The following is a 72,089-nucleotide window of genomic DNA, read 5'->3' on the forward strand; positions in this document are numbered from 1 at the left end:
AACGGCCTCCAGATCCTCGAAATCAATCGAGTTGAATGAGGACACCACCACAATGGTTACCTTTGGTATTCTCGGTGTGAGAATCTAGGAGTTGTAGGCTCTGTATGGACTTGGTTAGAGGAAGAGACTGGAGAACAATAATCGTGTAGACGATCGAACAAGTGGGAGATAGGAAGCTATCTATCGTATAGACTATGTGCTCGATCTTGTAGTAAATGGCAACTTATCGTATAGACAATGCCAAGTGATCTTTTAGCTACGATCAATTGAATGAACTATTGTATAGTCAAACTTCATGATCGTTTAGTCTCTCTATGGCTATCGTTTAGTGAAACAATTTCACTTTATAGCCTTCTCCTTGAAAATTTCAGAATCAAGTAACTATTAATTTTAGGAAAACATTTTTCCCTTTCATCTCATGGTTACCATAAAATCACCAATAACCTCCCACTTAATTGGTTATTAGAGAAAAAGAGATAATGATCAAATAATTAATATTATTATAAATAAATATGATAACCAACTTATCATATTATATTTATAGCCTATAGTTTTAATATTTCATCTCATGAAATATATAAGCCATAATTATTTTTCTATTTTATGTTACTTAATGTAAATCATATTTACATTAATCCTCCACTTGATGTATCTCATATATCATACCAATTATATCATATATAATTAAATTTTCTCTTGTCAATTTCAACATTTCAAACTAATACCAAGAACTGATTCTCAACTTGAATCCATTGAGCTACCAAGGGGACTTTATGGACTTGTAGCTTGAAGCTCCAACGGTACGTGAATAACTGACTAAACTCTTTAGTCACGAGATTCACCATCCGTTTACTGTCGGGTACTCCCTTAAAGACCGATAGCTACACTCTCCTCACCACAGATATATTTTTATGTTCATATCAACCAATCAACAATGCGATAACCCTTCACAAATCGCTCGTAAGTATAGTTGGGCCAATTTACCATTTTGCCCCTGTAGTTACATCTAACTCCTTAAGTACCACCGACTCCTCTAATGAACATAAGTCATAGTCCTACTATGACCGAGTCCTCTCTTCCAAAGAGAGGATGTGGCCACTATGTTTAAGACCCGGAATCAGCTCTTAAGGGAGTAATTTATCTACTTACCCCTGCTTTAGGGAAGGAGTGAATTTCATCTTGTGTAACTGAGTTCCCAACTCCCAAATCAGAAAAATCCCCAAAAAGGTAGGCTTGTTGAGTTAGCACTCTAGTCACTCTCATCCATACTAATCAAATGACCACCCTTAAAAGCAAGAGTTCCCAAAACACTCAGGATTAAGGTCATGTCACCTATGGTCGCTTAGGTGAGATGTAAGTCTCAAGTATCAACGATGTTATATAAAGAGACGAATCATCATATGGTCCGGTCTTATACAAGCTCTTTGTATAGGGCACTCCCACTTGCATGTCTCCACATAAATGGTCAGGGTCAGACATTTGTAGTAGTTCACAAAACTTGTAAACTTCTACAAAGCGGGTCGTATCCGTAGTATCACCAAGATAAGGTATCCCTCCTTTATCCTTATACTACAGAACTTTTTAGGTTATTACTTAAGGCATGATCCACTTGTATATCTCATATACATGCTTAAGTTTACATACAATAACCATGGATCTCTGTTTATTGGATATGAGTAAATGTAAATAAAATAACTCTTATTTTATTCGTAACAATGTGTACAATGTTTAAAAACCACAAGACTCCGGGAGAATTAGGATACCAATCCCAACAATTTATCACTCAGACACATAAATCTATATGTAGCACTATTATGGGCAAAACCAATAAAAACACAGTAAAAAATTTTAGATTCTACCGTAGGTTTCTTGAATGCAAGATATGCTACCTTAGCCAAGCACCCCCCACACTCTCAAATAGTTGAGACTAAGAGCATAACCTCTCCATATTTTGTATGATGTTTTATCTAGCTTTTGTGAGGAACACTGCTAAGAATGAAACAGGCAGAAAGTGCAGCTTCTCCCCTCATATTGTCAGATAATCCAGAATTTAAAAGCATAACATTCATCATTTGTTTAATTGTTTGTTTTTACGTTTAGTTATACCATTTTGTTGTGGCGAAAAAGATGCAGTCATTTCATGAAGAATGTCATTTCACTCACAGAATTCTTTAAAAGATATCAATATATTCACCACCTTTATCTGACCTTAACCATTTAATCTTTAATCCAATTGATTTTCTACTTCTGTTTTATATTTCAAATATATACTACCAGCTTCATCCTTTGTTTTTAAAAGATAAATTTTAGTGTATCTAGAAAAATCATCAACAAAGGACATATAGTAATTTTTACTACCTTTACTTGTAGTATTTTTTAAATTAGCTAAATCAGAATGAATGGATTCAAGTAATTGTATACTTCTAACAGTAATAGGTTTAAAAAGTTTTTTTTTTTCTTTTAATGAATTTTGCTTCTACACATATAAAACATTTACCATTTTCATGCGATCCAGATGCATTAATAAGATTTGATGCTTTGAGTTTTTTTTTTTTTTTAAATTGATGTAGCATTCACATGACATAATCTACCATGCCACACATCAATAAATTCAATGATATAAACAGAACTAGAGGCATTTTCATTCATCCTAGAAGCAACAATAACAGTGTTTAACACATAAATGTCATCATCTAAGTAACCCTTACCAATGAAGTCACCATTTTTTGTGAGGATAACCTTGTCACCTTCTAGTACAATTCTAAGTCCAGCCTTGTTCAACAAACTTCCAGACACCAGGTTCCTACATGACGGAAGTACATACAACACATCAGTTAATGATAAAGTTTTACTAGAAGTGAGATTTAAGGAACTTTCCCTTTTTCAAGTACTCTTGCAATAATAGAGTTACCCATGAACACATATTCACCATCGATAGGATCCTGGAAGTCATGAAAGAGTTTTCAATTTGAGTAAAAGTGTTTTGAGGCTTTGATGTCGAGAATCCAGTTTGATTTGTTTTCCTTCAGGTTGGGCTTCCACAATCACAATAGCAATGATATCATCTTGTTCATCAAGATTGGCTAGTGGGATCGGTCGTTGATCTGACCTTCTTTTCTTCTAGGATTTATGCACTTGTTTTCCACATATATAGCATATTAATTTTTTTTCTTTTCTATCTTCCCACCAATAATTTGTGATGTTCCTTCTTCTTATAGGTTTATAGATTGTTTGTTATTATTTTTAAACCTGTTTTTGTTAACAACAGAAGACTCAACCAGATTAGCATTAACTGAATTTAAATTTTCATAAATCAGCTTATTTTTCTATCGGATTGCTTATTCCACGTGCATGTGAATGATCAATTTTTGCAATGTTAAATCTTTCTTCTTGTGTTTCAGGTGATTTTGGTAGTTACTCTAGGACGGTGGAAATTTCTCAAGAGTACATTCGCTTGGAGAATTTCACACATTTTCATACATTCGAACATTACATTCACCACCAGATTCTCGTATTCATGAACTTGATCCACAATTGGTTTCTCGTCCATCATTTCGAATTGCAGCTATTTTCCAACAACATACTTCTTACGACCTGTATCATCTCCTCCATATCTAGATTTCAGAGTGTCCCATATCCCATTTGTTGATTTCTAGACCTTAAACAAATCAAATAACGAGTCTGTCATATGATTTAGCAAATGACCATGGACTGTCTTGTTATCTTTCTCGAATTTGTCTGGATTATGACGAATCTGTGACATTAGAGTTGTCTGGATAATCACCACATAGATTTACCTTTGTCGGTAATCTTACCTTCATCAGATCTGTTGGCAGTGAGGATGTAATCGACTTCCAATTGCTCGAAGAAGATGAGAAACTTTTGAGACTAGCGTTGATAATTGGATCCATCCAGAGGCTCCAATTTTGACAGATTTGGAAGGACTTTACCATTCTTGATCGGCATTTAGAGCGAAGATGAGTAAAAAATTTGCTTTCAATTTCAATAGAACCAAATGAAGACCGTGCTTGTGTCGTGGAAGATCCACTGCCTTGAAAGTAAATTTGACGTGACCTCGATGCTAAATCGTGTATGTCGGTTGTTCTCCAAGATTGACACAATTTTTGAACTCAAGTGTGCACTCACCGGAGAAAAGATTGGAATCGTTGGAAGAGTATGCTTAGAACAATATGGAAAAACAGAAAATGGATAGTAGAAGAAGATAATGTAGATCTGTGTATATTCTAAGAAAAGTGCCCACTATTTATGAAGAAGATGAAGAGAATGACTAGGGCATTCTAACAAAAAAAAAAAAAAAAAGACGAGAAAATATTTATTAGATCCAACAATTATGGACCTAATTCAATGTAAACGTTTTAGCAAAAAAAGGGTAAAATTATAAATGGAGGGGTAATAAAAAGTTACTCTTTTTTATGCACGAGAACGGTTACCCGAACCCATCCGTCTAGATGAATGGTGACGGTGCACGCAAGGAAAGATCCAACTTCCACCACAACCACAATTTAGAAACTTGTCTCGCATGCTTAGGTACTTATGTTCTCTTGGCAATGCTTTTTTTTTTTTGTTTTTTCATGGGACAACACTCCTCCTTTCCCACTTCACTTTTGCTATAGTCCTTGGACCAATTCATTCCTAATAATAATTGGACCAATTCATTCCTAATAATAATTTGATAATTTGTAGTTACATTTTAACAAAATGAGTGAATAAGGTGTCATATGCTAAAATTTTGATAAAGAATTGAGATAAAATGAGCATGAAAGGACTAAATTGGTCATTTATTAAGAATACAAGAGACCAAACTAAACAAAAGATGAAAATGCATGGGCTACAATGAAAAATTGAAAATTATAAAGACCAAAATGAACTAAAATCGAAAATACAAGAACAAAAATAATACTTAAACTCAAAATTTTAAAAAGAGTTGAATTTTAACCTTTTTTTTTATATGATCCGAGGTTCAATTAGATTCAAACTTTAATTTTCAAGAACCTATTAGAAAACAAAATTTAGTCATTGGAGATGAAACATGTATTCAAAGTTGAAATTTTAAGTTTTGTTGGATAATCAATCCGCTTTTTGTTTTCTTATTTTTGAACATTAAGCTTATTTTCTTCCCGTTTCTTATAATGATTTGCATTTTTCATAAGTATAATGGTTGAATTTTTAGTCAAATTCCAAAAACAAAAATAAGTTACTAAAAGCTATTTTTTTAACTTTCAAAATTTGGCTTGATTTTTTAAACCACCGATAAAAAGTAAATAATAATGAAAGGAATTTAGAATTTAAAGTAGTGTCTATAGACTTAAATTTAAAAAACAAAAAACAAAAAACCAAATGGTTTTCATATGGGACCTTACAACACAAATATATATATATATATATATTTTCACAATCACAAATATCTTTTTTTCTTCAAATTTACTTGTCAATCCTATCTTGTTTTTTAAATTTTATGAATTGGTAGTCACATCTGTCCCCAATTTGTCCTCCAAATCCATCCCTACTTTGAAAATTACTTTTCCTCTTACCTTTTTTTTCTCTCCCAACATATACATATATATAATAGTGTTGTATTATTATTGAAAAAATTATAATAGAAAGCAAAATAAGGAAAATAAGGAAAAATATCTATTAATATAGCACCTTTTAAATTTTTTTAATTTCCAAGTTTTTTTCTCTTTCTTTTCTTTCTTTTTCCCCCTTTTCTTCTCCTTTCCCCCGTATTCTCTGTTTTCTCTTTCTCTCTCTCTCTCTCTCTCCTTTCCCCGTGTTCTCTGTTCCTTTTTTTTTTTCTTTTCTTTTTTTTCCTATTTCTTCTCTCCTCTCCTGTTGTTCTTTTTCTTTTTCTTTTTCTTTTCATTTGGCTTCATTTTTTTTGTTGTTTTTTTTTCATACTTTTACTTTTTACTTTTTTTTTTTTGTTAATTTTGATTTTATGTCTTCAATTTTTTTATTGTTAATTTTTTATTACTTACTTTTACTTTTTAACTAAAAAAGAATTTGAGAAATCTAGGTTTCGGAAGTGAAAGAACTATTTCTCTCATTTGAAATTTGAGATCTTTTTTTCTAAATGAAATGAGAAATGGGAACTTTATAAATGACACATTTTTTGTCGTAGGACTTCAAACTATGACATTTAACCGTAATAAACTTCTATCACTGATAGACTGTGATATCCATAATAGATAAATTACGTGAATAGTGATATAACTTAGGTAGATATTGTAATATGTGTATCGATAATATCAATTATCAGTGGTATTAGTGATAAAACTTAGATAGATATCAGTCATATTCATGTATTAGTAATATCGAACTTAGGTAGATATCATTGATAAAAGTTTATTAGTGATAAAAGTCTGTTGTTGATAATCATGATATAAATTTCTCAATAATAGCCACTGATAGCTTTGAGTGTTAATCTTTTAAAATTGATAGTCAGTAATGATAGTCACTAATATTTTCAATCATTGATAGCTTCAGTTTTGATGATTTTCTTTCAGTTAATAGTCATTTATAGAAGTCTATCATTGATAGGTAACTTAGTGAATTTAATTAATAAAGTTGAATCTCGATTTAAAGTGTAAGTGAGATATCTAGAAGTTATCACTAATAGCATATTATTATCGACGATAACATGTTATTTGATGGTAAAAAGGAATGACAGAAGTTATCTATAATAATATGTTACCAGTGATAGAAACTATCACCGATAACCACGATATAAGTGATATAAGTGATATCTAGAATTTAGGTGATATCCAAGTATTGATGATATTAATGATATAAAAGCCGATTTCATTTGATGAAAGTCTATCATTGATAGCCATTACTAAAAGCTATCGATGACAGCCACTGATAGAAGCTATCAGTGATATCTGTATATTACTGACATGACTTAAGTATATATCAGTTGAATGAATGATAATATCGGTGATATGATTTAGGTAGAAATCAGGATAGTTACTTATAGACCTCTCCTTGATAGATTTCTATTACTTATAGCTCTAAATTTAATCTTTGAAAGTTGATAGTTTCCTTTCAAAGTTGATAAATACTTACAAAAGTCTATCATTGATAGATAGCCATTGATAGCCTTAAGTGTTAATATTTCAAGGTTGACTCTAATTGATGAAAGTATATCAATGATGACTACTAATAACTGATAGTAAATCGAAAGTTAATATTTCAAGTGTTACTATTTCAAGGTGTATTAATATTTCTCAAATTCAAAGCTAGCACTGATAGCAGCTATTAGTGATAGCAACGGATAGTAACTATTAGTGGCTACTATCAATGATACCTTTCAATTTGAGAAAACTAGAAATGTGAAATGATGGGTTGCTTGTGGGCTTTTTAGACATTTACCAATATGGCTATCATTGATATCCATCGCTAATTTTGTGTCATACCCTTAATATATTTATCCTTATACTACATCTCTTATTATTTTGGATCTGATTGTTATTTGCGTAACCAATCCTTATTATTGTCTTAAAAATAGTTAAAATAGGCTCATAATTGGTGCATGTTTGATCAATTAAACTATAATATTTGGCAGAAAAAAGTAATATTGTTGGATGGATAAAACAAAAAGTCAAATGCCTTTGGCGACGGTTACCTAAAAACCCAAACAGGGGTACCATCTTTATTCTGTACATTCATTGTGATCTCATCATCTTCTTTATTTTTTTATCCTAAACTCTACCAGCTTCCTCTCATGCAACACACTCTTTCACACGTGTCATTTCTTCGTTTCCCAAATTTCATCCTTCATTAATTTGGCCTTTTTTCCCATTCAATGAACAAAGCACTAATTCTTCACACCTCAAAAAGTAACATTTATAATGAAATTTCAAACATCCATGCTATAATTTTTAATACTTTTTGTTCTTGGATTCTTTATTAAGAGCATGTGTCTTGATCGGTTCAAATTGACACTTCTTAAACACTACAGTTTAAGGAAGATTTATTTGATGAAAAAGGCTGGGTGCATTTGACCCTTCATTATTAAAATGTAATTTTTTTAGTTTTCATTTTAAGATTAAAATTAAAAATTCTTTTTATTATTTTAAATGAAGATATCACATTTTGAATTTAAAAAAATAATAACAAAAAAAAAAAAAAAATCTCTTCTCTCCATTTTCATTTCTCTTATCCTCCCTTCCATTTTCCCTTCTTCTTCCTTCATCTTAACCGGCTATTACTTCGTGGGAATTCAAGATTTCAATGAAATGAGAATATCTAGATTACCATATTTATTTTGTAGTAACGTAAGATGCTTTTATAACGGGTATCTAAAAAATTTTGAATACTCGCCTAAAATATGAGTCTCCGTTCCTTTCTTCTTCTCCCTTTTGCTCTCATCCTCTTCATAATTAACGAAAAATTAATAAGGGATCAAAATGATAAAAGACTAAAAGGAACATTTTTAAAATAAAAAAGAATAAGCCAAAAAGAGAATCCGTAGACTAAAATAGTGTTCAAATCTATTTAAAAACAATGCAATTACAATCAGAAGCAGGGGTAGGATGTTACATTTTTAAAGAATTGCAAATATAATAAAATATATCAATGATAAACTCTATCATTACTAAACTCATATTAGTGAGATTTCATTACTCAAACTCCTATTAATCAAATGGTCTATAGTGTTAGACTCTAAGAAGAAGATTTAAGTTTTATTATATTTAGAAATTCATTTACATTGTATCCCAAGTAAATAAAGATGTCAATTAAATCCCATTTTTCCACCATGATCATGATTATTAAGATTGCATATTCCAATCTCGGGGTGTACTAAACTTCCCCCCTTGAAAGCATATATCAGCAAACGACAAATTGCATTTCTCCCACTTTCCCCATTTTTCACCATCATTTCATGCCAAACAGTTCACCAAACATCTTCCTTACCTTACTCCCTCTTCTCCATCTCTATAAAATCAGCCCCATTCCACCTAAACACAGTACTACACGAAACAGAGACACCCAAAAATGGATCATACAAAGCCAATTCTTTGCGTTCTTGACGCTTCCTCTTACGTGGGCTTTTGGGTCACCAAAGAATTGCTAAACAAAGGATACCCAGTTCATGCAGCCGTCCAAAACAATGGCAAGTCATCTATCCTCTCTTCTTTTCCACTTCTTAATTCTCTGTCTGTATTTCAAACTTGTGGATTTGATATTTTCCAGGAAAGCCAGAGATTGAGAGGACTATTAGAGAGATGGGTAAAATGAAGAATGGGCTGGTGTTTTTTTCTGTGGATATCATGGACTACCAGAGCATTCTTGTTGCTTTGAAAGGATGCTCTGGTTTGTTCTGCTGTATGGACACTCCCCATGTGTTTGATGTAAGTCCAAAGAGAAATATAAATAAATAAATGAATAGAAAGATGGTCTGGATTTTGTGGGTTATTGTTTTTTTTGTGTTTTGTACAGGAAAAAATGGTAGATTTGGAAGTTAGAGGGACAATTAATGTTGTGGAGGCTTGTGCTCAGACAGATACTGTTAATAAGATTGTCTTCACTTCTTCCTTAACTGCTGCTGTGTGGAGAGAGAATATCCTCTCTGAGAAAGATGTGGATGAAAGATGTTGGAGTGATAAAGAATTTTGCAGGAAAATGAAGGTTGGGAAATTTCAAATCCCTCTTATTATCTTCATAAAGTTCCTCAAATAACAGATGCCTAATCAATCGATTTCATTGCAAATCAAGCTTTTCCTTTTCAAATCTAATGACCCTTTTTATATTATATCATCTCCCAGTTATGGTACCCTTTAGCAAAGACACTCTCTGAACAAGCTGCTTGGGCTTTAGCAGTGGACCGTAAGCTAAAAATGGTGTCAATTAACGCAGGGCTTGTTCTTGGACCGGCTGTTGCAGAGGAAAATTCAGGGTCAACAATCTCATATCTTAAAGGTAGGAGAAAGTCTTTCTTTTAGAAAAGTATTGTACAATTGTGGGAATTCTTTGTTTTGGCTAAGAAAATTTGAGGGGAAACAGGAGCTGCTCAGATGTATGAAAATGGGGTGCTGGCAGTGGTTGATGTGAAATTTTTGGTGGATGTTCATATTCGAGCAATGGAAGATTCGTCCACGGGTGGTCGATATTTCTGCTTTGATCAGATAGTGAATAGTGAGGAAGAAACTGTTAAACTTGCGAATATATTGAGGCCATTGATATCTCTTCCACAAAGGTAAAAGCATTATTAGCCTTTTCAACAACAAAAATAGGCATTTTTTCAGTTTATATTTTGCCATATATTTGCATGTTATTGTTAATTGAAAGTTTGAAACTCAAATTAGGTTAGTTTATTGGTTGGTGAGTAGGTACGAAGTTCAAGGAAGGGAAGCTTTTGCTGAGAGACTCAGAACCAGGAGATTGCACAAATTGATCGAGGGCACGGCTTAATACTAAATTTTAAATTTTAAATAAATAAATACATAAATGGAACTTTTTCTTTTCCCTTTTGGTATGTATCTATTTTAGCCCTTAATTAATGGAAAAACTAATATTTAGCGTGCACGTAAATGGGACAATCACAAGTCATCCATTCGAATATAATTCAATGAATAAGACATTTATTATTATTTAAATTTTCTTAAACTATATGTACATAAAAAAATCATGATAATTAAAAAATTAAAGAAAATAATGAAATTTTTATCGGAACCTTTGCAATATATATTGGTTGTTGTCATGGGTCAATTTCATCAAATTATATAAATTTTAATAAATGTTGCAATCTTTACTTTAAGCGTGAACAAATGTGGTAATTTTTATATTTTAAATTTAAAACATGGTGCAATTTTTATCTTTTAATAAAGTTTAATTCGAAAAGATTATCATATATATTTAATGCAAATAAATATATGTAGTACGATGAAACTTCAAAGAAAAAGGATAATAACAAAGTGAGTTAAGTTTAGGAGTAATTATCATGCATTCCCTCTCTTTAGGTCAAAGGTTTGGCTTCATTAATTCAATTAATGAACTAAAAAAAACGACATTAGAATTGGATCTCTTTTTTAAAATTGTTCGTATAAAAAAGATTTATTTATCATTAATCTTGTACATTAATCAAAACTAATTTCTGCAAAGCTTTACTTATGGGATCTTTGTATTTAGGTCAATAGTATGTCTTTTAATTAATTAAACTATTATGGAGTTGACAAAAAATTAATGAGTTTTAAGACGGATTTAAAACTTTAACCAATTATTGTGGTTTGTTTTTCTTTTTTATGACAACATTATTATTTGTTATAATACCTACCTAAACCTATAAAAGAAATCTCGAAACTTTTTTTTAGGTAGAAAATGTTTTTCTTCCTCAATAATTAATCATCATATATCCTATCCTTTCATATGCCACATGGTTCATAAATACTAATATTTTTCCATTTGTAGCAATTGTTTTTTTACTTTTCATCCTTCTTTTGTAGTATACACTTCCAGCTAATTGAAGTTAACCGTGTTGTAAATGCCAAAATTTCTTTACCCAAAAACTAATCTTCAAGGGAAAGCCTTTAAATACTTCCCTTCGTCACAGGGTTCTAAATGATATCATATATATATATTTTTTCCTTTGTCACTAATTAAGTTGAGTAAATTATAGTTGAAAATAAAGTACATATTACCATATTGCCTTTTTTTTTTTTTTTTTTTAATTTTTAATTTTTATTTTCTCATTTAAAAATCAAATGGATAAATGCTTAGACTTCCTAATAAAAATATATTAAATTATTTAGTAATGGAGCAAGGATGATTACGTCACCGTCACGAGTAAAAATTTCCTCCACCCACATCGGCCCCATCCCTATCCCCATTTATATGGTGAGGAAGATTTTTTCCATCCCCACTTGAACTACAATTTTTACTCAAAAAATTAAACGCAATTTGATTTGGAATTTGATTTTGTTTTATGATTTTAGATTTTTAATTTTAGTAATATGTATTTGATAGATAATTTGAATTGTATTTTTAAAAATTATTTTCGAATTGTATGATTTATCTAGATTTTGAACTCTAAATTTTAAAATGGATAATTGTAATTGTTAGCATTTTTAAAAAATAATAATCAAATGTAAAATATCATTTAAAAAAATTACAAATATAACAAAGTCTATCCCTGATAGATTTCTATCGTTGATAGACTCCCAAATCTATCCGCGAAAGACTTCTAAACTTCTACCAATAATATGGTCTATGATTGATCAACTATTTAAATTTGGCCATATTTGTAATTTTTTATATTTTGAGTCTAATGTCTATATTTACAACTGTCCCATTTAAAATACAGAATTATATTAAATAAATTTAAAAACATTAGAAATACCATATGTCATGTTATAAACTAAATTCACTTTTTAAAAATTAAAATATAGATTAAAAATTAGAAAAATTATTTCAAATGATAAAACTGTTGAAAATATTTACAACATATAGCAAAATTTTAAAACTATCAATGATAGACGCTGATAGATATAGATAAATTTTTATCAGTGTCTATCAATGTCATTAATAGAAGTCTATAAATGTTTATCAGCGTCTATCATTAATAGTTCTAAAATTTTGCAATATTTTGTAAATATTTTTATTTATTTTTCTATATTAAAAAATAGTCCAGTAAATCATATAATATTACAAAATAATAATTATACAATTTTTTAACATGAAATTTGTTCATAAACAAATTAGTAATAATTTATCGTCAACTAATATTTAGTGAAAAATTGTAATTAATTTTATGATTTATAAATTAGTATAAACACATTTTAGATAATTATTTAAATTAGAGTCTAATTTCTGAATCTACTACCAAACACGTATCTCAAAACATGAAATAACTTTATTTTTATTGAATCTCTTGTTTTGAGATTTCCTATCAAATAAGTTCTAAATTTCATGTTACCATATTTGTTAAGTTCAAAATTATAAAGTAGAGTTCATATTATGTACTAAAATAAATATAATTCGATTGACATAAAAATATGTAGTATCTATCAAAACGTCGAAAATTCAAATCCCGCCACTCAATCTTCCTTTGTTTTCTAATTGTATTTTATCGTAAAAAAAAAAACGTAGAATACCAATTGAGGTGATATATCTGGAAGGCAGGCCACGCACGCAAGAGAGCATCTTGACAATAATAATAATAATAATAATAATAATACATTGTATTTTACTGAAAAAAAATATCGCATACCTCATCATCCACTTTTTTGAATCATCACCTTTATTTATTTGTTTATTTTCTGCAAAATTATCTACATTCGTCTTCCTTGGCTGCAAATCGATCAATCTTCTTCAATAATTTAACATTGTGTACGTATTTTATCAAAAGATAATGAAATTTTAGTATGTTAGCTTACTAATTAAGGCGTTAACTATTTAATTTGAATATAGAAAGTTTCAATTCTGACAAAACATCACTGATTAAAAGAAAAAGATGTTCATATGTTAATATTTCATCAAGTTACCCTGCAAGAATTTGAGTCTGACGGTGAAAGTCGTCGTTATAAGCTGAAAAGGTTGCCGGAAAGGTTTTCCCAACGGTACGGAAGTTGTCGGCAACAGTGTCGAGAAAGCTTCTTTAGGGAAACCTTCCTTGATGGTATGGAAGTCTTTGTTGGGATTTGTATCATAATTCTCCCGGAGTCTCATTGTTTTGTAAAGACACACATTGTTCAATGAATAAAATAAATGTTATTAATTCTGGCAGTTACTTATATCCAATAAACAAAGTTCATTGGTTATCTTATGTGAACTTAAGCATGTATATGTGATATACAAGTGGATCATGTCTTGAGTGATAACCTAAATAGGCCTGTAGTATAAGAATTAAGGTGGGATACTTGATCTTGATGACACTACGGATACGACCCGCTTTGTAGAGGTTTGTAAGTGTTGTAAACTACTACAGATGATAGATCCTAACCATTCATGTAGAGACGTGCGAGTGGGGGTGTCCTATACAAAGAGTTTGTATAAGACCTGGACCACGAGATGACTAGACTTTGTATATAACGTCGTTGATACTAGAGACTTACATCTCACCTAAACGACCATAGGTGACACGACCTCAATCCCGAGTGTTTTGAGAACTTCTGCCTTTGAGGACGATCATTTGATTAGTATGAGTGAGAGTGGCCAGATTGTCAACTCATCATGCCTACCTTTTTGGGAAATTGTCTGATCTGGGAGCTGGGAACTCAAACCACAAGATAGAATTCACTCCTTTCCTGAAGCAGGGATAAGTAGAGAGATTGCTCCTTTAAGGGCTGATTCCGGAGCTTGAACATAGTGGCCACAACTTCTCTTTGGAAGAGAAGACTCAGTCATAGTCATAGTAGGACTATGACTTATGTTCATTAGAGGGATCAGTGGTACTTAAAGAGACAGATGTAACTATAGAGGCATAATGGTTATTGGCCCAGCTGTACTTACGAGCGATCTGTAAAAGGTTGTCGCACTGCTGATTGGTTAAGATGGACACATGATATAACTATGGTAAGGAGAGTTCAACTGTCGGTCTTTAGTGGAGTACCTGACAGTTAACGGATGGTAGATCCCATGACTAAAGAGTTTAGTCAATTATTCACATACCGTTGGTGCTTCGAGCTACAGGTCCATAAGGTCCTCTTGGTAGCTCAATGGATTCAGTTGAGGATTAGTTCTTGGTGTTGATTTAAAATGTTCAAATTGACAAGAGGTATTTTGATTATATATGATATAATCGCTTTGATGTATGAAATACATCTAGTGGAGGATTGATGTAAATGAGATTTACATTAAGTACCCTAGAATAGAAAAAAAAAACTATGGTTTATATGTTTCATAAGATGAAATTTTAAAACTATAGGTTACAAATATAGTATGATAAGTTGATTATCATTTATATTTATAATAATATTAATTATTGGATAATTAATTATTTTTCTTTAATAACCAAAGGAGTGGGTGGTTATTGGATTCATGGTAACTATGAGTTTAAAAGAAAAGTGGTTTTCCTATTTTGAAGAGAATGATTTACAAACGTTGAAGTTTTCGTAAAATTTTTTTGAGTTTTCTCTCTCGCGCAAAAGAAACTCACGTAGTCGTCAAATAAATACAGATTTACTAAAATACGGCTGGACGAGCTAAACAATTATGCAGTGGCAAACTAAATGATCGTATAGTATTTACTAAATGATCGCATAGTTTTGTTAGACGATCGTTTTTCCAAAGTAAACGATCGTGTAGTGTCTGTAGGCGATAGACCGAGCTAAACGATCACATTGCTTTTGTTAGACAATTGCATAGCTTTATCTAAACGATTGGGTATCGACCTATACGATAGGTCTCCACCATCTCCCACTTGCCTAGTCGTGTACGCGATCGGTGTTTCCTCCTTCGTCTGCCTCATTCCAAATTCGAACAGAGTCCACCCTCTGGATTCTCACATCGAGAATACCAAGGTAGCCTTGTTGGTGGTGTCATACTCAACTCGACACCGTCGAGGTTTTTTGAAGGTCGTTTGTGCTGTTGCTGAGGAGTTCGTGACCGAGGCGATCGTTGAGGACGAGTGCGAAGAGTTCGTGTTGTGTTGCGGTCGTGCGCAAAGGAGCATAGAGACACATCTTCAAATGTTCGTAGAGTTTCTCCCTTTGTGCATTTGAATTTTTTCATGCTGTAATTTCTGTATGAATTGTATAACCGTTTGTTTGAAGTCGACTGTAAATGTATTGTTCATTCATGATTGTGATTTGGAATTATCTTTCTTCCGCTGCTCATGAAAATCACGAATCAGATTTTCTTGAATTGGTATCAGAGCCAGGTTCTCTGATATTCCAAATTACAGATCTGAATTGAACTCATTTTTCAATCCCGGTGGGTTTTCTGCATTTGTGGTTAACTATTTTCTGCATATGTGGTTGCGTTGATGAATGTTTCGGGTTTAAATTGTCTTTTTGTTAAATTTTTTGGTGTTACAAAGTGTTAATTGTAAGGCCCCCTGTGTTTTTGGGCGAAATTAACATCACAATCGAGTCTGTAATTCAAAAGGTTTGAGTTCGTCGAGTCGTTCGTGATGAAGCTTCGGTGCATGGCGATGCGGTTCTCAACGAGGAAGAAGACCAAGCGTTGGTCGGATTGTGTAGCCTCAAGTAAACGATCGTTGAACTATGCAATCGTTTAGTAGTTTTTTCTAGACGATCATGTAGTATCTTCTAAATGATTTACATAGTTAAATCTATTTATTTATTTTCTTTTTTTAGATCTGTTCTTTTTTTTTTTTTTTTTCAAATGTCATATATGTTTGAATCTTACAAATATCAATCAAACTAAACTACGATTGCCAAAATCAAGTAAATGTCTATAATAGATAGTAAATAATATATAGAAAACACGTTTGAATCTACAACCTTAATCCAAGAGTTACTATAACATCCACAATTTCTTAATCCAAAAAAAATATTACATGATAACAATGTACATAGTGGAAGATGCATCTACAACCTTAATCCACAATTCCTAAATCCAAAATAATATTAACATCTCAACCTAAATACGCTTGCCGGGAGATGCATCTTCAACAAAAATCTCCAAATACCTACAAAATATAAATTTAAATAAGTTTAATGCTCAATATACTATATACCAATCTCAAAATAAATATAGAATTTAAAATTCAACTAAGAATATTAATGAATTGAAATAAACCAACTCAAACTTGCATATTTCTATCTCAAACTCAATATAGAACTTAAATCCTAACTTCAATTTAATCATAACTTAAACTTAAACATACTTGTACTTAAATATAATCTCAAACCAAGACATATCAATATTTACTTAAACAAACCAACATAATTAAAAATTGAAACACCCCCCCCCCCCCCCCCCCCCCAAAAAAAAAAAAAAAAAAAAAAAATTATTCTCAATCCCAGTATACAAACCAACATAATTAAGAATTGAAACAAACCAACACATAACATTTACTTACAAACCAACTTAAACTTAAACTTATTTGTACTTAAAACCAACCAACTCATAACAATTGAAACAAACCAAGACATATCTATATTTATTTAAACAAACAAACATACCTCCCCCACCCCCAAAAAAAATTATTCTCAATTGTAATATACAAACCAACTGAAACACATATCTATACATTTATGTTGTTACCATAACTACAGGATAACAACATATACATAATCTAGTTAGTTTACTACGAAAGTTGAAGAGCTCATACCTTGTTCGATTTATCTTTCATGAGCTGTAAGAGCATAACTTTCATATTCTCCATCTCAGATTGTCTTATGGCGTCCAGTTCGTCCAATCTAGCCAATCTAGCCTTTAAGGATTCTATCTCTTGTTGTTGCTCCTCTATAACTCTTGATGAAGATGCATTGGATGATGATTTATTTTTTTTTTTTCACTTTTTTACCCTTCGGTATCCTACCAAGGCCCACTCTTGTACCCAACACTTGCTCGCATATTTTTTCATCTGATATTCGTTCAGACCCTTCTTGGGTGGAGAATTCTCTCAGCTCAACCATTTGACTCTACATCAATAATTAGGACTAATTATTGTATGACAATTATATATGAATAAAGTTACGTTGAGGGATAAAAACTTATATATGCATCATTCGTAGCCTGGTTAACAAACGAGTTATCACTCTTACAATGTGTTTGTTTAAATAAGTCCACTAGGTCCATTATTTGACCACCGAATCCTTTCTGTAAAATAATTCACGAGATATTAAACATACTTTCTTAGAAATCAAATATAGAAATACTTTTATTTTTACCGTGGATAATCTTATGCATATGAAAAGTCTTAGAACCAACTGTATGAGTGTACTTTAAGGACCGATTCCTTTGATTAGTCTCTGCCACTTTCTAAGAAAATGAGAAATTAAGAGGAAATGAGTAATTGAAATGTAAGTAAACAAAAAAAAAACACAAAAATTATTATTTTCCAGTAGGTGGATTCAAACTTGTTGCATAAAAAGTGTCAATCCTCTATGTCGTCTTTAAATCGATCAGGTGGGTGTGCTCGTGCCTTTTCAGAACTTACATATTTTTTATAGTGTCTGTGTAGTTTCCCCTATACTCTTTGAACAAAATTTTCATCTTTTCATTGATGAAATCATTGACCAGTTTGTTGGACAAGTCTAACACAAAATGGTTATGAATTAAGAAAGAAAAGAAAAACTAATTAGTATGGAAGTCGATGTATATATAATTTGTAAAATATAAAATGATTATCTTACCAATAATCGACTCTTAACAAGCTTTCTTGTTTCTATTGGTACCTCTCTCCATGTTCCATAACGAACGGAAAAAGATTCTCAAACGTTGGTACCAATGGCATTGCTAAACCTTGTTGCATTGTTGTAAATTGGTTTCTCCCATTCAAGGTTGATCTCAATAGGAATTCTCCCAAATTGTTGAACATATTTATCCAAATCAACATTTTGAGAGTATCCGTGTCCAGCCCTAGTAGTCGTACAACCAGACTCTAAAAAAATTATACACTGTTAGTTTAATTAAACATTAGTTTATATAAAAATATGGATCTAAAATAACCTGTATTATCCCTATAACACCCCGAATTTTTATTTTTTTTATGTAATTTTAGTAATTTTTATTAATTAAGGGCATTTATGGAATTTTTGGACTTTGTAATTGCGTGAATTTAATTATTGACGTTGAAATTATTTAATTTGGAAATTAATGGATTGACGTTGAAATTATTTAATTTGAAAATTAATGGATTGACGTTGAAATTATTTAATTTGGAAATTAATGGATTAACGTTGAAATTATTCAATTTGGAAATTAATGGCAGGAATTAATTTCATTTTGGAAGGAATGGGTGTTTCAATTTAATGGTTTAATTGGAGGGAAGTTATGGAAATTGAATTTTTAATGTCGCACAAATTTAATTTGAAATTAATGTCAAGAATTAATTTCATTTTGGAAGGGGGTTATGTCACACAAATTTAATTTGAAATTAATGTCAATAATTAATTTCATTGAAGGAGGTAAGTTAAATTCTTTGTGAATTGAAAATTTTACGGGAGAAAAGGATTAAAAGTTGGAAGCAGGGTTTGATTGAAGGAAGAATTTGGAGATTGGAATATTGAGGGTGGTTGTTGCTTAGGCTTCGTTGAAGAATTGAATTCAAAGATTTATTATTGAAGACTGCCAGTTGGATCCATACCTGAATCTAGTATCGAGGTAAATAATCTTACTATTGGAACTGCCTTAGTGCCAGGCAATGATGATTATGATTTATTGAGGATATATTGATAGTTTGATGTTTATGTATGCCTTGCTGACATGAGGGTTTAAAAGATTAGTTGCGCATAGAGATGTTTGAATACTAGTATGATTTGAGTATATTATTGTTATTGGAGATCCTGCTGAATCTGAGGATGATGAGATGCATACGTATGTTATAGAGCTATGATGAAGGAATTCATATGTGTATTACAGAACCATGATGATGAGATATATATGTATGTTATGAGACTATGATGACAAGAGGTATATGTACGTTGTAGAATCATGATGATGAGATCTATATGTATGTTATAGAACCATGTTGTGATACTTGTGATGTTGAGATTGTGATAGTGTCCTCACTGATTAGTTAGATGCTCACCAGATATTGTGTTCTCTTTGAGATTTACCAGATATTGTGTTTCCTTCGGGATTCACCAAATTCTGTTTCCTTCGGGATTCACCAGATATTATGTTTCCTTTGGGATACATTGTGTTTCCTTCGGGATTCACCAGATATTGTATTTCCTTCAGGATTCATCAGATTTTGTTTCCTTCGGGATTCACCAGGGGTTGTGTTTCCTTCGAGATTCACCAGAGGTAGTGGGCATACTTAACTACCGTAGGATAAAAATCAGTTTTTCGTATATGTATGTGTCCCATGAAGACTAGAGCAGTTTATATGTTCCACCAGAGGTACGCATCTAGAGGACATAAATGCCTAGTCTGATCCCAGTAATGGAGTTACTTACTGAGTATTTTATACTCACCCTTTCTCATGTTTATGTTTCAGGTAAGGGTAGAGATGCGCCGGTGAATGACAAGAGGAATCCATGAACGAGCCACTGGGGACCATTTTTAATGCTTCCACTCATGTTTTAAGAGTTATTTTATGTTTTAAACTTTCGGTCTTGACATTTGGAATTTATCGTTTGAGATTTGTTTTCAGACATATTTATTTCCATTTATGACTTATGGGTACCCCATTATTTGTTTTCAATATTTGAATTTAATGAAGGACTTTTAAACTTACCATATTTATTTAGCATTTATTTCACCATAAAAGAGGTGTCGTTTGAAGTTCAATGCATGCATGTATTTAGTAACGGACTAACTTGAGTCCTAAAGGGTCAAGTCGTTACAATCCCCCACAAAGGAAGATGCACCAATATGCTCGGACTGTAAATACTCCAGTAGTGCCTCCTCATCAATATGACTTACCATTGTTCTTGTGTAAACAATAATATATATGATATACAACAATATGTAAGTTATGAAATGAAAAATAAAATACATATTTACATGCTTATTCCATATCATTAAGATGTTCATCGAAACTCAAACTTCTATTAGAAGATGATTGTATATCTTCTTCCTCATCATTTATGAAGTCATCATCAACTCGCTGAATTATTCGTTCTTCTACGATTATAGGATCAACATCAACTCTACATAAACTAATATCATTCATTGATTCATTGAATGTACAAGTAATACTATTCACCACTTCTAACAACTCATGTTGGTCATTCTCACGTTCTTCTAGTTCTAGTATGTCCCACACATGCTTTTTTTTGGATTACTTGCACCACTTTCCAATTATTACCATATTTAGGATCGTTGATGTAAAACACTTGTTTGGCTTGACTGGAAAATACAAAAGGCTCGTTAACAAACCAATGACGAGCTATATTATTGATATATACCCCCAAATCCATGTGTACTCTGTTGATCTTTTTAGGGTATGTATCGAACCAAGTACACTTAAACGTAATTACACGTCTTCTCTTGGCATACTGAAAGTCCAATACTTCATTGACAACACCATAGAAATTATGGAGTTCACCTCCACCTTCACTTTCTGAAGGCACCATGATCCTGCTATTTTGCATACTCTGACAATTATCCGCTCAATACTATGATAGCGTACTCCATTAACAATGCATCCATTGTATGAGCGCACTTTTGAACTTGGCCCCATCGCTAGTGAATATATTTCATTGGACATATCTCCATTTTCACGCAATGAAAGAACCTATTAATTCAGTACAACATAATCGATCTTAAAAACTAATGTCACCTGAATTAATTAAATTGAATTTTTTTTTTGTCTTTTAAACCCATACGTACATGAGATTTGAACCAATCAGGAAAGCCTTATTGGTGCCTTCTGTATAAATCATCTTGACTTTGAGCTTCATGTTGAATTAGTCTCAAATATTTCCTTTAAGTAAGAGATGTGTCTCAATTTTATATTTCACATTTTGTATCAAAATAATCAATTACAATAGAATGTTCAAAACTTACGTTCGATAAGATTTAATTTTCATGCAATTGTTCAAGATATACCAATGTGCATTACATTTCTCCCTCACTCTTGGTACTCCTAATGGTCGCACATTTTGTCTGAACATTAAAAATTCACCACATATCTCATCCTCTGAGGTCTATCATCATTTCTTTCATCTCTATTGAACCTTGTCTCAATTCCAGTTATGTACAAAGAACAAAATACCAACGATTCATTCATTATATATGCTTCTGCTATAGAACTCTTAGGATGTGCTTTGTTTCTTACATATTGTTTCAATGTCCATAAGCTTCTTTCCATAGGGTACATCCAGCTATAACTAACTGGACTTGCAACTTTTGTTTCATAGGGCAAATGGATTACTAGGTGCACCATTACATCAAAAAATGCTGGTGGAAATAATTTTTCTAACTTACAAAGTATGATTATAATGTCTCGTTGTAATCGATCCAAATCCCCTATAGATATTATTTTTGCACATAGATCACAGATAAATTTGCATAAACTCAACGACAACAGTGGACACGTCTTTTTTTAAATATTCTCGAACACCAATTGGAAGAAGCCACTGAAGCAGAACATGCGATTCGTGAGTTTTTAGCCCCAGTAGATTTTTATCTTTCTCACTCACACATCTTGATATATTGGATACAAACCCATCAGGGAATTTGATTGATTTCATCCACTTACAGAATACAACCTTATCATTAGTAGTCAATGTGTATGCAACGTGTGGCTTTATAACTTTATCTCCTACCTTTTGTAGGTGTAGTTCTTTCCGTATATTTAGATCTTCTAAATCCAAACGAGCATTAGTTATATCCTTACTTTTTCCCTCAACATTTAATAATGTGCCTACCAAATTATCACAATATTCTTTTCAATATGCATAACATTCAACTTTTGTCTCAATAAAAGTTTTGACCAATATGGAAGTTGGAAAAATATACTCTTTTTATTCCAATTTGAACTTTGTTTCCGTTTTTTTATCACGGTTCTCTGAATGTTGCTAAGCACGGGAAAGTTTAATAAGTTCACCTCTTGTAAGATATCTTCTCTAACCATGTCAACTGGAGGGGGTCCACGTTCCACTTTTCCATCAAATTGTTTGCTTTTGCGCCAACTGTGATTATCTGGAAGATAACATCGATGCCCCATAAAACATTGTCTTCCTTTTATCCTCATTGATGATGTATCCTCTATACAAATAGGGCATGCTTAGTAACCTTTGGTACTCCATCCAGATATGTCACCATACGTAGGGAAGTCGTTAATAGTCCACAATAAGCTTGCATGTAGTTGAAAGTATTCGTTGCTAACACAATCGTACGTATGCACACCATCATTCCATAACTCCTTTAACTCTTCAATCAATGGTTATAAGTAAATATCAATTTCTTTACCAGGAGATTTTGGACCGGGTATAAGAAGGGAAACAATGAAATTTGTCTCTTTCATGCATTTCCAAGGTGACAAATTGTAAGGAATGAGCACCACTGGCCACATACTATATGAAGTACTCATATTCCCGAATGGATTAAATCTATCAGAAGCTAGTCCTAAATGAATATTACGTGGGTCTAAAGCAAACAGAGGAAACTCACGATCAAAATACTTCCACCCTTCAGCATCAGCTGGATGTCGCAACACTCCATTAGTTTCAACACGTTTATCTTTATGCCACCTCATTTTAGGTTTAATATGCTTAGATGCAAACAATTGCTTCAATCTTGGTATTAAAGGAAAATGTTGTAAAATTTTATGTGGAAATTTTTTACTTTTTCCAGATTCAACTTTGTATCGAGATTCACGGATTCACCACATACTGGACACTATTGCAAATCAACAAATTCTTTCCAATATAGGATGCAATCGTATTTGCAAGCATGAATACACTCATAACGTAGTCCTAAGTCATGTAATTTTATTTTAGCTTCATAAAATGAACTAGGTATAGATGCTCCAACGGAAAATGCTTCTTTTAACAATTCAAGTAACAAATCAAACGACTTGTTAGTCCAACTACTAAGAACCTTAATATGCATCAACTTCACCAAGAACAACAATGAAGAGAAGTTTGTACAACTAAGGTACAACTGGTTACGTGCTTCATTCATTAAGTCTTCAAATAAGCTTGTATTGTTATCTTTTTCTTCGGCATTGGTGTGCATCTCATCCTCGTTTTCTTTTTCATTTACATCAGCAATTGGATACTGTAGATCATTTATAATATTCAAAATTTCATTTTCTTCATCTATAACATTCATCTCTGTCGTACTTAATCCATCATCATGTGTCGATTGAGATGTGTGACTCTCATATCCCCTAGACAAGTCGACTGGGTCTCCATGATATACCCATTGATGATAAGATGGAGAAATTCCATTAATGAATAAATGTCGTTCAACTCCATCTATTGGCTCCCACCTAGCATTCATACATTTTATGCATGAACATCTTGTTTTTTCCAACTTATTAACATGAATTTTTGTAACATCAATGAATCGATATACTCCTTCTGCATACTCAGTTGATAACTTGTTCCTAATCTTAATCCACTCTTTATCCATTCTTAATAATATATGCGATAAGTTGAACCTGTATGATTTAGACAATTAGTTATATTAGAATATATAGTTCCAATTTCTAACTTTTAATTTCATTTGATTTACTTCTTTTTTGTGTTTTTTTTTTGGTGAATTTACGAAATCATCCTTGAAAATAAAGTTTTGGATTGACAATCCCTTGTAATCCAATCAAACACTCTATCGAATTTAGTGGTGACAGAAGCTAGAGATTAGACTCTATCACACATTATCACCCTAAGTCAATACTATAACCATGAGTAAAATCACATTTACCAATCATAACAATCACAAATTAACATTTATTACTATCACAACTAAAAACAAAACAACTCCCTATCCTTTTAAACATGGGTAGAATCACATTTACCAATCATAAATTATGTACTAACACAATAACAAAAATTTCAAATTTCTTAAACATAAGGATTTTTTTTTTCAAAAACTTAAACATATAAACATAAAGAAAGTTCCATAGTCACAAACATGCTATTTATATAATCTTGAACTAAATCAAAATGATCGTTAACAAAGTTCTAGTTACACACAATAAGTTCTAAATCAAACTTCACCTACATAAATATACTTTAAATCACAGTTTAATCACATAAATATTCTTACACTTTAAACATACAATACACTCAAAATCAAATATTAAACTTCAAAAGGCTAAATAACAAAGTTCTAGTTCTCCAATAATAAACTATAAATCAAATTTTAATCATATAACCTCCCTAATCATACTTTGGACATACAACAAATTAAGAATCACACTTTCATCTAACAATAAGCTCCAAATAAAACCTAAATCGTATAATTAGACTCAAAATAACACAAATATTTCTCAATAATAAAGTCTAAGTTAAAAAACCATAATAGAAAATCTTACATACCTCCAAATGCTCGACTAGACAGAAGAGAAGAGAGCACGGCGACTAGACAGAAGAAAGAGCATGACAACCACAGCGACTGGACAGAAGAGATCGATCGGATAGCGTGCGGACAAACGAAGGACGAACGAACGAAGACAACTGTTCAGATGAAGGAGAATAAGAAATCGGAGCGTGCGGACGAATGAAGGAGAAGAAAAAATTGGGAAGATGAAACAACGAGCTCGAGGGGGAAATTTATATCAAGCTTTTCCCGACGGTCGTCTGCTAGACCATCGGGATAAAGTTCATAACTGTCGACGGTCGCATAGTTACCATCGACAGAACTGAGAACTCCCAACGGTGTTATGACACAGCTGTCGGCCAAAGTTCCCGAAGTTCCCAAAATAATCTTTTTATATTTATATTAGAACTTTGAATGTCTGACGGTTGACTGAAAACTGTCGGCTTAAGTCTCCAAGCTCGACGGTTAAACAAGGATCGTCGGGATAAAGTTAATAATTGCTGACGGTCACCCCTTACCATCGGCCGAACTTAGAACTCCCAACGAGAATACCGTCGGCCAAAGTTCCCCAAATTCCCATAAAAATCTTTTTATATTTATATTAGAACTTTGAATGTCTGACGGTTGACTGAAAACTGTCGGCTTAAGTCTCCAAGCTCGACGGTTAAACAAGGATCGTCGGGATAAAGTTAATAATTGCTGACGGTCACCCCTTACCATCGGCCGAACTTAGAACTCCCAACGAGAATACCGTCGGCCAAAGTTCCCCAAATTCCCATAAAAATCTTTTTATATTTATATTAGAACTTAGAATGCCCGACGGTTACACGAAACCGTCAGACGTAATTACAAATTCCAATAAATGTTTTTTTATATACTACCACCTCCCTGACGATTGTTCAACCACCATCGGGCGAAAATAAGAACTCCCGGCGGTGTTCGCAGACCGTCGAGGCAAGCTTGGAATGGCTGACAATCATCAATAACGGTCGGGTGAATTCACACAACCCCGACGGTTAAATGCAAATCGTTGGGCTAACTTTACAAATTTCAATACATATTTTTTTATATTCCATATCCCACCCGACGATTGTTCGTCAGACAAAATAAAACGTTCGACGGTTAAAAATAATCGTCGGACAAAAGTCCAATAAGCCCGACGGTTTGTTAGTAGACCATCGAGAGTAGTTGAACGTTCGACTGTTTGTTAGTAGACTGTTGAGAAATCGTTTGATCCCAACCCGTTATTCGCACTATCGGGATATGTTGAATCTGCCGATGCTTTTTTGTGTGTCGGAAGAAATGTCATTAGAAATAACCAAAATTCTTGTAGTGTTAGGCTATAATTATCCTTTTAAGTCGTATGTTATATTAATCTTCGTCCAAATAACAAACTATAATGTTTTGAGTCAAGAATTCGAGTAGGTGTTGTTATATCAACCTTCATATTTACACAATTCTCATAATAAAATGTCCCATCTCTTCAATCTGAATTCTAATATGTGGGTAACAATTGTTAGTTTGTATAAAAAGAAAAGTTTCAATTTACATATCATTATTTCTCATCACTAAAATATATAATTTTAGTAAGTTAAAATAGTGAAATGCAGTAACAAAAATGATATGTGATTAATCTGGAAGCTGCAGAAATAGAAATTATGGTTGCAAAGCATCCTGATTGTCACCGTCTTCCCAGTTTCGCTTCTCCGCTACGAGTTCCGCATGTTGTTCCAGGTATTCTTTGCTGTTTATCTCTGTTAATCTACTTAAAAAAATGACATCAATATTAGCAGCTGAATATGAATATACATGTGGATACTAAAAGGAATTATATACACGTCATGTATGTCTGACTTCACATTTAATCAATTAAGGGAAGAGAGATCTGAAATGTCCAAGTCCAAATATACTTGGAGGATGCCTTACCTACTAATTGTCCGGTCTTTGGCGAAACCCAATTCATTGTCCACACAGAGATCTGAAATGTCATTTTTCCTCGATCGCGTCGAGGTTCTAGGTGCAATTTGTTGAGCGTCAGAGATGGTTACAATCTTTTCGAAAAGTTCATGAGGACTCCCCTCAGCTGTACATAGTAGTCTGGCTTTATTTTCATACATCACCTGTCATCACACAAGGAAAGCTTGAGAAAGAACCAAAATCACATGCTAATCAAATTCTAAAATTCTTCAGAACAGTTTGAATTCTTTCCATCCAAGGGGATGGGTCAAGTTTATCTTTCTGATAGCGAAACATGACATCTTTTTTCCTCATTGCCCTATTTTCTGAGACTATCATGTCGAATCCAAAACCTTCTTATTGAAGAACATGCCTTTTATGAGGTCAACCAATCATGAGAATAAGTTCTTATTGGTATCACACTGCCCAACCGCTAGACCCGTCGTTTTCTAATATATTTGACGAAGTAGTGGTATATGCCTTAAATAAACAAACATAGCACATGGAAGGAGTGGCATTGTAGGTCATCAAACAAATGGATAAGTATTGGTTGAAGTCACAAAAGAAACAAACTTCTACGTAAAGTGAGGTTATTGAAGTTAAAAGCATCCAAATATGAAGTCAGACATACATCAACCAAAGTGACGAAACGATATGCTGCTGTTCTGTTGTGGAGTCCAAATATTGGGATACCTTCCAAAGCCAGGGTATGGAATTTTTCTGTGAAGGAAGACAGCAAATTCTTAAAAATAAATCCAACAAGCAAGTTAGACTAAAAATTTAGCACAATAAAAGTATACGACAACTCTACGAGTGATTCTAGAAATTTGACTAACTAAAGGAGTTCCGATCCAAAATATCAGGCTAATAGAAGGAAAACCTAACATGTATTCACTATTAGTGGTACCTACGAATAAGATAAACCCATCTCATCAAACTAGCTATTATCACAATCGGATCTTAAATTGCACTTCATTTTCACAGCTAAATTTCTGGAGCTTTGAAAATACTATTCGCATTCCTAATATTACTATCCAATATGAACACAAATGTCATCTTGAATGATCACTTACTAAACAACCCGAAGTAATCTGCAGCTCCTAGAGGTTTGTCACAGAGTTCCTCAAAAGGGAAATACGCACATCCATTTGCTCCTGATGGGACCTAAAAGTAGTGAAAATTGCTAAACAACAATATTGAAGGAAATAAGTTACTCAAATCATCAAAGAAACTGAATGCTTACTTGCAGAACCCTGCCCATCACAACCTCCACCTTTTGTGAACCAGCTATACTTTTACCAATCAATTGTTGAAACTTCTGCTTAAGAAAGCTTGATGAGTCCTTTCCAACAAAGTAGAACCCTCGCTCTGCCTGCAGTCAAGAGTAGGTATAAAATATATAATCATTCAGAACTTTTTACTCAAAAAGCTACTTCTGTGTGGAATTAGAATCATTACCGAAGTCAATTTCCGATAGTCAGTTGCTGAACCGATTTCATGACTCACACACCTTTCCTACATCATGAGACCTTCCAAATTAATGAGTGGAAAAATCATAAATGACTGAGCTTAAATCGACTAAATTGGCACTGGATTCAGATTACTATTGTAAGAATGGGTGGCTTAATTCAAGTGTGTTCCTGACGTTTATATTGTTGAACGAAAAGTTAAAACTGACTGAAATTTTACTGTCCACAAATGTACCTTCAATGTCGAAATGAAGGGCAGGAAAAGATCTCTCTGTAATCCACCTTCATACAGTTTATCTGGAGCACGATTTGATGTTGCAACCAGGATCTACATTTCCCTCGATCAGATACAAACAATCTCTAAGTTATGTCTGAAACCAAACACAACATCTTATGATGGAATATTAAAAAAAAAAACTGTAGAAGTAAATACTTACAACGCCGTTGCTAAAAAGATGTCCAAACAGACGATTTAGTATCAATGCATCAGCGACATCTGTCACCTATGAAAAACACAATACCAAGAAAATTTACTAATGTTACCAAAGTGCAAGGCCAAAAGTTATGATATACAAACAAAAGAAATGCAGTTGAACAAAGAGTACCATAAATTCATCTAGGCATAATAAAATTGCCTCATCTGAAATCTCTCCTGCAACGACTTCAAGTGGATCAGCAACACCCTTGTGCCGCTGTCAAAATAAGCATTCAAGCCAGATGCCTATTTAGTATATCCACATTCCACACAATTAGGCAAACTATTAGTTTATCAAAAGATAATACCCAACAAGTTGAAAGATTGATGTGATTACCTTCAACCAGGAGACAGACTGAGCAGAAAAGTAGGCTAAACAGAAATATATTTGGTTTCCAAATTGTAAAACTCAGATGACTCAATAACTCTAACTTCAATGGTTTTTCAATTACAAATTAAGAAAACTAAGAAATAACTCTATTTTCAATGGTTTTTCCATTATAAATTACGCACACTGAGCAATAGGTCACCATCGAGGGAACCAAAAGAAAAAAACAGGGCATTAGAAACTAGGAGATTTCAGAGAACATAAGACATTCCACTTCAACTAGGCATCATAGTCTCAGTGTCAATACTGGAGATTTCATTTTAAAGCATTCACCACTAATGAAGAAAATAGTAAACCTTACCTGCAAACGACTATGAACGTTCAACATGAAGTCATGAAAATGGATCCTCTTTTTCCTCCAATTGCTGGGTCTATAAGAAGAGAGTAAGTCTAAGATAAGGAGCTAGTAAGAGAAGACAGACAATGGATAGCATAAATAGACTAAACTATATCCCAAAACAAACTTATAATAGTTGGTTATCATTTGAATTTGTCGAACCATTAGTCAACATAGAGGCAGGAAAACAAAGAGGTTGGAGAACATTCAAGTCAATTCATGAGTTCAACAAACTTACAACTGATCAAAAAACAAGTCCATCAACATAGTTTTTCCAGTGCCTACTCCTCCATAGAGATATAGACCTTTAACTGGAGAGTATGATGAGTGAGGAATGAAGCGAGACCATAACCACCTACTCCTGCCATAGACAAGAAAAAGCAAGAAAAAGAAGATTAATAATAAGAAAAATCTAGTGTAAACAAAAACTAAGTGATTAAATAAGTTTGAATAATCTCTATACAAGCACTATATCTACATGATGGAAGAACTACCTTCCTGATTTTTCTGATACTGCATATCTATCCAACCGGCATGCTTGAGCTGAATTAACAAGTTCATCGTAGAGTCTCTGAAGTTCCCTCAAGGTTCCTACCTGCAACAGGACTATGAGAATTAGTTTCAACAGGTTTAAAGCAGATAGATAGACATGTAATTTATCAACAAAAACATAGTTTCAAATCAAAATCAAATAACATTAATATTAAGCCAACATTAGCTTTGACAAAGATGTAGTGCTAAAATTTTACATATTTTTATTTATTCCTGTTTGTGCTGATCAGCCATTTTAGTTCTTAAAAGCTAGGCAGAGGCAGAAGGTAAAAATCTGAAAATAAAGCTTCCAAAAGTGAATTATTATGAACTATTCCATATATAATTCACTTTCATCTCTAAATATAAACAATGAAGATGCAGGGGAAACTGGTGGCCTTACCTGACAACTATCACCATCCACAAGCTCACCAGCAGCAATTCTTCGTTCATACTCAACGAGTGGCCCTGCCACCTTGTAATCTGCAACTGAACCCCCAAAATCCAAATTAAAAACAGAAGTATCCAGTTTCACTCATACAACTCAAAATGCTAGGTTATATTAATGGGAACGGACAGGGGGAGAGAGATATAAACCTCCATTAGAAAGCTTAGCTGCGTCAACTGACAGAGTTCTTAAGTTTATATATTTTGGGGTTCTGTATCTATCTGGTTTGACAATAAAAAGAGACCCGGAATTGGTATGAATCAGTTGCCTTTGCCTTTGCCCTCGTCGAAGAACATCCGTATGATTGCGTGTTTTTTGAGAAAAAGCTGATCGGAGGTGACGAGCATACCGATTTACGCCTCTCATTTTTTGACAGGACCCTGAAAGACCAAAACCCAATAAACAGCCACACACGAAAAGAGGCAGGCGCAAAGTGGTTCAAAAATCAACGCCTTCTACATGCGACTAATAGAAGAAGAATATGCTGCCAATTCGTGGAGAAAACAGAAATCGATGAATTGAGATCAATCAAGAGGCAACTAACCAAAACATGGGAATCACTTTGTCAAAAGTAGACCAAATAATAAAACGAACAGAAAGAGAATTCCTATTTTAACTAAAAGAAGAAAAAAGAGAGCGTACATATGTCCACGGAATCAAATACAGAGATAATGCTTAATTGGGTGGATTTCAATTGATGAAAAAGAAAAACCCTGCAAAACATGCAGAACACAGGAAACTAAAATCGAATCGTCGAAACAATAAGACGAACCTGGATTCAAAAAACCCAGAAATCTCGGCCGACCCACGAGACAGAAACCGATCGTTTAGCACAAGAATGGTAAGGTTATTATGTTGCGGGAAAAAGGCAGGGAAGAAGAGGAATGCAAGACTTTGGGGCTTTAATGGCGAATTCGCGATGCAGGCTACAAATTTGCAGGGACCTTTAATCTGCGCTGGATGAAGAATCGCAGCTTAAAAAAAGTTTCAGAGAAAAAGAGAGACAACTCCAAGTTTTTATGAAGTTATAGCGTGATTTGCCTTTTTACATGGACATGGAGATGTACTTAATGCTCCTAAATTGAGATTAATATATTTACAGCAATTATTTGTTCGAGAAGGGTAAATAAATAGTTATAAAGAGAGAGATAAAAGCAACAACAAGCTGACATACACCGACGTGGATGCCCAATCACAATCCCGCTTCTCTCTTCTTTTTCCTTTTCCTCTTAAGTTATACCTAATCTCATATTTCCCTTCCGTAAAAAATTAATAAAATTTACTTTTTTAAGAAAAAATAAAAAATTATTAGGTATTGTCGTATTTTCTTAAATTTATAAGAAAAAAATTGTCTTTTTTTTTAAAATCTATAATCTACATTATTTTTATCAACCTTTTATCTTGACAAACAATGAAAACTTTCAGATCTTATTGTACTTTAAATCTTAAATTGAGATAAAATAGAGTAATTTTTACTTTAAATTTAAATGAGTTTAGTGATTTTTTGTTGATGTGTATCATAAAAAATAGGTGAAGTTTTTTCTATTTTTTTATTCAAGAAATTCAAAACAGCAATAGAGAATGGTAAATAAAAAAAGGTTTGGAAGATTAAGATTCAAATAAAAAGAAGCATTATATTTGACCAATATAAAATTTAGAACAATGATGAGGTGTAATCTCATGCATCTCTCTTTTATAAATAATAATAATAAAAAAAATCATCCTATAACACAATTTTATTAGATAATTAGTGCATAAAACAGGTGAAAACACTCACATTTTTATCTAAAATTTATTAGAAAAAAAAAAATAAAAATGTGTATTTGTGGAATTAGGAAAAAGTGAAGACACGTGTCGTTGGTTAGTGGGGAAAAATAAAAAAAAAGGGTACTCCAGATGTTCCATTTAGATGGAAGACATTTTTTGCAACACGTCATCCCGTGGTCCATCCATCCATGCCATATAATGCGTATAAAAAGTAAAAACAGACTTAAATACAAGGGATGGACAATGCGTTCTTTTTTTCCTTTTTCTTTTTCTTTGATAGACTATTTAGTATTTATCTATTAATCTCTAATTTATTATTTATTATAGAAAAAGATACTTCTTTTTTTTCTTACGATTTTAATACTGAACTTTTGAGTTTAATTTCAATTTAGTATCTAGAGTTTAAAATATTATAAATTTAATATTGAAATTTGAATTTTGTTTCAATTTTGTTTAGAGGTTTCATGATTTACACTTTAACTATCATTTTTATTAAATACATGTATTTCGTTTTTACTCTTAATGTCTATTAATTAATTTACATGAATTCTTATTATTTTTAATCATTTTTAAAATTAATTTTAAACTTTCACTTCGTAATTATTTGAAATTAATTAATAAATATTAATGTCAAAATTGGACATGAGATTAAAAGTGTAAATCTTAAAACCTAATAACCCAAAAGAAAAAAAAAAAACTCTAAACTTAAGACTTAAAAGTATAATATTTTGAACCTATAGACTAAATTGAAATCAAACTCAAAATTTAAGGATTAAAAGTATCACATTTTGAAAACCATGATCAAATATAAACTAGACTTAAAACCTATAGACCAAAAATATATTTTTTTTCCTATTATTGTTTATTGTTTTAGCCTAAATAGCCTTTAGAAGTAAGCTTTTAAGAATTACGAGTGTGAATCTTTTATTAGAATGATAATGTATCATACAATAAGGGAAAGACTCATGTTTAAAGCATTTAGTATAAGGGGTGAAAGGGAAATTAATCTAGAATATTACCTAGTTAACCTTATTCTTCCTTCAAAAGTCTATCCCTCCAAAAAGAAAACTCATCATCAAGTCTTTTTTTTTTTAAAAAAAAAAAAAATGAAGCAAACAATGAATGAATAAACTCAATGAGTGGGGTATGGTCAAACCAACCTCTTATATCTTGAACAAAAATATTCTAATCAAAGAGATTAATCTAAGACATAAATCCAACATTTCTGTTAAAAACTGAATATCTTCTTTAACTAAAAATCAAGAAAAGATGTTTCCATCAATCTCGTTCAAAGCCATAACTAGAGGACTAGTCATCCAAAATCAACTTCTGAAGGGAACTCTTCAAGAATCACATATTCTTCATCATTCACTTCAAGTTCTTCGACGTTTTGGTGATCGATTTCTAATGCAACCAGTTTGTTGTTGTTCTTGCTCGATTTTTTTAAGGTATATTAATATTTAATTATTCTTCCTAACAAAATTCATGAAACCAAACCCTCGATCAATTTGTCAATTGTTCAATTAATTACTTATTTTAAATGCTAAAAATTAAAGTAGTGACATTTAAAGTACAAGAGCTAACAAACACGAGAAAACAACCAATTCGATCATAGTTTAAATTGTTAAGACATATGTCATTAACTAAGAAGTCAAATATTCAGATCTTTCACCTCATATATTGTTGAATTTAAAAAGACAAATAAATAAACAGCCAGGAAAAAGATATAAATAAGGCTCCGTTTGGTAACCATTTAGGTCCCTTTTGATAAACATTTGGTTTTTTGTTATTGTTTTTTAAAATTAAGCCTATTTCATTCACATTTCTTACCATGATTTGCAATTTTCTTAAGTACAAATGGTTGAATTTTTAGCCAAATTCCGAAAACAAAAACAACTTTTTGAAAACAACCTTTTTTTAATTCTCAAAATTTAGTTTGGTTTTTTAAAATATCGGTGAAAAGTAGATGACAAATGAATAAATTTAGAGGTGGAAGTAATATCTATAAATTTAATTTTCAAAAACAAAAATAAAAAACAAAATGTTACCAAACAGGACCTTAGTTTTTAGTTTTTAGTTTTTAAAAATCAGGTATATTTTCTCTCAATTTATCACAATTGTTTGCATCTTTCTTAAATAAACAAGTTGAATTATTAGCCAAATTCTAAAAACAAAATAAAAACTATTCCTTTTAGTTTCCAAAATTTAGTTTAGTTTTTAAAAACGTTGATAAAAAAAAAATAATCAAGCAACTAATTTAGAGATAAAATAGATATTTGTAGACTTATTGTTCAAAAACTAAAAAAAATAAAAAATAAAAAATAAAATAATTATCAAAGAAACCAATATTTCCCCAATTCCTATGGAACTGCATGCTTCCATTTTGAAATTACAATGTCATTCTAAGGTTTAGACAGAAACAATAAAGTAATAATGAATATGTTACGCATGTGATGTATACCGGAAACTATAATATAATAATGCACATGGAGACTGACATTATATTAAGTAATCATAAGATTATTTACAATTCCAAGTCTCCCAGTAACATGGATCCAAATTGCTTCCTTTTCATTCTCCTTTATTTTTTGAAAAGTTAATAAATAATTGAAGTTAAGGATCGATGATCCCACTTCAACTGTTCCGCACGCGCAAAATGGTCGTCCAATGGAATCATGTGCATCTTTGATTCATGTTTTTACTTATTATTTTTATTATTATTACCTTCTAAACTTCCGTCAAATTTTCTCAACCATTGACTGATAAAATTTCATATTATTACCGTAGTATGTAAACTACTCTCATAATTAACATCATTTAAGGATAATGTAGTTTTCTACAAGGTTAAATAATTTTTCACGCTAAAATAAATTTAAGAGGTAAGTATTACTTCTAAATTCGTTTGTACTATGCGTGGGATAAGTGAAAGATTGATTTAAATGACCTAATTCGAGATTATGTTCGTGCTAAAATAAATTTAAGATGTAAGTATTACTTCTCATTAAGGGGAGGTTCAAAACCGGAAGATACCTACACTTGTTGCATAGTAAAAATGCTTACATCTTGTTGTTTCCTTTTAAGGAAGAATTTGATATATTTTTAATAGACATAGAAAAAATTACTTTGATTTCTATATACGATTTCAAAAGGTTTCTGTAAGCTACAAGTTCAAATAAGTTCATAAGAACGGTTTGCTACACACAAGCGTTCTTGAAGGATGTTGTATCTTAGGAGTGGAGTGTCAAATTACTAAGTGCAAGTAGGCCACGTCTTTTCGCACTAATGTGCCTAAACCCAAAAATTACAGGCTTTTTCGAACCCTTAACTTCTTATTGAATATTTTGGTATTTAATTGTTTGGCTTTGTCCTTTTTATTCAGTGTTTGATTGAAGAGATTTCCAACAATCTTAAAGAAGATGTTCTAGGAATTCTATTGTGTTTGTTGGGTCATGGCCTCCATTGAGTTAAAATACCACCTGAGGACAAAATTTCAAATGTTAATTTTGGCTCACCACCTTAGGCCTTTATTTTGTAATTCCATTCTAACCCAAGCGTACCAATTAAAACTATGACTGATAAGGATCTAGAATAAAAAGATATTTTATGTCATGGAGATATTCTTCTTAGTGCGTTGTCAGGTAGTGCTTACAAAATTTTATGTGCAACTAAAAACTCTATAAAAATATGGGAGGCCTTAGACCAGAAGTATGGGTCAAAAGAATTGAGTTTTATGATAAGTCCATCTATGACCAAATTCATGAATTTGAAAACCTTATTAGTTGCTTGCCTCATTAAAAAGTTATCCCCTTCTTGGTTACATTTTTTGAGAGTTTTAAAACAAAAACCTAAGGATTTTTCTTAGGATGAATTGGCCATTTCATTAAGAATTGAGGACAAACATTGTGAAAATTTAAAGAGGATGTGCTTCTAATAGTCCGACGAATCATTTGGCAAGGGATTACTACTACCGTAAAGATAGAACTTCTAAGTCAAATACATCAAAGCCTATGTGGTGGCTAGGGATGTGCAAAAACCAAACAAAACTAACGAACTAGACCAAACCGAACCAAACCAAACCAGCTGGTTAAGATGCCACTCCCTCTCCAGCGATTCCTCCCAAATCTGCCACCTCAAGCTTCTTCTTCCTCTTTTCCTTGTTTGCTTCCCTCGCTCGCAATGTATGATTATTTTCTTTCTTTCTCATTTTTTTTTCTTTTACCTTTGAATATTTTTTATTCTCTTAGACCCCGTCCAATAACCATTTTATTTTTGGAAATTAAGCCTATATCATCTATATTTCTTACCATGATTTGCATCTTTGTTAAGTACAATGGTTGAATTCTTAGCAAAATTCCAATAACAAAAAAAACCTTTTTGAAAGCTAGTTTTTTTTTAGTTCTCAAAATTTGGCTGAAGAAATTTGGAGGTAAAAGTAGTGTCCATAGATTTACTTTTCAAAAACAAACACAAAAAATATAATGATTATCAAACGGGGCCTTACTTTTTCTTCATTTTTTCATATTTTGTTTTTCTTGTATGAGGGTTTTGTTATTCCTACTTTTTCTTCATTTTTCAGATTTTGTTTTTCCTTTATGAGGGTTCTGTTGTTCTTTCTATTCTCTTCCATTTTTTCCCTGTTTAGTAGGTAAAATGAAAAAAAAAAAGAAAAAAGAAGAGAGTTATATTCTTCTTTGTTGAGTGAAGATTGAAAATTTTGGTTATAACCAAACCAAACTAAATGAAATTGAAGATGGATGTTTCAGTTCAAATGTTGAAACCGAAACAACTCCGATTTTTGTGGTTTAGCAATATCAAGAACCAAACTTTTTGGTTTGGTCCATGATTCAGCTTAAAATCGGATCGAATCGAATCGTTCACATTCCCAGTGGTGATTGTAAGCCAGGTCGGCTCCCTTCTTCTATTGAATGGGTACTATATCAATAATCTCAAGTTATATTTGGAACTATATCAACAATCTCGAGTTAAACTTAGTTTTTAACTCAAATGATTGGTGGTTTAACTCTGGTACGAATATTCATTTGTGTTCTAATAAAGATTTTTTTTTAAGTAATAGTAGTCAAGTATCATATTGATAAAGAGGAGAAAGGGGAATGAGGCCCTCATAACAGGGGAAGGAGAAGTTAAGTTATCTGACAAGAAACTTCTGTTAAATAATGTTCTACATGTTCCAGAAAAAATTTCTAAGAATTTAGTCCGTGTTTTTTTTTTTTTTTAGTGAAGCCAGGGTTTAAAATACTAAACATGGTGATTTTATTGGTAGGGCTATTTAATAGATGGTTTGTTTAAACTCAATGTGGTGAATGGTAAGATTTTTGAATTTTCATATTTTATTGTGGCCAATGTTGAATATTTTGATAGGCATGGTTGTTTTGGTAATGTGAATTCAATTCAATAAAAAGAATGATGAATATGGATTTAATCCCTAAATCAACCTTAAATAATAAAGATAAATGTGAAATTTGTGTGTAAGCTAAACAATCCAAAAAAAACCGTTTAAAGCAGTAGAAAAAATCCATCACTACTAGAATTAGTTCATGGTGATATTTGTGATTGCAATATCACCTTGACTCGTTATGGAAAAAGATATTTTCTAACTTTTATAGATGATTGTTCAAAATACTGTTATGTTTACTTATTTAATTCCAAAGATGAAGTTTTAATATTTTTAAAATTTATAAAGCTAAATTTTAAGATCCGATAAGGTGGTGGAACACCCCAAATTTCTTTAAGGTAATTTTATTTTAGCCATGTTTTATTTTGGGTCAATTGATGGTACTCTTAATTGGTTCATAGATAGAGATTTGGATTTGGTTTTGTTTTAAGTAAAATTTAAGAAATATTGAGGAATTGGAAATAGTTACCGTCTTAAAGATTGAGATTGGAGAAGGGGATTAAAGTCAAAGTTAAGGCCTGTTTGGATTGGCTTAAGAAAAAAATATTTTTCAAAATATTCATTTTTATTTAAACATTTTTTATAAAAACAGATCAAAATACACTTGAAAAGTTATTTTGAAAAGTTACCAAACACTCCAATTTTTTCCAAAATGACTTATTTTTTAAATTAAATACTTGAACATATATTCCAAACACACCCTAAGTTTTGGCTTTACTTTAGACTTTTTGTGAAAAAAAAAAAAAGAAAAAAAGAAAGAAAATAGAATTCCCTTCAACCCTAGCGTACGCGTGCCGACCCCTCTCTGCCTCTTCTCTCCCCCATTCGCATCAATCTCCAACAGAAGTAGAAGGCTCATCGCCATGTTGGGTTCTATGTCCTAAAACTCATAGTTTGTAAAACAATAAACTTATTCTGAAATTCAATAAAGTTGTTATTGAAGTTTGATTCAATAAAGTTGTTATTGAATATATGAATTGCTTATTTCGTTTCAGAAATAAATCCAATAAACTAAAAGATCCATGACTATTACATGAGTACTTGAACTTTATGTGGAGACATAAGAGTGGATCAGGTTCAAGTAAATAGTCAAAATGATCTATAGTATACAAATAAGATTAGGTGCCTTATTCTGATAACACTATCGGATGCGGCCCACTCTGTAGTTGTTACAAAGAGTTGTAAAGTACTACAAATGAAGTGATCCTGATTTGTTCATGTAGTGACATGAGGAGTGGGGGCGTCCTGTGCAATGACTTTGCATAAGATCGGACCAAGAAATAAGTTACTCTTACTTTATAGCACTGTTTACTGTTTAAGATTAACTACTTCATAACGATGACCTATGTAACTTAACCTTAATCCTGAGCTAACTATGAACTCCTGTTTATTCGGGATTATCCTTAGATTTTCATAGGTGAGGGTTGGCTTAACAACGCTGACTCAATAAGCCTCCTATTTCAGGGGTAAGACCAGGTAGATAGTTGGAGACATAAGGTGAAAGATAGAATTCGTTCCCACCCGCTTTCAAGGTAATAGAGAGGTTGTTCCCTTAAGTGCTGACTTTGGATATTGAGCAAAGGGTTCCACCCTCTCATTGGCCCGAGAGGGACTCTGTTTATTGATTGGATCATAAACAAATTGTTCATTGGAGGATCAATAGAACTTAAGGAACAAGAGGTAATCTCGGGGGTAAAACAGTCATTTGACCCAATCGTTATTACGAACAACTTGTGAAGAGTTAACATACTAATTGTAATTATATCGAGTTGACACAATATATCTACAGTGAAAGAAGTAACTATTGGGCTTTAGTGGAGTGACCCAGTAATTAACGAATAGGGGTTAATTCAGTGTAAAGAGTTTAGCCTATTAATCTTGGATCGTTGGAGCCCATGATCTAATAGGTCTATTAGGTCCCCTACTAGTTCACAAATGAAACGTTCAAATTTGAATTAAGAGCATTAGTAATTATATGTGATAATTACACGTTTAATTTTGGAATTAAATGAAATTGGAGAATCAATCAATATTTAAATATGATTTAAATATTAGTTTCATGATTATGGATTCATGGTAGTGGAATTGATGATAAATTAATTTAATATTTGATATTAAATTCATAGAATTAACTAAAATTATTTAATTAATTATTATTTATTAATTTTATTAGAAAAATTAATTATTGAATTAATTTTTGTAAAATTAAAAAAAAAATCAATTTTAATTAAAAGAATTGAAATTGAATAATGATTTTTTATTTTGAAAATGTTTCAAAAAATTGAAAATTTTAAAAGAAATTGAAAATGAAAAACCTAAAAAATGTAGGATTTTCCCACTTTCAATTTAACTAGCTTATTCACACTTCTATTACCAAAATCCAGCTCAAATTGAAGGTGGAGTTGGAATGTTATCATGCATTCAAAATTACACGAGTTCCCTTGATAAAAACACTCAAATTTGAGTGGGAAAGTACATGCAAAATACCTAATTTTGCTGAAGTTTTCAGGGTTGAAGAAAGCTTCTTTAACCGTGGTGAACTAGTGAACCTCTCCTCCAATTTTCCCAAATTCAAGCTTGTTTTGAGTCCCACAACTCAATCTAAGACTCCTAGAGGATAGTAAGAAATTTTTAGTGGTGGTCCACAGCGAGAATTGGAGAAGATTGTAGTTGAATCTCGTTAAAGAAGAGGATCTTCAAAGGTATGTAATGAAACCCTCTTCATAGTTGATGGACATGCTTAGTTTGTAGCCAAATTTGAGGAATTAGAATGCTTAATGATCCTGTTTTCTTTAGCTGTGTGTTTCTTTAAACCAACACACCGGTCGCTCTTTTGACATTCGTGGCTAGAATACTACCGGTCCGTCAGGCATTCACCACCATCCCCAATTAGTAGGTGTCGTCGTTAATAAAGGTTCCTTCTTCCTTTTTTTTTTCCCCGATCTCTCCTTCTCTCAACTTCCATATCTGTGTTGTTTAGCTACCACGATCCTCAACCATAGTAGATCCCTATCCGTTGCATAACCAACAACGATCGTCTGTCTTCGTGGACACCAACAGCCACTATCCAGCCGTCACTCCCCCTTTTATCCCCAAATATGTCATTTAGAGTAAGGTTTCATTATTTTGGTTCATTCTTGAGTGGTTTGATTGCCCAAAAAATTGTTAACCTAAAAATCTACTGGTCATGGTGTTTGAAGGTTGCATTGAGATTTTAGAAGCATTTTAGTTTATTTCTAGCAAGGTTTGAGGCCAAATTGGCGGGTCATCGATAAGTTTCCCTCATGTTCCTGCTTAACCTTGGATGTCAATTAAGTTTAACTTGAGTTTAATGTTTTTCCTTGATATACGAAGCTTAGGTTTGAGTATTGGAAGTGTCTAAAGACGTCAATTAGCAGACTAAAGATCCAGTCTTTGACTTTTGATAAGTTTTAGGGTCAACACTTTTATGTACTTGGGTGGTTAATGTTTGAATCTAGGTTTAAAACCCTTAAATATGGTTTATGTGTAGGTTGAAGTTCGTTCTTGGTGGTTGGTGTGTGGTTGAGTTCCATTGTCGAAGTTTTTGAAGTTCGTTCTTGGTGGATTTTGGTTAAGTTCTAAGACTTTGTAACTTAATTTGAGTTGGTTATGCTGCTGAGTGTTTGGTTTATATCCATTGTCATTAGACTGTACTTAGGTATGAGTCATTGAGTTGAGTTGAATTTTGATTGTTGGATCAAGTTTTATTTTGGATAAAGAGGTTGACTTAAGTTTCTCACATAATTTCTTCACTTGGGGCTTTCGAGATAAGTGGTCTTACTACTGGAACACTTAGGCTAGATTGGGATTTGTTTGATTAATGTATGTGAGATGTTTGTGCATGATGATAGATGAATATTATAGAGACCATGAATTTACCTATTGCACAAATGATTTAAGTTTGGAGGAAAAGGAACCATGAACTTTTGTATTTATCTATTATTGAGATTATGTATGCGCATTACATGAAAGTATAAAAATGGATATGGGACCTCATGCATTTGTATGATCCATGAAAACTAAGAACCATGTTCATGGAAATTATCCTTTGAGGAAAAATTGATATACATCTAGAGAAACCCAAGATATTGTAGTTGAGGTTCGACCCCAATAATTTGGAGCCAACATATGGTTAGTTGGGCTCGTCTTTCTAGAAGATGCCTGCATTATCTCTATGTTGGGAAAGGAAGAGAGGAACCCTGAATATTGTAAGCGAGAGTCAACCCCACTAACTTAGAGCCAACATATGGTTGGTCGGGCTCAGTCTCTAAAGGATTTCTACAATATCTCTATGTTGGGAGAGGAACAAAGAAAGGGTAATGGTCCATGTCAAGGCCCTTAAAAAGGAAATTAACTTTTCCTAGATGAAAGGAATAGGTCCCTCTAAAAAACACGAACCACGATGCATGTGTTTGCATAACCCAACCCTGGTAGTGGGATTACTTACTGAGTATTTTAAATACTCAATCTTTCCATAATTTTTTTCAGGTACGTAGATAAAAAATGTAAATAATTGACTATCATCAATAAAGAGTTATCAATATTATTTCAATGAATGTTATTGATTGTATTGTATTTATTTTGCCTTAATAATCTTAAATCCAATAAACTAACATCCTAGGTTGTCTTATGAGTCTTGGACAGTATGTAGAGACACATATGGATCAATACTCAAGATACAACCTAAAGAGTTTATAGTATAGAAATAAGGTTGGATACTTTATCTTGATGAAAATATTGGTACAACTCACTTTGTATTTAATACAAATGCAATGAGTTTTCATAAGACCGGACTGCAAAATAATAACCACTAGATGCAACTTCATTGACTAGTTAGGTTTTAATTTCAATAAGATGACATAGGCAACTTAGTCTTAATCTTAAGTGTATTATGAACTATTATTCATGAGGATTATCCTTTGATTTGTATTGGTGAAAGTGGTCCATTCGACGACTCAATATACCTATCATTTTGGGGGTCAAGACCGAGTGGGACGCTAGGAACATAATAATACAAGATAAATTTCACACGTTCTCAACTATAAGACGAGTAGATGAGTGGTCCCTTAAATGATGTCTCCGGGACTTGAACAAAGGATTCTACCCTTTCACTGGTCCGAGAAAGGTTTTTGTTTATGAAGGAACGGTGAAGTTTCAAGTAGAAGTAGCATCATCTCAATTTTATTTTTCACATAATTAAAATTTTACAAAATAAAAATTTATGCATTAAACAAAGAAAATACAACATGTTAATTCAAGAAGGAGAAATTAAGAGAATTAACGCTTATCCTTAAAGACAAAATTCTTTGCGTAATCCTTGATCCGATCACGAACGCTTTGATTTGGATCTCGATCTCTAATAATTGAAATCCTAAATGGCCACTACCACAAAAAAAACCCTCTGTATTCTCTATTAGGGTTTGAGAATAAGTAGGAGCGGTGGGCTTTGTTGAGATTTTGAGAAGAGGGAGGAAATGATGAAAATGGGAGAAGAAGAACACCTCTTCTTCTTTGTATATTTTCTTAGAATTAGGGGGAGTAAGTTGTAACTCCTTTCCTTTAATTAAATTTAGATTAAAATTAAAATTAATTAATTTAATTAATAATATATATATATACACACATATATATAACACTAACTTATTATATGTATATATACTATATGTTATATCAAATATAATACATAACCTATAGTTTTTATATTGTATCAAATACAATATAACATATAGTTTTAATCTCTTAACAATGCATAATATTTAATATAAATCATATTTATACTAAATTCAATTATATGAATCTCATCCATATAATTAATATTTGAATCATATTCAAATATTTAATTTCTCTTAAATAAACTTTATATTATAATGTATCAAATATATTATATTAATTATATCACATATAATTAATTCCATCAATTAATTTGAACAATTCAAATTAATCCAAAATTAATTTTCAATAATCTCTTTTAAGCTACAGAGGGATCTTATAGACTTGTAGGTTGAAGCTCCAATGGTACTTGGATAATTAATTAAACTTTTTAATTAAATTATCCAACATCCATTACTGTCGGTCACTCCACTAAAGACCAACAGCTACATTCTTCGTACTACAGATATATTTCTGTGTCCATTGGATATAATCAACCAACAGTGCGATTGTTGGGATTGATGTCCTAATTCTCCTGGAGTCTCGTAGTTTGTAAACATTGTACACATTGTTATGAATAAAATAAGAGTTGTTTTATTTTACATTTACTCATATCTAATAAAAAGAGACTCATGGTTATTGTATGTAAATTTAAGCATGTATATGAAATATACAAGTGGATCATGCCTTAAGTAATAACCTAAAAGGTCTGTAGTATACAGATTAAGGAGGGATACCTTATCCTGGTGACACTACGGATATGACCCGCTTTGTAGAGATTTGCAAATGTTGTGAACTATTAAAGATGGTCTGATCCTGACCATTCATGTGGAGACATGCGAGCAGGGGTGTCCTATACAAAGAGTTTGTGTAAGATCGGACCACGAGATTATTCGCCTCTTTATATAACGTCGTTGATACTTGATACTTACATCTCACCTAAACGACCATAGGTGACATGGCTTTAATCCTGAGTGTTTTGGGAACTTCTGCCTTTGAGGGTGGTCCTTTGATTAGTATGGGTAAGAGTGGCTAGATTGCCAACTCAACATGTCTACCTTTTTGGAAATTTGTCTGATTTGGGAGCTGGGAACTCAGTTACACAAGATGGAATTCACTTCTTCCCTGAACCAGGGATAAGTAGATAGATTGCTTCCTTAAGGGCTGATTCCGTCTTGAACATAGTTTCCATAGCCTCTCCTTGGAACAGAGGAATCGGTCATAGTAGAACTATGAATTATGTTCATTAGAGGAATCGGTGGTACTTAAGGAGTTAGATGTAACTACAAGAGCATAACGGTAAATTGGCTCAGCTGTACTTACGAGTGATCTATGAAGGGTTATCACACTGTTGGATGGTTGATATGGACACAAAATATATATGTAGTGAGGAGAGTGCAGCTGTCAGTCTTTAATGAAGTGCCCGAAAATTAACGGATAGTGGATCCCATGACTAAAGAGTTTAGTCAACTATTCACATACCGTTGGAGCTTCAAGCTACAGGTACATAAGGTCCCCTTGGTAGCTCAATGGATTCAAGTTGAGAATCAGTTCTTGGGGTTGATTTGAAATGTTCAAATTGATAAAAGGAAACTCAATTATATATGATATAATTGGTGTGATGTATGAGATACATAAAGTAGAGGATTAATGTAAATATGATTTACATTAAGTACCATAAAATAGAAAAAGAACTATGGTTTGTATGTTTCATGAGATGAAATATTAGAACTATAGGTTATAAATATAATATGGTAAGTTGGTTATCATATATATTTATAATAATATTAATTATTTGATAATTATCTCTTTTTCTCTAATAACCAATTGGGTGGGAGGTTATTGGTAGTTTTATGGTAACCGTGAGATAAAAGGAAAAATGTTTTCCTAATTCTAGAGAGTTGCTACTTGTGGAAAGAAACTCACGGAAAAAGCTATCGAGTGAAAATTTTTTACTAAGCGATAGCTAGTAGAAAGACTAAACGATCGTGCACATTGACTATATGATAGTTCATTCAGCTGGTTGTAGCTAAACGATCGTGTGGCTTTGTCTATACGATAGGCTGCCATCTTCTACATGATTGAACATTTTCTTTATACGATAGACATTTCTTATCTCTCACTTGCTCAATCGTCTACACAATTTTTGTCCTCTAGTCTCTTCCTTTAACCAAGATCATACAGAGCCCACAACTCCTGGATTCTCACACCGAGAATACCAAGCCTTACTCAACTTGATTGCTTTCGAGGTTTTGGAGGCCGTTCATTGGGTTCGTGTTCATTGTGATCGTGTTGTCCGGTCGTTGTGTTCGAGGGCCGAAGTGTTGTTCTTGGACGCATTAGAGTGATTGGGGGAGTTTGAAGAATGAGTCTTCAAAGGTACGCATACTCTATCCCTTGACTCTCTTAAAGCATGTTGCAATTTCTTGTTGTGCATGAGCTGTTAGTTTCCGTTTTAAGACTATGATTGTGTATGTTCAAGTTCGAATGGAATTTGAAACGATCATTCCACTGCTCATGGAAATTCTCATGTCTGATTTCCTTCAGCGATGACCCTTCACAAATTGCTTGTAAGTCCAGATGGGCCAAAATTATCGTTTTGCCCTCGTAGTTACATCTAACTCCTTAAGTACCACTGATCCCCCTAATGAATAATAAGTCATAGTCCAACTATGACCAAATTCCTCTTGGGCCAAGAGAGGGTATAACCACATTATTCAAGCTCCGGAATTAGCCTTAAGGAAACAATTTATCTTCTTACCCCGACATCAAGGAAGAAGTGAATTTTGTCTTATGTAGCTATATTCCTTGCTCCCCAATTAGACGAATCCTCAAAATGGTAAGCATATTGAGTCGGCGATCTGGCCACTCTCACCCATGCAAATCAAAGGACTGCCTTTATAGGCAAGACACAACTCACTTAGGATTCAAGTCATGTCACCTATGGTCGACTAGTCATTTCGTGGTCCGGTCTTATACAAACTCTTTACAAAAGATACCCCCGCTCTTATGTCTCTAGATGAATGATCAAGATCAAATCATTTATAGCACTTTATAACACTTGTAACATCTACAAAGTAGGTCGTATCCGTAGTGTCACTAGGATAAGGTATCTAGCCTTATCCATCTACTACAAACCGTTTAATTTATCATTTAAGCATGATCCACCTGTATGTCTCTATATACATTTTTAAATTACATAAAATAATCTACGATCTTAGTTTATTGGATTGAGTAAATGCTCATAAAATAACAATTACTTAATGAATAACAATTTGTTTGTACAACGTTTACAAACTACGAGAATACAAAGAGAGATTTAGGACACCAATCCCAACAGTTTAATGGTTGAACCATAAACAAATTGTGCATTAAAGGAACACTAGTACTTAAGGATAAAGAAGTAACTGTTGGGGTTTGTGCCCTAAAGTCTCGTGTTCTGTAGTTTGTAAACAACTTTGTACGAATACTTGTGATGTATAATATAAAAGATATTTACTTCACTACTTGACTTTGCACATTTAGATGTTTTTTATTTTACCACAAACCAATAAACTTAATATCCCTGGTTGTCTTTATGTAATTTAAGCATGTATGTAGTGACATACAAGTGGATCATATCTTAAGTGACAACAAAAATAGTCTGTAGTATATGGATATAGGGGGAAAACCTTATCCTGGTATCACTACGGACGCGGCCTGTTTTGTGGAATTGTTACAAATGTTGTAACTTGTCATAGATGGTCTAATTCTAATCATTAATGTAGTGGACATACGAGTGGGAGCGCTCTATACAAATAGTTTATATAAGACTTGACCTTGAAGTGTTAATATTTTGTCATATAACTCCGTTCATGACTGAGACTTCACTTCACTAGGATGGTCATAGGTAACATGACCTCAATCCTGAGTGAGTTAGGAACTCCTGCCATTGAGGGCGGTCCTTTGATTTTCGTGGGTGCGAGTGGCCAGAGCGTCGACTCAAACCTACTATTTTAAAGATTCGTCTGATTTGAGAGTTGGGAACTCAACTTCAGAAGATGGAGTTCACTCCTTCCCCAAAGTAGAAGTAAGTAGATATATTGCTCTTTTAAGGGCTGATCCTAGGGCTTGAATGATGTGGCGCCACACACCTTCTCATGGCCCGAGAGGTGTTCACGCATAGTAGGACTATGTTGTATTGTTCATTAGAGGGATCAGTGGTACTTAAGGAGGAAGATGTAATTATAGGGGCAAAACGATAAATTGGCTTACTGTAATTACGAGCATCTGTGAAGAGTCATCGTACTGATGATTGGTTATATCCAATGGATATAGAAATATATCTATGGCAAAAAGAGTTCAATTGTCGGTCTTTAGTGGAATGTCTAGCAGTTAACGGATGGTGGATATCATGACTAAAAAGTTTAGTCAGCTATTCATGTACCGTTGGAGCTTCGAGCCATAGTTCCATAAAGTCCCCTTGGTAGCTTAGATACAAGTTGAGAGTCAGTTTTTGGGTCAGTTTGAAATGTTCATATTGACAAGAGGGAGTTCGATTATATATGATATAAATGAACGAGTTAATTAAATATGATATAATTAACTTTATGTATGAGATACATTAATGTGGAGGAAATTAGATATAAATATGATTTATATCTAGTAAAGGAAAATATTACAATTAATATATGATATTAATTTATATGTTATGAATATGATGAGATCACATTCATTGGACGGTTATAAAGGAAATGAGACGACGTCTCTTCTGTTCTAAATTATGGATGAGTGCATTGAAAGATCACTTTGAGATGCATAAATAGCTAACAGTGTGTAATGACCCTAGTTTCCTACTAAATTCTAGGACGCTACTTCATGCATGCATAGGCTTAACCGTACATTTTCTTTTAAACCATCAAATAAAAGAGCCAAATTTTACTTAATAATGCTCAAATGAGCAAAGATATGAAAACATAATTAAATAAAAATAAATAACAAAAATAAAAAATAAAAAAAAATTTACCGGTTGGGGTACCCCTAAACCAAATTTTAAAACGATTAATAATTTTTGCATGAGAGTGTAAAACACCTAACTCATAACTAAGTGCGGAAGTAGTAAATCATCCTAGTGGCCAGGTCACAGATCTCTCTTGTCATGCGCCAATCTACCATTACCCTTACCTGAAAAATAGGGAAACAAAATGGTGAGTATAAAAATATACGCATCAAGGAGCCCACTACTGGGTCCACTCAGTGATCTGTTAGTCTTTCCATTGGACCAAAATGCATAAAGACATCATAGACATAGGCACAAGGGGCGAACCCAGGTACGCTTTCATAAGTAGTGACACAAAGGTCACAGACATAAACACAAATGATGATCCCAAAAAGGACACCGTACATAAGCATAGGGTGTGGGCTCGAAGGCTCACACATGCGATATGCACAGCCCAATGGTAACACTAACAGCCACTAAAATCTCATATGGACATAAGCATACAAACAGTCAGTACTATCTCAGACATAAGCATGCAATCAAGGCCATGAATCGGCATCAAACTTTAAACCGTTACCCATACATCAACTTTATCACATTCCACTCATACATCAAGCCTTATCACAGTCTATTCATACATCAATATTAGCACACTATCCCCAGCCCACTCATGCACCTTATCACAGTATCCTCTTAACCCTTACATCCAACTTCATCACAGTATTCTCATACGTCAACTTCAGCACAATTACCCATAACAGATTTCATCACAGTTTACTCATATATGACATAAAGATTTTTTTTAGAAGGCTTATCAATTACCCAAGACAGTGGGCTGCCAAAAGGGAACCAAAACTTACCCCGATTAGAAGAATCAGGCGGAATCAACCACGATTCGGCAACAACCGAAACTGCTCGCGTCAGAACTGGTGACTGCCGCTTGGGTTAGGTCGGCGACTGGAAAACTCGACGCGCAACGTGGCTGGCTGGAGGTCTAACACGCTGCGAACGGACAGTGGGGAGGCGCAGCTGCGCGTCGTTGGTGGTCGAGCTTCGCAGCGACACGAACAAGGCTTCCGCTAGGCGGCACGTGGTCGATGATGGATCTGTGTGTCTTCTAGTGTGCCCTCGATGGCGGCTTCGGCTAGGCAACATGCGATCGACGAACGGAGAAGAAGAAAAACAATGATCGATGAGATGCGTGGGCAGTAGGCGTGAACAGCGACGGAGATACACAATAGGGGTGGTTTTCGCGATTCCAGAAGAGGAAGAAGAAGAAGAGAAAAGAAAAAGAAATTTCCCCTTTTTTCTCTTTTTGCACGCAACCCAAGGGCTCCCAACACCTTTATAACCTTAATTCCCTTTTCTTTTTCCTAAATTAACCACCAACTCTCCCCATTTTTTCCTTTTTTTTTCTTTCTTTTCTTTTCTTTTTTTTTAAGAAAAAGACAAAACCTTGGGGCATCACACGGTGTGTTGAGTATGAAGGCACGGACATTGTGTTGAAAAGAGTGTCATTGTTCAGAAAATCAGAGCCTATACGATAGTGCCTACGCGATCGCTTACATATACGATATTGCTAAGCGATCGCTTATCGATTACACCTTCGCGCGCAGTTAACTAAACGATCGTTTACCTTTTCCTAAGTGATCGTTTAGCTCTCGAGATTTACTAAATGATCGTATAGACGATCACTTAGTTTTTCCTACGTGATCGTTTGGAAGATCGCCCGTCATTTTCTACACGATCGTTTAGACGATTGCTTACTTTTTTCTACACGATCGTATACTTCACCTAAACGATCAAGCATCTTGTCTATGCGATAGACGACCTCATCTCTCACTTGCTTGATCGTTATGTACGGTCTCTCTTGCTCCTTCTCTCTACCAAATCCGAACAAAGCCCACACTTTGGATTCTCACTCCAAGAATACTGAGGGCTTTGAGTGGTGGTGTCTTCTCTGTTTCCTTCTGTCCAAGTGGTGATTGTTCGAGGTAGACGATTGGATTTTAGACTCGTTGTGAAGAAGAAATCTTCATATGGCATGATCTCTTGATCTCTTTAGCACTATGAATGCATATTAGTATGTTTTGAATGTATATGTGGTAATTCTGTCACAATGAATTGGAAAAATCTTCTTCCGCTTGTAGGTAGTCTTGAATAAGAGTTCCTTCAGTAACCTAGGGGTAAAATAGTAATTTTGACCTAGCTGATGTTATGAACACTCATGAAGGACTAACTTATCATTATTTGCCTATATCCATGGACGCAGAAATATATTTATCATGAATGTAGTTTTGGGTCTTTAATGAAATGTACCCACAATTAATGAATATTGATTAATGTGGTTAATGAATTTAGCCAATTAATCTCATATCCTTTGAGTTTCTGATTTGTAGATCCATGAGGTTCCCTTCCTAGCTCGTAAAGGGTATTGAGGTAATTATGTCTTGAATAGAGTTTGAAGTGTTTAAATTCACTTAGAAAAATAGTATAATGTATCAATACATTACCATATAAAGTTTATATTTTAACTATAATATAAATTTAATTTTGGATATGATTCAAAATTAATTTACAAGCAAATTAAAATCTGAAGGAGTTCAGATATTAATTTAATATGAACTGGATTCATATTAAAACTATAGGATAAATTTAATGCGTAGTAGATGCACATTAAAATTATAGGATATGAGAGAAATACAATTGAATATGATTCAAATATATGTTAAACTAAATCTGATATTTAATTTAATAATTAATTAATTAATTTTATTTTAATTAAATTAATTGAATTAAAATTATATATTATGTGAGAGATGTGCATTTATATATTATTTAAATGAAATTATTAATTAAATTAGATTTAATTATTAATTATTTAATTAGTTATTAAATTAATCATTTAATTTATTTTGTTAAATTAAATGAATTTAAAAGATAAGTTCCACGTACAAGAGTTATCAAAAAACGTGGAATACTTCCCACAATTAACTCTCAGTCTCTCACGTCTAAATAGACCTGAAAGAAGTTTTTTTTTTTTTTTTTACAGAAAGTGATTTTGTGAAAAAATTATCTATAAATTCTCTCCTTTTCCCAATTTAAGATTGTTCCCACAAACCAATAACCCAAATTTCTTAAAGAATAAGGAGGTTCCAAAGTGGTGGTGTTCATATATTCCATCCTAAGGAGAATTGGTCTTTTTGTCTGAGCTATCAAGGAAAGTAAGTCGCATTTTTGCATTCTCTATAAGATCAAATTCTCAAAAGGTAAAGCATGTTTAACCTAATTTATACAGTAGGTTGAATTTTTTTTAATCACTGTTTTAATGTGTATGTTTAGCTAGTATACTGGTATTTTGGATTCTAGATTAATTTTGAGTTGGGTCTTAGTTCTTCCACTACGTTAAAGCTTATCCTATTAGAGCTAGGTATAATTAATCTAGAAATTTCAAAATTTTCATTGGTTTGGGGAGTTGAATTACATTCTGGAATATGGTTTGCGAATGAATGTTTACGGTATAATTTGGCCTTAGATTTACGTGTTTTAATTTGATCAATTTGTAAAGACCCCTGTGTTTTGGGCGTTTTATCATGTAAATCGAGTCTTTTATAAGTTCATGTCTAGAATTAGGGTTGTTTACACTGGAGATCAAAACCAATTTTGACCAAAACGGAAGAACAGTCGCAAATTTTCCCAGCTCTGCTTCTAAATGTCGCAGCATTGTTATGCTAACACGATTTCAGGAGGGTTAGTGAAACACATTCGGTTTGGCTGCAGTCTATGATGGTCTCGTTCGACTCGGGTGGTTCAAGCTGGTTGGATCTTGTTTTGTCTGGGTTGGCTTGGTTCACAATTTTGGGGTCCGGTAGAAAGTAATTCAGTTCGGTTCAAGTTGGTCTAGTTGAGTTCTGGAGCGGCAAAAGATATTTTTTAGGATAAATTTTGTAATGTAATTTATTGCTTTATTTTATCTTAGAAGCCAACTTATTGGTTCATTTGTTGTTTAAATGCTTTATAGATGTTATTTAGACAAATCTCACCATAGATTAAGCATGTTCATGTATTTTAATATATTATAAGAGTTATAATGTATGGTATTAATGCATGATATATGATTTCATGAGTTATTTAATGTATTTTGTTATGTTAAATATATAAAATTGGAAAAGCACGATGCATGACATTACTTTGGTAAATATAAAGAGTTATATTTATTAATGTCTTGTGTATGCTTGTTTGATTTACCTGAATTGATTTATGTAAGTGTTATATTAATAAAGTTGAAAATCAATTTGCATTGAGCATGACACATCCATAGTATAATAGAGTGGTTATATTAAAGTTATGAAATGCATGTAATATGATTTTTTAATTAATTAGAACTTGATTGTTAATTAATTAAACCATAGAAAGCATGATTATAGGGCAAATAATTAATTTTGTAATAGTTATAAAATTAATATTTAGTAACTGTCAACCTATAATAAAGAGTTGCATACAAACTTAGGATCTTAGGGAATTTAAATTAATTTTAAAATGTTTAAAAGTAATTTAAACATTAGATCACATTCATTCTAATAGGAATAGAATTAAGTCTTGCTTAGGTTTTTAATAGATTTAAATTATGACTAAGTAGGGCAAAAAAGACTTAAGGTTATAAGGGAATTCTATTAGTGAAATTTTGTCTAGGTTAGGAGTACTTAAGATGACAGTTTACGGAATACCTCCAACTTGAGAATTGACTCAAAACTTGAATTGAATTAACCCTAGTCCTATTAACATACAATGTCACTAGGTTAATTAAAGGGTTTAATTCCCCTAGAACATCGCCCAATTCCAAATAAAGGTGTTTCAAATTTCATGTTTTGAAATGTGAATTAGAATGGTTGTTTTCTTTATGCCTCCATAGCATGCATGTAGTAAAGGCTCTGTTTAGGTTCATACTTTTATAGGAGAAGCATGGTCTTTACTGGTGGTATCAGAGCACAATTTAAAGGTTTTGTAGTTAGCTTTTATCGTAAGTATAAAATGTCAACATGGCTGATTAGCAAAGTCTTGTCATTGCCAAGTACGTTATTTAGGGTATGAGTTTGATGAAATTAAAGATGTGCATAAAAGTATAAATTTATTTGTATGTATCAATTGTTTGATGATTTGATAAAAGTTATGTGATGGTTATTAGGTATGAGTTAATGAGAAATCAACGGGTGTTAAAGAGCCACTTGACACTAGTTATTTTATGGAAGGATTCTATTGAAAGGAAATGATTATTTAGTTCAAATTATTGGGAACAGTAATCTATGTTATGTGGTACGTTGAAGATTGGAAAAAAAATGTTTGCATAAACTTGTAAACAAGTTGGCCATATAAGAGTTTACCAAGGAATGTCGTGTTTGTAAAGGAGGTTATGGTTGGTGGTGCTATAAGAAAATCCTATCACAACAAGGCACTTGTCCAGGAAGTATGAGGTTAAAGTTGCTTTATAGATAAGAAATGGAAGGAGAAGATACTGTAGTTTTATTAACGTTTACTAGCCATTTAAGTCGAATTGTCAAGAGAAATTTTGAAAGGATAAGTATGTCATCATTTTTGTAGTACTAAAGATTTGTGGTTCAAGTGACATGCTAGAAGAGTGAAAAGGAAGTCGGAGAGAAAGTAAACTCAATGTGCGTAAACTCCTCTTGAAAATATCCAATTTAATTGAAGTGATAAAAAAAAAGCTAAATAGTTTGAAAGGACTTAGGACTTGAAGAACCAAATGGGTGATTTTTTAAACAAAAAAATTGAGAAGATAATATAGATGTCTCATACCATTTTGGTTTTTATTCATGCCATTTTAGTAGTGTGGAGATATTAAATTGTTTGATTGAAGGGAAAAACTTTTAGAAAGAAATAGATTTGTGTTAACCTTGAAGGAAATACCAGAGCAATGCCATTGTAAGGATCAGTCAGGAGGGGGTGTGACAAGTTGGTATCAGAGCAATGTTTACAAAAAATCTGGGAAGGTTAGTAAGAATTATTCAAAGTTAATGTAAAATCTAAGAGTTAGGAAGAAAATTCTAAGACCTCTAAAAAACCAGGGTTTAAAACCCAAAAAGCGCTAGGGAGACTTTAGGGCTAATTTAATAAAATGTGGAGTCACATATTTGAGAGACGTGGAGAAGTTAGGATAAGATTAAAATATGGGTGATAGAACTAAAGGAATCTTAGATAAATTGATTGGAATAAACATACCTGGGAGATAGGGACGTCGAGTATAACATAAAAATTGATTCTTATTGTAGGAAGATGTTTCTGTTGAGATTGGTGTTCTAATTCTCCCGGAGTCTCGTTGTTTTATAAAGATACACATTGTTCAATGAATAAAATAAGTATTATTTAATCCTGGCATTTACTCATATCCAATAAACAAAGCTCCTTGGTTATCTTATATGAACTTAATCATGTATATGTAATATACAAGTGGATCATGCCTTAAGTGATAACCTAAATCGGTCTGTAATATAAAGATTCAGGTGGATACCTGATCCTGGTGACACTACGGATACGACCCACTTTGTACATGTTTACAAGTGTTGTAGACTATTCCAGATAGTAGATTCTACCATTCGTGTGGAGACGTGGAACGGGAGTGTCCTATACAAAGAGTTTGTATAAAACCTGGACCACGAGATGACTAGACTCTATATATAACGCCGTTGATACTAGAGACTTGCATCTCACCTAAACGACCATAGGTGACACGACCTCAATCCTGAGTGTTTTGGGAACTCCTGCCTGATCTGGGAATTGTCTGATCTGGGAGCTAGGAACTCAAACCACAAGATAGAATTCACTCCTTTTCTGAAGCAGGGATAAGTAGAGAAATTGCTCCTTTAAGGGCTGATTCTGGGGCTTGAACATAGTGGCCACAACTTCTTTTTGGAAGAGAAGACTCAGTCATAGTAAGACTATGACTTATGTTCATTAGAGGGATCAGTGGTACTTAAAGAGACAAATGTAACTACAGGGACATAATGGTTATTGGCCCAGCTGTACTTACGAGCGATCTGTGAAAGGTTGTCGCACTACTGATTGGTTAAGATGGACACATAATATATCTGTAGTAAGAAGAGTTCAGCTGTCGATCTTTAGTGGAATGCCTGGCAGTTAATGGATGGTGGATCTCGTGACTAAAGAGTTTAGTCAGCTATTCACGTACCATTGGATCTTCAGAGCTACAGGTCCATGAGGTCCTCTTGGTAACTTGGATACAGTTGAGGATCAGTTCTTGGTGTTGATTTGAAATGTTCAAATTGACAATAGGTATTTTGATTATATATGATATAATCGGTATGATGTATAAGATATATCTAGTGAAGGATTGATGTAAATGAGATTTACATTAAGTACCATGGAATAGAAAAAGAACTATGGTTTATATGTTTCATGAGATGAAATATTAAAACTATAGGTTATAAATATAGTATGATAAGTTGGTTATCATTTATATTTATAATAATATTAATTATTAGATAATTAATACTTTTTCTTTTAAATAACCAAAGTAGTGGGTGGTTATTGGATCATGGTAACCATGAGTTTAAAAGGAAAGTGGTTTCCTATTTTGAAAAAATGAGTTTTTACAAAAGATTGAAAAGGTTTTTTGAGTTTTCTCTCGGCGTATAGAAACCCACGTTGGTCGTCAAGTAAAAACAGATTTACTAAATGACGGCTGGGCAAGTTAAACGATCGTGTAGGTATGAGCTAAACGATCATGCAGTATTTACTAAACATCGCATAGCTTTGTTAGATGATCACTGGCCCAAGGTAAACGATTGTGTAGGTGCAAGCTAAACGATCATGCAGTATTTACTAAACGGTCGCATAGCTTTGCTAGACGATCACTGGCCCAAGGTAAACGATCGTGTAGAGTCTGTAGGTGACAGACTGAGCTAAACGATAGAGCTAAACAATCGCAAAACTTTATCTAAGCGATTGGGCATCGACCTATACGATAGGTCGCAGCCATCTTCCATTTACCTAGTCATGTACGCGATCGTTGTTTCCTCCATTTGTTTGCCTCATATCAAGTCCGAACAGAGCCCACCCTCTAGATTCTCACACTAAGAATACTAAAGTCGCCTTGTTGGTGGTGTCAGACTCAACTTGACACCGTCAAGATTTTTTGGAGGTCGTTTGTGGTATTGTGGAGGTCGTTCACTATTGCGGAGGAGTTCGTGACCGAGGAGATCATTGAGGACGAGCGCGAAGTGTTCATGCTATGCTCCTACGGTGTTGCGGTCGTATAGATCGGGCGTTCGAGGTTGCCGTTGTTCAAGTGGCCGTGCACATCGGAGCGTGGAGACGTTTTTGCCATTGTTCGTATAGAGTTTCTCTCTTGTACCTTTGAGACTTTCATGCTGTAATTTCTGTATGATTTGCATAACCGTTTGTTTGAAGTCGACTATAAATGTTATGTTAATTGATGATTGTAATTTGGAATAGTCTTGCTTCCACTACTCACGAAAATCTAGTTTTCGATTTCCTTCAGTTTCCAAGCAGCAGGCTATGGTGACAATCAAAAACCGGAGCCAACAATGCTACCCTCAATACGAAAACATGAAGGATTGGCAATAATCTAGGAACTGATATCACATATCTGAATCTGGACCTGGGGAATCCGATGATAGGGAATCAAGTGTTATACCTAGAGGTAAATCCCCCTGAGATAGGAGAAAGACCTAATTTCCTGGACTGCGGGAAAAGTCATAGAAACCCTTGTTTAGTAGGGACGAATTTTTATTTTGGATGTGGTAAAGAAGGTCACATCAGGACTAATACAAGAAATCTGAACCCCGTGATAGCAAGTACTGCATGGGAAGAATTCTCGAAGTTAGTAAAAGCAGTTATGAGAGTGGAAGGAAGTATAACAACCAAGAAATCTAGAGGAGAAGGTGGGCTATCAACAGATATATTAGAAAATAAACCACTCATAGTTCTCAGTAAAGGGTTTCCTACTCCTTTTTTTTCTTCAGAATTCTGGGCCTTAGAATTGGAATTGACAGTTATCGGGTGCAAAATTTTAGTTCTGTTGGGCGCATGGTGGTCTTGTCAGCAATGTTGGTCACATGGTTCAACAAGATGGGCGCAAGGCAACTTTGTTGGGAATGTTGGTCGCATGATCCTCTTTGATTTTCTCCAATTCTCTCTTTTTGAGTCATTTTAAGAGATTTTTGAGTTGTGAGGTGATATGAGATCCTCCCTAGGTATTTATAGGGTTTCTTTGCAAGTTAACTTAGTCACCTTCTACCTTCTTTAAATGCGACACCTCCTTCTTGCATGAGTTTTAGGTGTCCTCCCCTCATTGAGCCACCACCTTCTTCCGGCCACCTCATGCTTGCATGCAAGCTTGTTGCATCATCTCTTTCATCATCCAATGCATGCATGCTTCCACCTTCTACTTTGGTTAGTTAAAGTTTTATTTGATTGAGCCATGTATCTAACCTTGTCATCCTTTTAAATCTTGCTCCCCAAGTTTACCTCGGATTAATGCATAGATGATTAGTTGGGTGCATGGTCTTTCCTCCCATACGTCAACTTCTTTAATTCTTAGATCTAGCTTTCTTCTCTTAGCTTGATTTCTCTCCTTAGTTATGTCCAAAATGCCCAAGCATGCCCCCTATGCATCCATACATGTGCCAATTATGTCTAACTTAGGTTTACTTAGTATAAATTTTCCAAAGGGATTGTCTTATGCTTCCATATTGCTCTTCATAGACCTAAAATAAAGTCCAAAAAATCCTCCTATGTGCCCATTCCTCTTCTATGTGTCCATTCCTTCATTTTTCTAGGGTTTCTTCATTTGTTGTTGTTAGATTGTATCATCACGCAGCAGAAGCGACGAGGATCGATAAACACTCTAATTCATTAATTTTGATAGAAACGAAAGCATGCTATAGCAGAAATTAATGGGTTTCAAGTTATACCTTTGAAGAACCTTTGAAATCTCGATTTCCAACTGCAAATCTCTCCAAATCTCTGTGTAGACTACCACAAGATCTTCCCTACTATTCTCTTGGTGCTTTAGATTGAGTTGTGGGACTCAAAATAAGGTGGAATCAAGGGAACTTGAAGAATACTCACAACAACAACCTAATGAAGAACTCCTTCTTCAACCTGAATTTTCAGCTAAAATTCTATTGGTTGCACTCGCTCAAAATCACTCCAATCTCTTCAATATATTGTAGACTATCATGCAAAGAGAATGGCTACATGAGATGCAGCTCTTGCTTGGAGTAAATAAAGCTTGAAGATAATGGATTTAGTGTGAGCTGCTTTAAAGATGAAGATGGAAATTTTTTTTCCATTTTGTGTTTTTCTATTTCTAAAATCTAATTTTGATTTTAAAATCATATTTGATTTAAAAATCAAAGTTTATTAATTTTATAATAAAACTAATAAATAATTATTTAAACAATTTAAACAAGTCTAATTAATTTAATATCCAATATTAAATTAATTTTACATAAATCCATCTTCATATATTTAAATCATATTTAAATATAAATTCTCCAACTTCGTTTGATTCTAATTTGAACATTTCAAATTAACTTATCATGCTACTCTAGAGCTAATCCATTTTCGAGCTAGTAGGGGACCTCGTGGACCTACAGATTATGGGTTCCAATGATCTGAGATTAATCGGCTAAACTCATTAGATCGAATTAAACCTCATTCGTTAACTAATGGGCCACTCCACTAAAGCCCATAGTTGAACTCCCCTCACTATATATATATTATATCTACTCGATATAACCATGATTAGTAAGTCAACCATTCACAGGTTGTTCGTAATAACAGTTGGGTCGATTCTCTGTTTTATCCCCGAAATTACCTTTTGTTCCTTAAGTCCCCAATGATTCCCTAATGAACAATTATTTTGTGATCCAATCAACAAAACCAAGTCTCTCTCGGGCCATGAGAGGGTGGGGCCCCTTATTAAAGACCTAGAATCAGCACTTAAGGGAACAACCTCTCTACTATCCCTAAAAGCATGACTAATTTCGTGGTCCATTCTTGTACAAACTCTTTTGCACAAGGACACCTCCACTCCTCATGTCCCAACATGAACGAATTAGGATCACTTCATTTGTAGCACTTTACAACTCTTTGTAACAACTACAGAGCAGGCCACATCCAATAGTGTTACCAGAATAAGGTACCCAACCTTATTCATATACTATAGATCATTTTGACTATTTACTCGAACCTAATTCACTTTTATGTCTCCACATAAAGTTCAAGTGCTCATCCAATAGTCAAGGAAATTTCAGGTTTATTGGATTTCTCATAAGCAATACATCTATTCAATAACACTTTATTGAATTTTCAGAATAAGTTTCATTGTTTACATACCATAAGTCTTAGGACATAAAACCCAAAGTTGTGTCCTATGTTGTCCAACCCTTAGCTAAATCCTCAACCTAGGTTGCCACATACGTTCAACCTTGGTTCCTCCTCTTGGTTGTGCATAGTTCATCGCATGGTTTGATCATAGCATAACCTCTTCTGATTGTAGCATATCTAATTATAGCATAGTTTGATCATAGCATAGCCTCTTCTGATTATAACATAGTTTGATCATAACATAGTTTTCTTCTATGGTCTGAGTTGAATACCTCAACCAACACTTAATCAAATTTTCAACTTCTTTACTATGTTATGGTTCAATTTTTATAGTTTGCACACTTAGTCAAATTTCCAAATATGCTATGAGTTCATAGCATAGTTTACATAGTCAAATTTTGCTTCTCAGGTTCCAAGTATGAGTTCATCCTTATACTCATGGGATTTTGTGGAAGTTTAGGTGTTACAAATCTATCCCCTTAAAAAATTTCGTCCTCGAAATTTGATAAAATATCCACAATGACATTATTGTTGGGGTTGATGCCCTAAAGTCTCGTGTCCTGTAGTTTGTAAACAGTTTGTACGAACGCTTATATTGTTAATATATGATATTTACTTCACATCTTGTATTTTGCTCATTTATTTGTTTTATTTGCTTTACCACAAACTAATAAACAAAAAATCCCTAGTTATCTGTATGTGACTCAAGCATGTATGTGGTGACATACAGGTGGATCATGTCTTCAGTGATAACCAAAATGGTCTGTAGTATATGGATATAGAAGGGAAACCTTATCCTAGTAACGCTATGAATGCGACCCACTTTGTGGAATGGTCAAAAGTGTTGTGACTTGTCATAGATGGTCAGATCCTGATCATTCGTGTTGGGGACATGCGAGCGGGGCGTCCTATACAAAAAGTTTGTATAAGACCTGGCCACGAAGTGTTAATGTCTTGTTATATAACACTGTTCATGACAAAGACTTCACTTCACTAGAATGACCATAGATAACATGACCTCAATCCTGAGTGAGTTGGGAACTTCTGCAATTGAGGGCGGTCCTTTGATTTGTATGGGTGCGAGTGGCCAAGTTGCCGATTCAAACTTACCATTTTGGGGATTCGTATGATTTGTGAGCTGGGAACTCAGTTACACAAGATGGAATTCACTCCTTCCACGAGAAAGGGGTAAGTAAATAGATGGCTCCCTTAAGGGCTGATTCCGGGACTTGAACGATGTGGCGCCACACACCTTCTCTTGGTTCGAGAGGTGTTCACACATAGTTGGACTATGTTGTATTGTTCATTAGAGGAATCTGTGGTACTTAAGGAGTGAAATGTAACTACAGGGGCAAAACGGTAAATTAGCCCAACTATATTTACATGCATCTGTGAAGGGTCATCGTACTCATGATTAGTTATATATAATGGAGACAAAAATATATCTGTGGTAAGAAGAGTTCAATTGTTGATCTTTACTGGAATAACTGACAATTAACGGATGGTGGATTTTGTGGCTAAAGAGTTTAGTCAGCTATTCACGTTCCATTGAAGCTTCAAGCTACAGGTCCATTAGGTCCCCTGGGTAGCTTGGACAAAGTCGAGAACTAGTATTTGGGTTAATTTGAAATATTCAAATTGACAAGAGGAAGTTCGATTATATATGATATAATTGGCAAATATATGAGATACATTATTATGGAGGAAATTAGATATAAATATGATTTATATCAAGTAGAGGAGAAAATACTATAGTAGATATATGATATCAAATTATAAGATATAAATATAATATGATTATATTTATTAATTAATTAATTGATTAATTATATGATAATTAATCCCTTTTTCCACATTCGGACGTGGGTAGTGGGCAACATTGGTTATAGTAACCGATGGGTTAAAAATGAAAAAAGTTTTCATTTTGAAATGTGCAATCGATATTGATTCTTCTGCCCAAAAGATTTCGTAAAACGATCGCCCGAGAGCCTATACGATAGTTATTTCTCCGCCTAAACGATCGTTCATCTCGTGTTTTAACTAAACGATCGTATACGTTTTCCTAAACTATCGTTCAGCATTTCATACACGATCGTGTAGCTCCTTTATGCGATAAGCACTTCTGCTATACGATAGCACTGTTTTCTCTCCCACTTGCTTATCGTCTACACGACTCGTTTGTCCTCCGTCCTCTACTAAACTTACCAAAGCCCACCCTTTAGGTTTTCACTCCGAAATACCCAGGGCTCATTAATGTTGGTGTCATCCCCATTTCGGCGTTCATGTTCGCGTTGATCGTGCTACTGCAGTCGACGTTCCCACTGGGTGTTAGTAGATCTATTGGAGGGATCCGCTGTGTTGGGGTTTTGAAGTTCGAAGATAGTCTTCAACTGGTATGGAACCCTTTCTCTGTTAATTATCTTGTTTTGCGCATGTCGATAATTAGATTTAATTACATAACTGTATGTGTTAAATGTATATAATTTGTATTTTAGTCACAGTGAGATCGGAGCGATCCAAACACGCTCATTGAACTCTCGGTATGAGATCCTTCAATTATTTCCAAAATAACTTCCTTACATTCCAAGGATTAACAAGAACTTAAAAAATTCTCAAAATTAAGGTTATTGGATACACATATTCAATTATTTATATTTATGGGGTTTTACCTTTATTCCCCAGGACATCATCTTCCTCTGGTCGGGTCATGGCATATAGTCTTTCTGGATGTCGAGCCTATTCCACTACCCTCTTTTGTTTTGACCCACTCGATTATCCTCCATCTATAGTTGTTTAGGAAGTAGTCCTTTCGTCTCTAATCGCTAATTGTGAGTATTCTCTTTTAAAATGCCTTGCTTTTCCACAATTATAACAAGTATTTATCTCATCAGGACATTTATTACCCCAATGATACCTGTTAAAATTTAGATACCAGGCTCGTCTATTATCACTAGTGACCGATTCTTTAGGATGTTTCGAGTAGTATTTCCTAACAGATTTATTTGGTTGACTTATTCTTCTGGATGTTGATCTAGATTTCGAAATACCTTTAAATGATCCTTTGTACATTATTCTAGGGATGAATTTCCTACTTCCACCTTTAGTTCTATCACCCAGATTTTAATTTTATCCTAACTTCTCCACGTTTCTCAAATCTGTGACTCCATATCTTATTAAATTTGTCCTAAAGTCTCCCTAGTGCTTTTTGGGTTTTATATAAACCCTGGTTCTTTAGGGGTCCTAGAATTTTCTTCTTTACGCTTCTTAGGTTTTACATAAACCTTGGCTAATTCTTAATAACATTCTCAGGTTTTTCGTAAACATTGCTCTAATACCAACTTGTCCAACCTGGAAATGATTAGCCAGGTTTTTTAAGGAATGAACACATGCACTGCTGACGAAAAATAAATCTAAAGTACTCTAATTAGATTAACTATAAAGATAATCATGCATGCAATAAAACAAGAAAAAGTGGAAAAAGAATACAACCTTTGTAGTCTTTGAATCTTCTCCAAATCAACTTCAATCTCTTCATGGACGGTTCGTAGACCACCGCGAAAGTCTTCCTGACTATTCTCTGGCCTTAGGGGATGGGAGAATCCAGTGAGTGACTAATTTAGAGAGGAAAAAGTTAAAGCTTTGAGAGAAAAATGGATGAGATTATCACATAATCTCATCTAAACCCATTATATAGCCAAGAGTTCTTCAAAAGCATTAAACACTCCTTTTTAAAGACCATTACATGCAAACATGCAACTTTGAGTTTGATGAGAATTTGTCACTCAAAAATCCACTAACTCAAAAAGTGGGATTTAGTAGGACAAGTGTCTTCAATAAATACAACACTTAGCCATGCAAAAGTTGGCATTTCCCACTCACAAATGTTGGATCTTTCCACTAACTTGGTCAAAGTTTGACTCTCAAAGTCCAAAGTTAATGAATTTGAATTTTTTACTTTCAAAAATATAAAATCAACAATTGACTTCCATTGCATTTTTTACCTAGTCAATAAATTGACTTTTAATGCAATTTTGACTAAATCCATTTAATTTCAAAATTAATTCTAATAATCAATTTTCAAATTAAATTAATATTAAATAATTTAATTAATTTAATATTAAATCTAACACTTATCCCAATTTATATGAATCACTATTTATAATCTTGATATTTAAATTGTATTTAAATATCTCCTATTTTCTCTTTCTTTATGTTTAATTCACAATTAAATATTAGGTTAAATATATCGTATATATTTAACGCTTTGCTCCAAAAACTGAATTTGAACACTTCAAATTCGTTCGTCACACTGTTCTAAGGCTTAGTCCGATATGAACTAGTAGAGAGACCTCATGGACTTACAAATCATGGGCTTCAACGATCTGCGATTAACCGACTAAACTCTTTAACCTAATTAACCAACATTCGTTAACTACTGGATCACTTCACTAAAGCCTAGTAGTTGCACTCCCCGCACTGTAGATATATTATGTCCACTCGATATAATCATGATTAGAATGTTAACCCTTCACAGGTTGTTCGTAATAACGATTGGGTCAAAAGCTATGTTACCCCCGAGATTACATCTTGTTTCTTAAATCCCACTGATCCTCTAATAAACAATTGGTTTGTGATCCAATCACTAAACCGAGTCTCTCTCAGGCCAATGAGAGGATGGGGTCCATTATTCAAGACCCAGAATCAGCACTTAAGAGAACAACCTCTCTACTATCCCTGAAAGCGGGTAGAAGTGAATTCCATCTTGCACCCTATGTCCCCAGCTTTCTACCTAGTCTTACCCCTAAAATGGGAAACTTATTGAACTAACGCCGTTAAGCCAACCCTCACCCATGAAAATATAAGGATAATCCTGAATAAACAGGAGTTGATAGTTAGTTTAGGATTAAGGTCAAGTTACCTAGGTCATCGCTTTGAAATAGTCAGTCTTAAACAGTAAATAGTGTTATAAAGTAAGAGTCAAACTCATTGCATATGACGCCCCCACTCCTCATGTCAATACATGAACAAATCACGATCACTTCGTTTGTAGCACTTTACAATAAATTGTAACAACTACAGAGTGAGCTGCATCTAATAGTGTTACTAGAATAAAGTACCCAGCCTTATTCGTATACTATATACTATTTTGGCTATTTACTGAACTTGATCCACTCTTATGTCTCCACATAAACTTCATGTATTCATATAATAGCCATGGTTCTTTAGTTTATTGGATTTAGATTTTACAGGTGCAATTCACATATTCAACAACAGGTTTATTGGATAAACTACAATAACATCTTTATTGATAATAGAATATGTTTAACATTACAAGCTGCGAGTTTTAGAACATACAACCCAATAGTTTTCCTATTTAAAGATCTTACACCTTGAAGGGAAGGTAAATTGTTGTTTTCTAATGGAAGCAAAAGGTCACATTTAAGCTAATATAGAGATTGTGCAATATAGGATGTACTATACGAGTATAGATTGAGTAATGGAAGTATGCGTGCCTAAGGTAACTTGTACCATTGTAAAGCATGTGTCAAACATGAAACTAAAATTGTTGTTGGATGGAGAAAAGGAGGTTCTGAGAGGTTAAAGACTTTTAAAGGTTAGTTGTTTCTTGAAAAATTCTTTAAAAGGAAAGTTATGTCATGTTAACTCTTAGGGCGAAGGACTAATTAAATCTTAATTTAGATTGTCAGATCTAATTCAATATAGTTCGAAGTTACTTGGGCTTTGTTTATGCCTTTGTTGCCATGGAAAGACTTAAGTTTAATTGACCATATCAAGAGAAGGGATGAATATTTGGAGTTGAATGAGAGCAATGTCAACTTGGTGAGAATTACCTACTAAAGTTTGAAGTTCAAAATTGAATTGTAGATTGTGAAAGGGTTATAGTTAGTCATATATCCTTTTATAGAGACTATGTTTCCCTTGAAAAGTGAGACAAGGTACCTTAAGTTCATTGGATTTAACAAAGACAAGTATGACAAAAAGTGGAGTATTTTGATCTTAGTATGTATGAGGGAAAAGAGACCTTGCTTCATTGAGCTTTTCCCTTAAATCATCGATTGACCAAAAAGCTTAAGGTAGTAAGTAAATATAAATTTAGTTATATATTTGACTGATGAGGAAACAAAAATGTAGGGGCTTGAACACAGAATCTCCTGAACCAACCTACTTTGGTACCATCTTAAATCACCAATTGACCCAAAAATTTAAGTTGATGGGTGAAAGTAAACTTAAGTTGATGGGTGAAAGTAAACCTTGGGGAGTGTTGAAGTATCAAGCAAGTGGAATGGATATTATAATTGGGGAGGAAATAATGTTGCAGGGGTTTGAACCCAGGACATCCTGAAGCAACCTGTTCTGACATCTTCTTAAATCACCAATTGACCCCAAAAGCTTAAATTGATGGGTGAAGGTAGAGCTTAAGTAGAATTTATATTATTAAGGCTTTTATAAGTTGGTTTTAGCAAAGGACTTTAGGAACCTCATTTTAAAAGATATTTCTAGATCTATTCATAGCATGATCCAAATGGCCAAATGCGATTATTATATGAATAAAGAATAACATGAGGATTTGCTTAAGTATATAGCCCTTAATGGTATAAATTCTTGTGTTGAGTTTCTAATGAATATGAGACATAATTGAATGGTCGTTTCTTAGACACGGAGCTACTTAGGAGGACATCACAATTGACACTCCTAGAGTAGGTAATTTTTCATTGACTATTTACTCTATTATGAATCTTGAGATTTACACCATATACAGTATGGCCAGTTGCTTGCCTCACATGTGATGATTTACCTATTGCACACACCATGATTTAAAGTTTGGAGGAAAAAGAACCATGAAATTTTGTATTTATTTATTATTGAGGTTATGTATGTGCATTACATGAAAGCATGAAAATGGATATAGGATCTCATGCATTTGTATGTTCCATGAAAACTAAGAACCATGTTCATGACAATTACCCTTTGAGAAAAAAATGATATACATCTAGAGGAATCCGAGATATTGTAGTCGAGGTTCGACCCCATAAAATTTGAAGCCAACATATGGTTAGTTGGGCTCGACCTCTAAAGAATGCCTGCATTATCTCTACGTTGGGAGAAGAATAGAGGAACCCCGAATATTGTAGGCAAGACTCGACTCCACTAACTTGGAGCCAACATACGATTGTTTGGGCTCAGTCTCTAGACAATGTCTATAATTCTATGTTGGGAGAGGAACAGAGGAAGGATAATTGTCCATGTCAAGGCCTTTAAAGAGGAAATTAACTTTTGCTAGATGAAAGGAATAGGTCCAACTAGAAAAGCATGTACCATGGCACATGTGTTTGCATAACCTAACCTTGGTAGTGGGGTTACTTATTGAGTATTTTAAATACTCAATCTTTTCATGATTTTTTTTTTTCAAGTAAAAGCAAGGGCGATAATGGGAGATTTGCTAGCGGCCATGGGAGACTAGAAACTCACAAAAAAAATGTGTTTTTCGCTTTATGAATCTAGTGTTTTTTGTGTTTCTTCAACTTAAAGTTTTGATGTGTAAATCTCTTTTAAGGCCACTTATGTTTTGTTAAGTGAGGGACTATATTTCAGATATTTTGGTGTTTTCTTTTATAAACGGGGATCCCATTTGACTTTTTGGATTAAAGTAAGGTATTTCAAACTTTAGGTTCTGAAATGTGATTTAGAATGGTTGTTTTCCTACAGGCCTCCATAGCATGTGTGTAGTAAAGGCTCTGTTTACGTTCATACTTTTATAGGAAAAGTAGGGTCTTTACAAGTGGAGAATTTCCGGTGAGATGAATGAGTTTTGCAGTATACATGGCTTCCTACTCATTTTTGGGTGAAATTTTATTTTCTACCTGTTTAATTTTGAATAGGGTTCTTTACAAAAATTATAATGAACCCATTATGGAATATGAAAAAATAAAATCCATGACTTAAATTTCTTAACATGTGGGAATGCTTGGCTAAAGTTAATATTTCTTTTGATAAAAAGAGAAAATTAGGACTTAAAACCATTAGTAGTATATTTGTTGAATATCCTTTGAACAACGCTACATATAGGTTTTTGTTCTAAATTCTAATGTTGCTGGCTATACAAGGAATATTATTATTTTAGTTTTTTTTAAAAATATTTTTCTTATGAAAAACAATTTGTGAAAATTCTAATAACAAAGAAATATCTCCTAATTCAAAGCAATTAGAATTAAGAAAGAGTAAAAGAAATAGAATCAATAAAAAATTTTGGATGACTTTTACATATATTTAGTTGAAAATGGCCCCAAAATCAGTTGATTCACACTCTTGAAAAGATAGTGAGATGGAATCAATTTTGTCTAATCATACTTGGAACTTTTTTGAAACGTACTCTTGTTTAATTACCATTGCTTCTATTCTTAAATTAGAAATTCACCATATAGACATTAAGACAAATTTCTTAAACAGTGAATTAAAAAAAGAGATTACACCGCCTAAGGGGTTTATAAAACCAAACTAGAAAATAAAATGTGTAAACTGGTTAAGTCCCTTTATGGTTTGAAACAGACCCCTAAACAATGACATGAAAAATTTGATAGTGTCATAATTTCTGCATGTGTTATCTTATGCTTGTATGTGGATAACATCCTAATCTTTGGTACTAACATGAAAATTATTAATGAAATAAAAAAAATTATCAAATTATTTTGATATAAAAGATTTGCATACTGCTAATGTTATTTTAGGATTAAATTGATTAAAATGGATAATGAATTTGTGTTGACTCAATCACATTGTGGAGAATATTTTTTGGAAAAATTTGGCTATTTTGATTTGAGTCCTATTTCTACTCCTTTGATCTAAATTTGAACTTAAAAAAGAATATAGGAGAACCAATTTCACATCATATGTATTCTCAAATAATTGATTCATTAATGTATCTTGCTAAGGCGTGACATTACAAATGATGTGAATCAATTAAGTAGATATACTTACAATTCAAATAGCTATCATTGATGTACAATTCAAATATTGTATAGATATCTTTAAGGGTACATCTAATCATGCTATTTGTTATAGTGGATTTCCTTCATTAATAGAAGGTTTCAATGATGCTAAATAGCTAAATTTGATGAAACTACAACTAGTGAGTATGTTCTGGTGGTGCTGTATCTTGAAAATCTAATGAACAAACATTAATTTCTAGATCCACTATGGAAGCTAAATTTATTGCCTTAGATGTAACTAGTAAGAAGATAGAATGGTCAAGATCTCTAATTGCTTATATTCCTATTTTCTTAAATGCTAATTGTGTTGTGCCTTTACACCGTGATAGTCAAGCTACTTTAGTTAGGGCTTGTAATAAAATATATAATGGAAAAAGTAGGCATATGAGAACTAGACATAATTCTATTAAGCACTTATTGGTATGATCTATCTTCATTTTGTCAAGTCTAAAGAGAACCTAGCGAATCTTTTCACTAAAGGCTTATCGCGTAAACAAATTTCTAAAAGAGGAATAGGACTAAAATCCATAATATAGTCACCACAATGGACACCTAACCTCAAAGATTGGAGATCCCATGAAAGGGGTTAATGAGTAACAATGAAATTGGAGTGTGACTATGAGAGCACTAGTAAGTAAAATAATTTTTATCCCATTCCTAAGGAGGTAAAGCTCATAATGTGAGGATTAGGAAAGTTAAGTTCTAAATGAAACCGAGGCATTCATTATATTGGGTGTTGGTCACAAACACCCCTTGGAGAAGCTATGTAGGTGTTGTAGTAAAATCGCTACAATAGGAAGTTGCACAACTCCTTTAAAACACTCATTAAAACAGGATATATGTGCATGGCCATTTAAAGCGCAAAACCAAACAAGACTTCTAAATTGGCTTGTGTTATGTGTGGGGTAAGTGGAAGTTTGATTTGAAGATCTAGTTTAAGACTATGTTCACTATGGCTACTCAAATGGATACTTATTTTCACCAAGTGGAGGTTCAAACTCGAAAAGCACCTACATTTATTGCATAGTAAAAATGCTCACATTTTCTTGTTTCCTTTCAAGGAAAAATTTGAGATATTTTGAAAATCATTAATTATGTGGGGGATTGTTGGATAATTTAATTGATTTTTATATTTTATTGTATTTTATTTTTATTCAAATCATTTAATTGTGTGTTATTTAAAAAACTTTAAGGGGTGAGAAAAAATCGATTTCACATCCTTTTTAAGGAGTCTTTAACTTCACGTGGAGGTGGTTAGGGCTTTTTTATCGTCTTCCTCATTCTGTAAAAAGGTATAGCTTTTGAGAGACACTTACAAAATTACTCTAATTTCTATGTACGATTTCAAAGGTTTGTTGGCTATGAATCCAAAGAAGTTCATAAGATCGCTTCGTTGCACACAAGCATTCTTGAAGGTGTTGTATCCTAAGAGTGGGTGCCAAATTACACAGTGCAAATGAGGGCACGTCTTCTCTAAAGACAACGTCAACGTGCCTCAACCCAAAAATTACAAGCTATTTTTTATTGAATATTTTGATGTTTAATTGTTTGGCTTTAGAATTCGTGTCTTTTTTATTCAATGTTTGACTGTAGAGATTTCCAACAAGTATTACAAGAGTACTAAAAATTTTCGTCAATGTATCACAACATGACTATTTTGTGGAAAGTTGTATTTTTGGGAATTTTGAAATTCTTTATAATTATTATTCGCTCTAATACCATAAGTTGGTTAATTTTCCCAACAACTTATTTATTTCTTCTAATTGTTTACATCTATAGATTACTATACCCAAAATTTGAGAGTATATGGGCAAAGGCTAGAGTTATTTAATCATGTTACCCACCATTTAAGAAGCTAAGAAATCATGAAATTGATGATTTTTAGCTATGGGGCCTAAGAACTCCTTATACCAAATAAAAAGGAGAGTAAATTGATACGACGAAAAGCACTAATTATAAAGGTGAAGCCACTTTATCGATACATATACAACCAACATTTTAGTTGAACATAATATGCTTGTTATAATGGGATTTCGAACACACTTGATCTGATATTTTTTTCTTTTCGGAGAAATTAATCTAATGTTTATTAGATAATAATTTTTTTTGTTCAATGATCTAATGTAACAAAAAATATAACAAGCTAATAAATATGGCATGCCAACATTCTACCAACGGTAACTGAAGCTATTTTTTAATTTATGAATTGAATAAATTTATCAGTTTAATATTTTGATGGAAGGTATAAGTTTAATTAGTTGAGTCATGCTTGAATTGACCATATAAATAATTTATTTAAAAAAATATATCTTAAACAATGAAAAATTGGACTTTTTGGCCATTTTTTTTATCCTCAATTTTGAAATACAACATGGAAAAAAAAAAAAAAAAAAGATTGGTCAGTCATTAACACATATTTTGTATCAACTAAGTAGAGGAGGGAGTAGGGCAAAATTCCATGAAAGCTAAAACGACAGGAATCGTCCTTACCCGTTAGCCTTTATANAGCCTTTATATATATATATATATACATATATATATATTATACTTATTATTATATACAATGTTATATATAAATTTCGAATTTTATTGTTTAATGGTTAAAATAATGAATATTTTTGAATAAGCGTAAAAGAACTCAATATGTTTGAATTCTAAATTTAAATTATATATTGGAATAATTCTGTAGGTAATTATTTTCTTCTAATAGAAAAATTGAATAATTTTTCTTTAAATTCTAATTGTCTATGTGGAAGTAATCATATGAAACAAATAACAAGAAATTTAACTATTTAATTACAACTTTTCCATAATAATGATTTAAATTAGTTGATCTCTTTTTTAAAATTGAAAGGGAAAAAATTTATCTACAAGAAATCTGATCCCCGCAAATTCTCTACAGAAATTTCTTACGAGGATGAAGAATGTAATGGAGAGGTGGGAGGGGACAAAAAATCCATTCTAGACTCGTTCTTATTCCTGTTGTGCAATTTTCTTGGAAAATTGTTAAAAATTAACCCTTTTTAAGTTTTATAGACACTTATTGATAATTCTATTTAGATATAGCAATCAGTGTCTATCAACGTCTATATTGATAATTCTAAAATTTTGACATATTTTATAAATAATTCGATTTATTTTTCTATATTTAAAAACAACCCATTGATAA

At 33.0% G+C, this 72,089-nt stretch overlaps 2 protein-coding genes across 6 annotated transcripts; one reads left to right on the top strand and one right to left on the bottom strand.

The window, feature by feature from the left end:
* Window positions 1-8,849: 8,849 nt before the first annotated feature.
* Window positions 8,850-10,548, top strand: LOC120071411 (cinnamoyl-CoA reductase-like SNL6). Of its 2 annotated transcripts, none has more exons than XM_039023683.1 (6): window positions 8,850-9,136; window positions 9,226-9,374; window positions 9,463-9,651; window positions 9,789-9,942; window positions 10,027-10,219; window positions 10,353-10,548. In XM_039023683.1, the coding sequence occupies exons 1-6, from the start codon at window positions 9,019-9,021 to the stop codon at window positions 10,432-10,434; spliced, it is 885 nt and encodes a 294-aa protein (XP_038879611.1). In that variant the 5' UTR covers window positions 8,850-9,018; the 3' UTR covers window positions 10,435-10,548. The 2 variants fall into 2 exon arrangements, with proteins under 2 accessions (XP_038879611.1, XP_038879610.1); XM_039023682.1 differs by having other exon boundaries at window positions 8,853-9,136; window positions 9,217-9,374.
* A 15,957-nt stretch (window positions 10,549-26,505) lies between these two features.
* On the bottom strand, window positions 26,506-31,759 carry LOC120072347 (AFG1-like ATPase). 4 transcript variants are annotated; one of them, XM_039024825.1, is made up of 15 exons: window positions 31,466-31,759; window positions 30,843-31,073; window positions 30,649-30,728; window positions 30,209-30,309; window positions 29,953-30,075; window positions 29,679-29,748; window positions 29,120-29,206; window positions 28,952-29,017; window positions 28,750-28,842; window positions 28,504-28,560; window positions 28,289-28,417; window positions 28,119-28,209; window positions 27,677-27,765; window positions 27,016-27,209; window positions 26,506-26,854 (listed from the first exon to the last, which is right to left on the bottom strand). In XM_039024825.1, exons 2-15 carry the CDS (start codon window positions 31,057-31,059, stop codon window positions 26,746-26,748), a joined length of 1,506 nt encoding a protein of 501 aa, XP_038880753.1. In that variant the 5' UTR covers window positions 31,060-31,073; window positions 31,466-31,759; the 3' UTR covers window positions 26,506-26,745. The 4 variants fall into 4 exon arrangements, with proteins under 4 accessions (XP_038880753.1, XP_038880751.1, XP_038880754.1 ...); XM_039024823.1 differs by having other exon boundaries at window positions 30,649-30,734; window positions 31,466-31,757; XM_039024826.1 differs by having other exon boundaries at window positions 26,506-26,851; window positions 31,466-31,754.
* Between the last annotated feature and the right edge of the window lie 40,330 nt (window positions 31,760-72,089).

The sequence above is a fragment of the Benincasa hispida genome, chromosome 2, assembly GCF_009727055.1.
Source record: "Benincasa hispida cultivar B227 chromosome 2, ASM972705v1, whole genome shotgun sequence".
In the NCBI taxonomy this organism is placed as follows: Eukaryota; Viridiplantae; Streptophyta; class Magnoliopsida; order Cucurbitales; family Cucurbitaceae; genus Benincasa; species Benincasa hispida.

What these genes read in the sequence shown, in the direction of transcription:
- LOC120072347 (XM_039024823.1), bottom strand. Translation starts at nt 31,059, where the DNA reads ATGAGAGGCGTAAATCGGTATGCTCGTCACCTCCGATCAGCTTTTTCT. An exon ending in TGATGGGCAGGGTTCTGCAA is followed by an intron (nt 28,210 to 28,288) that starts GTAAGCATTCAG and finishes CACTACTTTTAG; the next exon opens with GTCCCATCAGGAGCAAATGG. An exon ending in AGATTACTTCGGGTTGTTTA is followed by an intron (nt 27,766 to 28,118) that starts GTAAGTGATCAT and finishes CTTCCTTCACAG; the next exon opens with AAAAATTCCATACCCTGGCT.
- LOC120071411 (XM_039023682.1), top strand. Translation starts at nt 9,019, where the DNA reads ATGGATCATACAAAGCCAATTCTTTGCGTTCTTGACGCTTCCTCTTAC. An exon ending in AATTTTGCAGGAAAATGAAG is followed by an intron (nt 9,652 to 9,788) that starts GTTGGGAAATTT and finishes ATCATCTCCCAG; the next exon opens with TTATGGTACCCTTTAGCAAA. An exon ending in AACAATCTCATATCTTAAAG is followed by an intron (nt 9,943 to 10,026) that starts GTAGGAGAAAGT and finishes GAGGGGAAACAG; the next exon opens with GAGCTGCTCAGATGTATGAA.